Source organism: Trachurus japonicus, chromosome 23, assembly GCF_045865225.1.
Source record: "Trachurus japonicus isolate A0001 chromosome 23, Traja_1.0".
Lineage (NCBI taxonomy): Eukaryota > Metazoa > Chordata > Actinopteri > Carangiformes > Carangidae > Trachurus > Trachurus japonicus.
In genome coordinates this window covers 15891689-15962587 of record NC_140929.1, presented here as the reverse complement: position 1 = coordinate 15962587, position 70899 = coordinate 15891689, and the positions used below count along the sequence as shown (strand labels likewise).

Sequence of the window (70899 nt, the reverse complement as noted above, 5' to 3'; positions counted from 1 at the left end):
TAAAGCAACTTGTGTTCAAATGGGTGGAAGTCTGGTGACTGAGATAACCACTGCACTGAGTGTGTTTTGTTTTCATCTTCATCAGACTAGCCAGTAATGCCCTGTGGATGAGGGTATTGAGTTTCTGCAAAAAAAGGGGAAAAATAAGTGCGTATGCTTCCTTCTTCAGGTCTTACTTTTTTTCCTCGTGTCTCCTCCGAGCAGTTCTAATCACTCTGGATTATCAGAATAATTGTCTGTCAACCTACAACTGTATGAAGACAAAGTGTTGTAACCCTTCAAGCTGTGCAGATTTAGTTGAAAACATTACCTCTCTTTGTCAGGGCTGCCACTGGCCTCCATTCATGGATGAAAAGTGAAGTTTGCCTATATTAATGTACACCCTCACTAGTAGTGAATGCATTAAGTGGCTCACCTGGTGGAGCACATAGGCACAGTGTCCTGGGTCCTTTGCTGCATGTCGTCCTCTCTCTGCCCTTCCTCTCACCTCACACTGACTGACTGTCAAATGAAGGCAAAAACACAAAAACAATGTCACTGATACATTACTGCTGTGTAGTAATGCATTAGTCTACTGAACGTACTATATAAACCGCACTACAAGACTCAAGAGTCCTGTAATTCTTTTCCTTGCACTGGGTGGAAATTAAAAACAACAATGGATGCCTGCACCAGAAGAATAAAAACAAATTAATAAATTCTAATTATCCTTTTTTTGGCCATTTTATTGCTTAATTTGACAAAGAGAGAGGGAATTGAGGAAAAGAGAAGAGGAAAGTCATGCAGGAAAGACATACTTATGAATGCAGGAACGTGGCTTGCAAAACAGAGAACTATAAAGAAAAAGTAAAAGGCGAAAGAAGATGAAACCTGCAAATATAGTCCTTCAAGCTGTGCAAACGGAGGGAACAAGCATAGACTGTGAGTTGCAAGGAGTGAATCTGACAGACCGACAGATACAGGTGCATCTCAATAAATTAGAATATCATGAAGAAGTCCATTTGCTGTAGTTCAAGTCAAATGGCCCCAACCGAGTATTGAGTGCATATAGATCGACATATTTCAGAAGTCCAACATTTCCATATTAACAATGCTTTTTTTAATTGGTCTTTGTAATATTCTTCTTTTCTTTTAGATTTTAGGTCTTCATTTATTAAATGTAAGCCATAATCATTACAATTAAAATAAATAAAGATGTGAAATGTTTCATTATGTGTGTAATGGATCTATATATAATGTCTTAGTTTCACTTTTTTAATTGAATTACTGACATAAATAACCTTTTCCATGGTGTTCTAATTTTTTGAGATGCACCTGTATAGATGGTGACATTTGGTCAGAGAATCAGTAGGCGCCGCTCCGGCAGCATTTACATCCCCATAACGGCCGAATTAGAGGCCTTCAACAACCGCGCATCTCATTGTGTCCGCTGTTACAAGCTACACAGTAACACTTAAAAGTGCAGCTGTCATTTTTATGTGTCCTCGCAGAGCGCACGATGAATACGGCTTTTATGTGCAACACCACCAGCTCTCATCATTGGTCATTGCAGGGGTGGGGCTTGGCAGCGGTGGGTGGGTTGGTGAGGGGGGGGTGGTGGTGCTAATGAGGACGTTAGCTCGGTCTTTCAGTCGGTTTATCAGCCGGGAGGGCCCCCGTGTAAAGATGTCAGTTCACACTTGATTCACATCTGATGATTATTGCCGCCCCTGCCCGTCTTTTTTTTTTTTTTTTCGTGCTCGCCGACGCCATCCAATCGGCGCGCTGTGCTGATGAGAGATACAATAACCACCTTGAGAGGTGCTTAGCGGCTTTAACGACGAGGCTGAGAGAGTGGCGCAATAAGAGGATGGGGAACTGGCCGCGTGCGTGGAGGGGCTCTAGCCATCAAAACTAAGTGCACCCCTGACCCGGCCGTGTTCTGCCGCGGCACATTTTCAGTCAAACATGCACACACACGGACTCGAGTGCAAACAGAGCAACACTCGAACTTGTACTTCATCATGAAGTCCATTTTATTGTTCTCCGTTTCCCCCGGTGCTCTCTCTCAACGCCTCAGGTCTCTCCTCTCTCCACATCTCACCATTTATTCCTCTTTTTTTCCATATTCTGAAGTGAAACGTGACAATCATTGACCGTCCAGTCAATCTGTCTCATGTTTCCCTCTGTCCTCTCCCATTTGCCTTTTTTTTCTGCTCTGGATCTCAGCTGAATACTGCAGGATTTCCACAACGGGAAACAAGAGATGTGAATTTCCAAAAGGGGGCTCGACTGTCTAAAACAAGCTTCCTGCAAGAGAAAGGACTATAGCGTCCTATTTGCATGAGCAGACAGAAGGTTAATAACACAAGCCCTGCTGTGACAAAGGAGAAAAAGAACACAGAGTAGGTAGGAGGGATGGAAAGTGCTGATCCTCCGCTTCTGGCTCCTGAGAATCCATTTAAGACACGAGGGAGGAGCGTACAAGTAATTAGAGCCCTGGATATATGATGGGTTTCATGTACAGTCCCATCTCCCCTTCTCTCCGCAGAGCTTAATTTCCCAGACTGCATGTTGAGATGGGACGGCAGCACCGGCACCAGTGGCTGCAGATCTGGAAACGAAAGTGTGTTGTTTTCCTTTTTTCTTAACACAGTTATTCTCAACCAGGCGATGCCTCCTATAGTTGCTGGGGATTCTTGGAAAGACTCGGGCATCGTGGGTAGTTGAGCTCATTGGAAAAGCTTTGCACTGTGGCATGATTTAAGAGAAAAACAGATCCACGAATGTCTGTTTAGGATGAAAAACAAACTACTGCAGTGATGATTTTTGGTTCATTTCCAAAACACAGCAATTGACCAGCCATAACAGACCATCTGCACAGTACACAGCTCCCATCAATATGAGTCAGAGCCAAGCTGGTCGGAAGTTGTGTACCTGCTCCTGCAAGAAAACTAGTTAGCAAGCAAGCAGAGAAGTTATCTTTGTATCTATGTAAATATCTACAACCAGCAAGCCCCCCGCCATCTCATAATAATCACTTTCACCTCAAGGGATAGCGACTCACTGCAGCGTCCAGTCTGCCCTCAGTGCAACATGAGAGGATGAAGTGGTGCTTCGCCCTGGGGGGTATTATAACATCTTGTCTTGTAAACACAAGAAGCTGAAGCCCTTTGCAAGCGACCGCATCACGGCCATCTGCTCCCAGCAAGAAACCAGTAAAAAAGAGACGGACGCAGAAGCAAAACAAGAGTTAACACTGGTGTTGCTTTCCACTGCTGGAGAGGTCACACTAGCTGCATTTACATCTATTTATAATCAGATTCAAAATGTCTAATGTAAACACCTTAGCGGATCCGATTCACCCGGATCTGATTACATTTCCGATCGGATTGAAAGAGGTAGTCTACGCCGATTGATAATCAGCTTGATGCCGGATATAAACGGCTGAATAGAGTGGATCCGGTTGATAGAGTGAATTATTCATTCATGTGCGCCCGACACATATAAAATAGGAAACAGGAAATAGGAATGTCAAAGCAGTGTTGCCAACTTGGCAACTTTTTTTTATGTCAAAAGCGACTAGCGACAAACCTAACAACTTTTCCCGGTGTTGTTAAAGACGTTTCTGGTTTGGAGACTCCGACGTGAGAGCATGTATCACCAGTGTTTCCCATACCAAATAAATGATGTCCGCCACAAATAGATTTTTCTGCTTTTGGCTCGACCAACGCAATATCGTTCCGTTCATTCATCTCCGCATAGCGCTCTTTCTCCGTATACAGACCAAATAAGATTCATTTAATCTGATTGAAAACAATCAGATTGAGGAAAAACGCAGCTAATGTCTCTTCTAGTCTGTAAGGAAACAGCTGCTAATGCTAATGCTAGCTATGTAGCAATAGCAAATACTTTGATATGACACACTGAAGTGACATAGCCAGTGAATAACAGATAAACTGCTGGCATAGTTCGTTGAATGTGATAGAAAATGAAATATTCAGCTCTGGTAGTTTTACAAACTGAATGAGAATCATTTCCCTTTTAAAGCCTCATGGCAACTAGTTTAAAATCTAGTCACAACAATGGGCAGTGATGATGAGGGGGTTTCTGAGCTCATGTGACAGTGTTGTGGTTCATCAGGGAGCCACTGTTTTACATGATGCAGGAGAAAAGCGATGAAAGCCGTGGCGGCGGCCGCAGGGGGAAAAAGAAAAAGTGCAACAGTGAGACGGTCGTCTGTGGGAGGTGGCGTTAAATCAGACGTCTTTCTTTTCACTTTCACTGTTTGTTTACCAAAATGACTTCCCGACATCGAGCGTCTGAGTCACACAAACGGCGCAGGCAGTCGGCTGTTAATAAAAACCGACACGCGTTATCAATCTGACATCTGCAAAACGGTGACTGCGCTTCACGTGGCAGAAATCTAGAGAGTTTCTTTTAGCCACCTTCTCTGTCTCAGTGTCGTGGCTGTAGAGTGCAGTTCACAAGTCACCAGAGGGAATTGATTATCAACAGGCGGGGGCTGGATCCTCCGCTGCTCCGGCATAATGAAGCTCTCCCTCTATTTCGGGACCATCAGGTGTTTTTTAGGCTTCTTGTCGCTATTCCTGGGCTCTCTTGCTTCCTCTCTGTATCCTCGGATCATACCAGCCCAGATATGAGTGCACTGGGAATACAGCATGAATACATTTTTTTAAGTCTAATTCAAAGTTACAAAGCTTTTTTTTGTGTATGTGTGTGTGTGTGCGCGTGTGTCTGGGAACTGTGGGTTGCAGCTAAATCCGCACTGCGATAGTTTGGCTGTGACAGTGTTTCAACTGCATGATGGAAACAAACAAGAGAAAGAGGGGAGGGGGGGTGGGGGGGTGAAAGCTTATATGCAAACACATACAACGAGCAAGCGCCCACAATTAAACACACACACGCGCCCGCACGCACACGCAGGTGCACAAGTGACAACCGCACACAAAGACACACAAACAATCTATAAATAGCGAGAGATCCATGGCAACCTGAGATTTGTTGTTTGCCGTCACATGCTGCTGAGAGCGAGAGAAGAGCGGGGACTTAAATAACATCGGGAGATTGGTTTGTGTGAGAGGCAAAGTCAAAACAAATTACGCCTTTTCTATCACTTTGGGGCCCCGCCGGTGAAGCATCTGAAATAGCTTTGTGCCTGGGGACATTTTACCACTGAAAGAATATGGTGGCAATATCCTCCGAGGACCTTAAAAAACAAAGGGACGAGGGACGGGAGGGAGGGAGGAAGGACGGGGAGGGAATGAGAGGGTTTAGTTTTACTGCAGATCACAGGTGGCGCCTTGACCACCTAACTAACTCTTTTCACTTTATCCGTTCCCATCCCTCCCTCCTACCCGTCGCCTGTCTCTTCCCATCTCGCCGCGGTGCACCGCTGTCACGCTGAAGGTCTCCTCTATTGAAAAATGTGGAATACCATTACACTGATGCATTCTTTCTCTCTCTGTTTGTTTGTCGTTTCTTCTTTGAGGGCGGGGCGGTCCAAAGTGGGACCAACGTTATTCATAGTTTTTTTGTTTTTCGAGAAACAGCCCTGAAGGATTTTATCCAATTTCTATCAACTCCAGCTTGTTGATTTAACTTATTTTTTCCATGCAAACAAGTCAGAAAGAAAAACGTTGTCTGCTTTTCTGTTTAAACTGACCTTCACCAGACCTTTTTACTTCCCCCTTTCTCTCTCTCTCTTTCTAATGCAAATAACCACTTGAAAACCACAGGCTTTGCACTTTCCCCAGCTTTCTGTTTACCTCTGCAACACGAGCGCCGTGGCAACGTGAGATATATATCGGCCTTTAATTGATTTTTGTTTTGCGAGATAAAGTTATTCGGTGCAATTGTTTTCAGTTTGGCGGCGTATTTGCACTCGCTCCCATATGCTGTTCATTAATTTGCAGCTAGTGAGTGATTTATCAACCTATTACACTTGGGCATGTGCCCTCACCGCGAACAGACACACACACACACACACACACACAGTCAAACACTCAAACACACAGAGGCATATACCCGCCTGCAGTTTGTTCCCCCTGGTATCTTGAGGAGGCATACATGTGGCACTGCTTTGGTGGCTGGCGCTGTAATGGCTGTGCTCAGGGGCTGGGAGCGAGCCAGGCCCTGTCAGACTGCAGATGGATGGACCCATGGGCAGCAAACACACACTCACAAACACACTCACAAACACACAAACACACACAGACACCTAAACTGGTTGCATAGCCCAACCCAGCCTTAAACTAGACCGGACCGGCCCAACCTACTTGGGAGGCTAAGTGGAGCAGCCAGGCCAGGGCTACATCAAAATGCAGGGAACACTCGCAGTCTCACATAAATTAATAAGCCGTGTCGGCATTAATTAATTCACGAATAAGCATTTCAGGATGCAATCTAGAGAACTTAAAGCGCCTCAAATCTCTGGCTTCTTGAGGAATGCAAAGCAAAAATCAATACAGTATAAACAGAGTGGAAAATATTATGGCCTCCTGATCTTTACAGAAAAATGAACAGACTAATAAGATCCCTGTGAAAGCTTGGTTTTTCTCTCGCAGCTCTTTGTGCGTCAGTATGAGGAGAGAGAGGAGGAAAACAAAGACATTTGTTGAAACTGGAAAATGCTGCTAAGTAACTGAAATGTAGTCGTGCTCTTATAGTATTACTAAATATATTTCATCAGCGGTGGCATGTGTGAAAGCTCTGAAAAGAGACAACAAAACATTTCTGTTGTGCCTGTTGCTTTTTCACTTATTTACTTATTTAGTTTTGGCAACTTTCGGTTACATGTTTACAAAGTCGACACAGAAGCTTCATGGTTTTGGCTTAGTATTTAGCTATAATTTTCATCTGCAGTCCCTGGGCACAGACAACGGTAAACAACTAACAGTGCGTTCACAACGGGCACGAGGCAAATTTTTCAAGTCAATGTACAGACTAGGGGTTGCACAGACTAGTCGACTAATCGACTGATCGTACCAGACAGGAAGTGGGCACAGAAAAGGCGAGAGAATCCGGTCAATTTTCAAAATAAAATAAATAATGATTAAGTTTGTTTGTCCGTCTATAAATATTTGTCAGTTGCGTCTGCACACAAGACACACATATCGATGTTTGACCGGCGCGGAGAGAGCAGGAGAAGCACACTGCGCTGTGAGGCGCTGCGCTTCCGTGGCCAGTGTGTCCGGGCTGCTGGCAATTAAAAAAAAAAAAAAAAAAAAAACTCATATCGACAGCTTTACGTCGCGCACAACAACAACAACCAACAACAGCAACAACCAACCAGAAAAAAAAACTGTGAGTGAAACTGTGACTGACAGGACTGTGATGGTGACGAGGCCTGTGTGTCGTTTTCCTCCCTAATTGTTTAACGGACTGTTGCTACAGTATTATCTTTTGCACTTGTAGCATAGGAGTGTATGTTACAAAAAAACAAACTGCAGCTTATTGTTTATAAAGCTGCTGTTCTGTGGACTAATTTCTGTGCATGAGCGTCTGTCAGTGAATAGCTAGATTGTTGCAAAGCTTTTCCGTCCTCCTGTGATTTATGATGGGAAAAATATGAATGACGTCATCAGCGACTAGTCGACGGCGACTCGACTTTCATAACATTAAAGTCGACTTTAAAAAATCTGAAGTCGTGCAACCCCTAGTACAGACACAAATGGACGCGAATTTGTGCCGGCGGCGCGAATGGCGCAGCACAAATGACGCGAATGAAGCGACACGGATGAAGCAAACTCGCGAAATTCGCCTGTTGGCGGAAGTTCAAAATATTGAACTCAATCAAAATATTCGCGCGAATGCCGCGAGTAAAAACAAGTATTCCAGCGGGCAAACTCGAGCGAGTAGAGCGAGGCGAATATTTTACTCGGGCCCGGTGTGAACGCACTGTAAGAGCTAAGCGGGCGTTAGTAAAAACTTCTAAAAACACTTACATCCATTATAATCCAAAATTTGAGATTCCATACAGAAAAATGAGAAGAATAGCTGGTTAAAATACATACACTACAATTTCGTATCGTACAATTGCCTATCATACATTCACAATCGCACACAATTCACGGATCAGCACAAAATTGCTCCATGAATCGGTCGATGAAAAAAAAAAAGGTGTGCATGTAGTGTGAGAACACTTAGGCTCACCAAAAAATAAACTATGCTTGTATCAGCAGCTCTATGTCGCGCACAACAACACCAACGTGTGTACTACCAAGTCGCCCCCACTGATCCGAAAATGATCCGATCTATGACTCAAAACCGCGATCTAATCCGTGAGGTAATTGATCCGTTGCACCCCTATTCACCATTCTGTTGCTTCAACTGAGAAGGCTGTCCTTGCTAATTTTGTTGATCGAGATTGTATAGCAGTCTCTTCCTGTGGTAGATCTTGTGCCAACATGCTTTTTACATGTCACAACATCGCACACAGTGGATTACAGACATGTTTGCCGGATTGAATATATCGGAGTCGGCTGCCAAAGGTTTGCAATCATATGGTTAAAAATCAATAAATATCATACGATGGGAATGGCAGACAGCCTCTGTATTATTGATTTTAGTCTGAAAGGCTTGAAGTCTGAGCTTTTCCGACGCTCCGCAGCTGTTCCGCCGCTTTACCTCGCAGCGTGCAAAGTCTGAGCACGGCCGTCTTTAGTCACCAGAAGCCACTTTCCATCAAAGTCTTTTCACAGCAAAGAAAAACGCTCCACTCAAACGTTTTGTGGGTGGGTGTGAACCACTTGGATTATTTGCATGTTTCTCGAGTGAGTAAACACTCAGTAGTCAATGCTGGCACTGGATAGGATTTTTGTTTTACAACATTCAATGGAAATCGTTTCCCAGCTCCCGACGACAACAGCTTTTTTAAGTCTGTCTCCTCTATTTTTAACTAATTACAAGTGTTATCATACCACTTAAAGAGGTTTAAGCTGCACTTTTGCCTATTTCTATGTAAATACAGGGCTTCCTTACAAAGGCATATCGCTAGTGAGCACGAGCTTAAAGCCTCCCACGTTATTTGATGACTGAGCCAAGAGCCGATTGAGATGTCTGGACGTTCATGAAGGCAGTTTCTGGAGATGACAGAACGTTTTCAAACTGTGAATACAATGTTCATCGTGAGAACAAGTCTAACACAGCATGTCCTAAACTCCTGTGGATGCACTACAGATCAAGTGTTTTTCATTTTTATTGTAAATTAATGTATCACACCATTTAGAAACACATAGCGTATAGCCCTGTACTTTTGGTCTGGGCCTGTTTTTCACGGTTTGGGCCGAGCCTCTTATTTCCAGATTCAGACCATTTTCAATGATACAGTTAATTATATTTCAGACCAGTATGTCTCAACAACAATTCTGAAACTTTTTATTGACCAATGTTTATCTGATACTCTCAACCAATATAGCCAACTCTTTTTTTTACCATTTACCCACTACTTTGAGGTGAGATCATTTGTAACTTATTTTTGAACTATTTATCCCTCAACTTTAAACATCCATCCATTAATTTACCATTTATTGATCACTTGTAGCTTTACAACCATTTATCCATAATTGGAATTCATCTAAAAAATAAAAATAAAAACCTTTAAATTCATGATGAGATTTTTGTTGGGTCTTGTATCAAACAAACATGTCCCCTGAAGTCTGTGTTTTGTTGGGCAGACCAACACAACAATGTCACATTTTAAAGGGATAGTTCACCCTAGAATGATATTTCGCTCATTATCTACTCACCCTCATGTGGACTAAGGGCTGGAAGAAGTTTGAGAGTCCTCCGTCCCTTCTCTGAGTTACAGGGGGTCTCAGCGTAGCAGTGCATGTCCATATAACTGTTGTAAAGGGACACCAGAGCTCTTCGTAAAAAAACACACACAAAAAAACATCCAAATACCTCCATGCTGCTCGTATGTAATGTCCGTCTTGTGCTGAAGCCCCAAATTGCGTAATTGTCCCGAAAAAAATTAAATAAGTCTATATTTTAAGCTTGTTTGTAGCGGAAGCTTCTCAAAGCTCCTCTTCCTGGTCCGTCCAAATCTCGCGTGATTCGCAGTAACCGCACTGACGCCGGCGCAAATCACGCGAGATTTGGACGGACCAGGAAGAGGAGCTTTGAGAAGCTTCCGCTACAAACAAGCTTAAAATATAGACTTATTTAATTTTTTTCGGGACAATTACGCAATTTGGGGCTTCAGCACAAGACGGACATTACATACGAGCAGCATGGAGGTATTTGGATGTTTTTTTGTGTGTGTTTTTTTACGAAGAGCTCTGGTGTCCCTTTACAACCGTTATATGGACATGCACTGCTACACCAAGACCCCCTGTAACTCAGAGAAGGGACGGAGGACTCTCAAACTTCTTCCAGCCCTTAGTCCACATGAGGGTGAGTAGATAATGAGGGGGCTTTCACACCTACCTCCTTTGGTCCGGACTTTCGGACTTTCCAGATAGTTCGGATCAAATTGACAGGTGTGAAAGCTCCCCCGGACCACGGTCCGGACTAAAGACCGAGTCTTTGGTCCAGCCTCAGGAGGTAGTCTCGGTCCGGACTATCCTGGACCAAGGTCCGATGCTGCGTAGTGTGAAAGCATTTTTTTGGAAGGTTCGAACTATCAGACCAAATACAGGAAATAACGTCAGATTCGCACGTGCCGAAAAAAGTAAATAAACAGGAAAAAAAGGAAAGAGGAGCCGCGGCAACCGGCGGCAACACTTGGGGAGAGGAGGAGATCATATTATATCCAGATTTGGTCAGAGGGATGGGTGTGTCAGTGTAGGCTACACTTGTAAACGTTTACACAGAATTAAACAGTAGAGTGTTTAATATAAATCCCCAAACGATACATGCATTTTTTTAAATATAGCCTATTTTTTTTTTATATATTGACCCGAATATTTTTTTTTTTCGCCGAAAAGAGTCTGAAAAAGACGGATATTTATCAGCGGGTGACACCAAACAACGTCTGCCCCAGCAAGTCAGAGCTTTTATTTCTCTCACACACAAGTGACCTGGAGAGATGCAGCCGCATCTGACAGGAGGATCACGTGTGTGTGTGCGCATAGCGTGTGTGTGTGTGTTCCCCTCCACTACACAAAACAGCTGATCGCTGATCGCTGCCACTCTGATCAATGAGAGCGCGGCACAACCCTCTTTTTCTCTCTCCTTTCATCAGCTCTAAACTCACTCTTCTGCACCGCGATTACAAACCACGGCGTGCTTTCCAGCAGTAGGCTATATTTTTCTTTTTTTACACATATTTTTATTTTATTTTTTTCTGAGCACTTTCTATGCGCTAACGTCAGACGCACACTCATCCGTCATGACGTCGGTAGATCCTTTAGTCCGCTGTCAAATAGCAGTGTGAAAGCGAACTTTACTGGACTTTATGGAAACAATGTAACAAAAAAAAAAAAAAAGTCCGGACCTTGGTCCGGACTATTAGGTGTGAAAGCGCCCTGAGCGAAATATCATTCTAGGGTGAACTATCCCTTTAAGTTTTTTAGACAAAAGTACAACTTGGTCGAACTGCAATTGTGATTTATAGTACAGCCATGTTGGTAACTAATAAGCCAAACATGAATCAACAGCTATTTCAACCATTTGCCACAATTTGGCATTACACTATCCTAACTCCATGTTTCTTTTCATCCTTAACAGAAATGTGTGGATTTCTATTTTTATATATCAGATCATAACTTGTTTTTTGTCTCAGTTTTTTGTGTGTATCTAAGAAAGACATTAAAAACAACAACTTGTAATCATCTTCCCCTTAAAGTAATCTGCATCTTACAGCGCAAATACCTCAAACAGGAATACTAGGATCTTAAACTCAACTGAATCAATGTGATTTTCATGCAATGCAAAAAGCAGATGGAAATTGCAGGCTGTGATCACAGCTTTCTTATTAACTCGGTACGACGGCTCTCCTTCATTGAGCTGCTGAACATGAAGATAGAATCTAGCAGGACCCCCTCAGCTTAAAAACCAGCAAATCCAATTCATGCCGCCACACGAAACACCATAAATCCTTAAGCTAAGAGACCTCTAAGCCACAAGTGTTTTTATTCATTTTTGTGCAAAGCACTTAAAGTAGTTTAATCAACCTTAATTAATTTCATGCAAGTATTTCTACTTAATGAGCTGGATCATGCAAAACCGCCACCTATTTCCCCCCTTAAGGAATCCATATTTACCCTTAAGACTTTCCAGTAGCCAACTGTTGCATTGGCCCACTATTACTTTTTAAAGGGTTAGTCACTATTACTATTTAAATGAAGTGATGATGATGGATATTATCAGTGAGGCCTGTCTTATGGCCAAATGCAGATGTCCTGGCTGCATAATACTTTGTGTTTACTGTGAACCTAAGTGACAAGAGCCTCACTTTCAGCTCCTAATGCATTATACATCGCAGGGTTAGGCCTCCAGGCACGCCTGCAGACACACACACACAACCACACACATACATACATAGAGGACCAGTATGCAGATGAAATCATGGGCGACATTAATAGGTAAACACACCAAAGTAAATAAACTCCATTAAAAAACTGACATGTTTAATTTAGCTGAGCTTTTTGCCTTATCAGCCTGACTGTGCTCCGGTTCAACAGAGAGAGAGAAAGAGAGAGAGGGAGTCTGTGAAGGGATGCGAGGAGAGAGTGGAGCGAGAGCAGCGCAGGTAATTATACTCCATACACTTGTAATCTGGGGGTCAGCCCGAGTCCCTCCCCTTTGTTCTACAATCAATAGCCTCGGAGGAGGTGGTGAGAGTGAGGAGGAGAGACAGAGAGGAAGCCAGGAAGTTGGTGGGTCCTTATTTTCAGCATTAATCATTTAACGGCACGAGCGCGAGCAGGTGAGAGAGCAAAAACACAGTGCTACACAAACACTTAGGTAGTCAGGTGCAACAGGGAAATATCTGGTGGCACTAACAGGCCCCAACAGGCAAAACAGGGACTAGACCCGGCAAGGCGATTTGCTGGGAGAGGGGGGTGCAATAAAGGAGAGAAGGAGAGAGAGAGAGAGAGAGAGAGAGAGAGAGAGAGAATCACTTTTACTTAATCCAACCATCTGTGAAGAAAGAAGCAGCAGTGACTTTATTGTTGCTATCTAGAAAGATAACTTAAGGGGTTATTTGATAGGAGAACAGCACCCGGTACAGCAACAAAAAAGAAAGAAAGAAAGAAAGGAGAGCAAAGAAAGTACATTACAATTCTTCTTCTGACCTGTTGGACAGACCACGCTTTCTTTTTTAACAATCTCCAACCTGAGTGTGGCAATTCCCTGCATCTGCAGGTGCATGAGGAGCAGCAGCCTCCCAGGGAACTTATATGCCCCTCTCAAAATAAGAGCCTCACTGTATAACCTCTATACAGTCTTTCTATAAACACAATACATATCAGTCCCTTCAGAATATTTCTTGTTTATTCAATGTCAAGGCCCAAAGCTACTAAATCTGCAGTGGCTGTTATTTAAAAACGAATATTTGTTCCCCATGTGGCAGCATAAAGATCTCAACAATACCATATTCTGTCAGGGACCATTCCTGTGTGTATTTAGGCTCATGAGGAGCTTCTGCAACTTTATTCTGAAATGTGTCAACTTTCTACCATCCTGTCTAACTCTGCCAAGAAGCTCCATAAACCAAAATCGTGTGTGTGTGTGTGTGTGTGTGTGTGTGTGTGTGTGTGTGTGTGTGTGTGTGTGTGTGTGTGTGTGTGTGTGTTTAAAGGCTGCAGGGAACCATTATTTCAATTACAGATTTGATTTACTGAAACATGGCCAAAAATCCACAGGGCAAATATTTTACTGTTATAGAAAATTGACAAACAATTTGGAAGAGGTGGAAAGAGAAAAACAAATTTGTGGGATTTTTAGTCGTCGTTTAAAAAAAACGAAGGAACTGATTAATTGATTAGCGGCCTACTGGTGTTCTGCCAATTTATTTATTGACAGATTTTAGCTCAAGTGTGTTTTCAATATTTAGGTATTTAGTTTGGTTATTTTCTAATGACAATTATTATTTTCTCTATCTCACTCTGATCTAGCCTTTATTCTTTCATGTCCTGTCTTTCACGATGTCCAAGAGAGGAGATTGAGAGACACATACTGTGGCAAATTTAGCCTGAGAAGCTAATGGTCACCAATTGGTTAAATGAAGTAAATACAAGTCAGTTTTAGGCCTGTATTGCTAATTGCTAATAATAACTGTTGAAAATGGCAAACATTCATCCCACTTGACCTTGTTCATGGAAAAACTGCAGGTATTGGAGGAAATAAATCGCATGATCTTTCAAATATTCTGCATTGGTTGAAATTGCATTAAATTATGCATGGCTGCAGTGGACTCCTGGAGGGATTAATATGGTCAAGCAGGTGAATTATTTATAAAGTACTTGTAATATACAGGTTGATAACAAAGAACCTCCAGGACACGAGGACACTTCATAGTTTGTTTGTGCCAATATGAAGAGATAGAGGACCTCCTCTTCAACACATGGAGAGAAAAGCCACTGTTTCTTCCTGAGCTGAATTAGGAATCTGTCTTGGTCGGCTTTCCACTCCCTCTGTCTCAGAAACAGACAGAGATAAGGGAGGGGACGCTATTGCGGTAATGTCAGTCTTCAGCCCAATGGATAAACCTGGATGGGCGGCTTTTCGCCGGCGATAAGGATGTTACTGCCACAGATCTGTTGGAGACAAGAGAGCTATCTGAGAGCCGGGGAGAATGGGGCCCGGCTCGTCTGCCCGCAGCTTCACAACACAGAGCATTGGGAACTGATGCCACAGTTTTCAAAACATCTGACTGGTATCAAGGCAATGACAAGCCTGAAGTATCTTTATCCTCGCTGTCTTTGGCAGTGACGGTAACTTTAGCCCGGCTGCATTTCAGACGCCGTGCTGCCATTTAGGGACGTGATGATTAGGCCTTGATTTATACACTGTGGGATAAAAAATAAAAAAGTTTTTGCCTGTTATGCAACTCAGAGCTGCCATGCCACCTCACCCCAGACAGAGCCGGGTGTGGCGTTTCTGACAAGCCCACCACAAATCATTGTTTTGTTTCATCTCATCAGTGCTTTGAAGCGTGAGCCGCCAGCGGGGGGAAGTGCGATTATTCAGCTAAATTCTGCAAGGGAAATTAGAGCTCCGTGGCAGCAGGTGCACCTACAATCCCCCCGCCTCCCATGCTCAGGCATAAACAGCCACGCGGACACGGACACATATGCCTCAACACACACCTGTACACATAAAGTACATACGCACGCATCAAAACAAGTCACACCTGCTCTTTTCCCCCCAACCGTCCTGTCTTTCACATGCGAAAATCCTCCCCTACATCCGCCCGGAAAAAGGAAAAAATAAACACACACACAAGCTGCACAATCACTCGGCGACACAGATCCGCACATGATCTCACTACAATGCGGCGAGCGAGCGATCGGGGCAGGCAGGAGCTGCTCCAGAAGAGGTAATTCTGTTTCTGTTTGTTCGACAGAGAAAAGGGAGGGGAAGATAGGAGTGCGAGGTGGAGGGGCGGGTGGATAAATCTGACATAGCGGGCCTCATGGCAGAGCCCCCAGGATCAAATCCAATTCTGGCAAGATACACATTAAGCCCGTCAATCACAACAGTGTCCTTGGAATGCGGCAGAATGGGTGATGAGAGCGGCGGGGGGAAGCTCTTCGCCACGAGAGCCGGGATGAAGCCACTTACAGACACATCTGTGCAGCCACATACAAAAACTTACATTAACCCACGGGGGGGAGGGGAGTGTGTGTGTGGGGGGTCATACTTAACCCCACCATCACATACTCACATATACGACTGCAGGACCTGAGCCACTAGTCTACATCTGAACTCAAGCAGATTTTTATAGGTCAACCATAAAAAAAGAGAAAAAAATCATATTTTAGTTCTCCCACAAAGTTGGCAGAGTGGAGAGTGGTTTGAGACATTTAAACCTTCATGTGGGGAACTGACTTTTATAGGAAATGAATTATGAATAAATTAGAATAATTAGACATTTTTACAATGACAGTTTTATTTGGTGACTGGTCAAACTATGGGGGGTGAGTTTTATAAGAAGAACTTCAACTCAGGACTTCGGTGCATGTAAAATCCTGGCTACGAGCCCAATTCTGTATTTTGAGGCTAATGCTAATGCTAATGCTGATCATTTGGGAGTTGACAGACGTAAAAAATAAACAATATTGATACAAATCCCTTAAATACAGTATATCCTGAGCAGGATACTTTACAATTGAAAAAATTCCACTCGTCAGTGCCCTCTGGTGGATGATCCACCGTTTCAAAAATTACCTAGTTTAGCTATTCGGTTATGCAATATTGTCATTATCAGCCAACACATGAACCAATGCCAATATATAATATGTAGATTACCCTACAGTAGCGCAGGATGCAAATTCGATTTCATACGTATACATGTGTGTATGAATGAGTGGGGGGAAAACATAACATCACACGACACAAACTGCAGATGCTTCCACACAGGTGCACTGCATGCTACAATTAAGCAATTAACTTCCCATCATGCTTTGTGACACGTGTGAAAATGCCGAGCGGGGCCGATTGATTCTGATTTTTCTATCAAGATGGCAAGAGGAAGAGTTACGGAGGACTTTGAGTCTGGTCAGTGTTTTAGCAGGAATGGTGACGTCTGCATTTATATCTATGGGGGACGATGTCACTGAATAGGGAAGGACATTTAATGAAGGTGATGCTCGTGGTTTTGTGTGAATAACAGGAGGGTTACGCTTCCTCAAATGACTAATAAGGTCAACAAAGGACGTGATCAGACTGTGTTTGGAAGAATAGTCCATCTATAGTTGAAAGGGACGCTATGGTAGGGTTACAGAAGATGAGGGCACTTTTAAGAGTTGCGGGAACCACAGACGTTTGCCCCTCGGGAAAGAGGAAAAAAAGTGCCGTCTTGGATGTCATCAATCACCGTATTTTCCACAGGTGCAGGGGAGAGTGCATGAGTGGCATACATCAAGAGAAAGGAGAGGAGGCGGCAGAGGCCTGAATAAGTGTTTCAGTAAAAGGTGCAAGTCTGTGAACTCGGCCGGAGGGATGAAAGCCGTTGGTCCTGCAGGCGTTCAATGGGCTGAGATCTGACTGAAAAAGGTCACAGCATGCGATCCACATCATTTTCATACTCATCAAACCGTTCATTGACTCCCTCCGTGCCCTATGGATGGGGGTCGCTGTCATCATGAAAGAGACCGCTCCCGTCAGAACGGACATGTTTCATCACAGGATAAAGGTGATCACTCAGACTCACTCTGTATTGATTTGCCGTGACCCTTTCTTCCAAAGTGGATGCAAACCGTAGCAGAGCTGTAGGAGCTTTTTTCCTCATCTATCTTGGTATACTATGCTGTATATAAATGTAATATATATATTTATGCATTTTTTTATGTATCCAACCTTTGCCCACATCCACACATCCTAAATCTCAGATCTAATTTGCAGCAAAGAGGAAAAAAAAAATCACACGCTGTTTGGCTCGCGGCTTGAGCTCATTCAGGCTACAGTGAAAGCGACAGTTAGCCTATTTACTTTTATTCTGGACTTTTGCTAATTATCTTAACTACACAAGTAATTATCTTTCACATCAAAGGGCTGTGCTCCGAGTCCTGCTGATACCCCCGCCCATTACCAAACCCCCGCCCGACACACTCACACACACATACACATACACGCGCGCCACCGCCACTGCCACGTTTCCGGAGCCAGCTGAATCATGGCATTAACGGATAATTAGACGATTGCCTGGCTGCGTTTGATGGGGCGCATGTGACGAGCGGGCGTCTACGAGTGAATGAGGATCCGGAGAGATATTTTACACGGCGGCTAATAGATCTCAGGTGTGGAGCTGCAGCCTGGGTGATACCAGGTATAGTTTGATACAGATTAGCTGTAAATAAATGACATCCTCGGGGACCACTGATGATTCCTACCCCCCCTCCTCTCCTCCTTCCTTTGGCGTCATCCGTGCTGAGCAGCTCTTTCATCTCATCCATCAGCGGTTTCTGATCACAGTCCACTCTGATCAATGAATAATATAGCTGCTGGTTTGTTCGCTGCCCAAAAGCCATGACTTAATGGCGGAGGAACCTCATGACGGTGAATATACAGCTCATATACTGGCATGCATATGCTTTAATTCACCTCATCTGCTCCATTCACAGATGCCTCTGGCGCTCCTGCTTCTGCAAACAGACAATAATCAGGTCATCTGGCATCAGACACGAATCCTTCATTAACAATCTAACGATAATCTCTGTGACTGTAGGAGAAAATTTACATGAAGCGCATTTAAATTCCTTTGAAGTTGTTTGTTTTGCTCACCTTGGAAACACACTATTTCTACTTCTCCTCTGTGGTAAGAAGTAAACGCACCCCATAAATATTTATCTACCTAGGGCCTGTGCTATTCTGGCCCAGTGTTTTGAACATGGCCACTGGAGATCGGGCCTATCAGGGACCCGCCGAGAGAATGAGAAAGAGAGAGAAAGATAGGGAGAAGGAGAGGCAGAGACAGAGAGAGTGTGTGTATGTGTGTGTGTGTGGTGGAGGATAATATGTTTGTGCATGTTCCAAAATGGAAAGTGGACCGTTTGCGCGATGTTTAATGCAGGAGGACCGGGGCCAGGGTTCAGAGTGTGTTTCCTCTCACGAGTCACTTCACACAGCTCGGTCACATATAAGAGGAATCGCAGCAGCATTTCTTAGGAGTTTTGTGCTTGTAGGAAACTTTTTTTTGTTGTTGTCGTCTTAAATTCAGGGTGAAAAATATGTTTAACCTCCTCAACCCCACCGCTCCACTGGTTGTGCAAACTCAATCTTTGTTTAAAATACAAAACTTTATTCTAAACTCTTGTCGAGATCCCGGAGTCTCTAAAGACTCAAACTCTGTCAGGCTGAATTTGGATGAAATGTTTACGCAATGAGGCACAACTCATATAGAATATCACCAGCCAGGAAAAAACATGGAGTCTTATGTATGAATATATTAAATTTAAACAACTTTTATAATGAGGTAGATTACACTGGTGCCAAGTATATATATATATATGTCAAAAACTATAAAACTATATCTTTATTTTAACATGAATTCCAAGCTACTTCGAGGGGTAAACTAGGCAGTTATGTTTTCAGGGTCGCAAGTAACAATTACTTTCACTATCAATTAATCTACAGATTATTCAGTCAATTAACCAGCTAATTGTTTAGTCTATAAAATGTGAAATAAAAAGGCCATCGCGACTCCCAAGAGCCCAAAGATAACACAAGGTACACAGCAAAGAGGCGTTTGAGGAGCTGAAACCAGAGAATGTGTTGTGTTACTGAAGATGTGCTTCACTTTTTAACAACAAGTTTACAAAGAGACATTAAAAGCACAGTGGTGCAATGATGACAGAGAATTGATATAAAAGACAATGAAATAAAAACGTTCAAAACAATTAAAAGTATAAAAGAATACTAACAAAAACACAATTAAAAGCCTTTTTATAAAAATTTGTGCTCATTATATTTGATTGCGTGAAAATAAACAAAATGATCAATGGATTATCAAACTGCTATTGTTTGCCTACACAGCTCTACATGTGTCACATTAATCCCGATCAAAATTGTATGAAAGTATCTGACATCCATAGTTTTAGTGGCACATGCTAACACCTAGCATTTCTACTTTTTGAATGTGCTGTCAGAAAACCAACAGCCATGACCCGCGGTGCAAAATAAAAGCATTTTTGTGGTTCATTGAGTTTTTCTGGTGAGAAAAAAAAAGGCAAAAGAGAAGTTTTTTTCTTTCTTCCACTCATTGCCAAAATGTCAGAGGGAAAGTTCCCTGGAACTAGTTGCCAGGTCTGACACTGTTGTGCTAACCCAGGCATTTCTTTCTGTCACTTCATGACACAGGAGCCAAAAAACTACTGATGGTCCAAGTTCATAATAACCAGCAGATGCATGAATATGTGCATACGCGTTTTACAAGTATGAATGTGTGTGGTTTTCATCTGTCTGTCTGCCTGCATCTGAATACATGCAGGGGAGTGCATCTGTGCAGGTATGTGACATTTCCTCCCTGAACCCTGGTGACACCTCTGGGCAGGGGGGCAGGAGGAGGAGGGGGGGAATTATACATTCGTGGCACTGTCACACACACACATACACACGAAGGCTCACCTGTTAACTGGTGAGCTCTGCAGGCTTCCATATCTTCAGAGCCCTGCACCTGGATGTTATTGCCGCCCGCGGCACCCTGCTCCACCACTCTAATGAGCCCGTCTCAACTCAGTCAAAGTCATCTGATGACACTGATGTGGGGAGATTGATATTCACGCTTGACTCGCCGTCCTCTCCACTTGACTGCTGTGTTTACCTCCCCACACAATTAGTATCTGGTGAAGACAGACAGACAAAGGGAGGAGAGAGGGATGGAGTGAGACTCGGCTGTGTGTTTGTGTGTGTGAGACTACATTAACTCCAATTGTTTATAAAGATGGGAGATGTCTTTCATAGTGGCTTGAAGGTGGCTTTCTATATCATGGGGCCATTACTGGCTCATTTAATCCCTATAAACCTGCTTTACCTTTCTGAATGTCAGTAGCTTGAAATAACAAACGCTGGATTGGCTTAAGTAAAATGCATATTTCAACAGTTTTCTGCCAGATTTGCATCTAAGACGTGCCTCGCTTTGGCCTCTTATGATGCACTTATGAATGAACGCGCACTAACTCCACAAACTGTGACAGTGCAGGTTCAACCTGAGCCCACACACACACACAGCAGTGTTTACATGTCTGCCCCTCCATCTCTGTTCGCTAACTTTCATTTCAGCATTAGCATATAAACAAATAAAACACTTAAGAGTTGAATTGTCTGCCCACTCTCTGTGAAAAATAAAATAAAATAAAAAAGAAAATGGAGGCGGTCCGTGATGGGCATTAACAGACTTTTTTTTAAAAAGCTGTGCAAGAGGAGAGAGGGCGCCAAAACCAGCAGCCATGTCCTCAAACTGATTTAGCATTAATTGACATTCGCTCTAATCGGTGCATTCAGCATTTGAACACAGTGATGAAAAAGGTTTACAGGCTGAATACTGATGCTCACCTGAGAGGAGCCGTGAGTGAGTGAGTGGGGCTGAGCTCGGCAGGTGGACGCTCAGGTATGCTGCTGGGTTTGTATCCGACGTCTTGGGCAGGACGAGGGGGGAAAAAATGGAGAATTTTTTATGGAGCCACAGCGCCTCTCTGTGGACGGAGGCAAAATGGCGCCTTTTCCTGTTCAACTGATCCCAAAACTTCTCTCTCATTTAAATTCAAGGGTTTTCTGTTTGTTTGTTTGTTTGTTTGTTTGTTTGTTTTTTGGGGGGGGTGTTTGTTTTTTACTTTATAATTAGATTTTGACGCAAATATTACATTTTAGAGACAAAAATTTGACATTTTACTCAACTGCATTTATCCTACTCACCTTTCAGCATGTGTGCTTTGTCACATGTCTAATGAGTTAGTAGCCTAGCTATTTTTCCCTAGAGACAGTTTAGTTTTCATATAGCCTACTGAAAATTAAAAGTAAGCACTCAAAGTACAAAGATGAAGAGTTTTCAAGTACAATACAAAACTTAATATGAAGCCGTTTCAACTCACCTAGCTGTAAAATACTGTTTGCACAACAGCATCAACCTAGCCATTTACTTTTTTATAAAAAATTATTTTACATTTGCCTGATGTACTTTGAATGAGCGAAGCGTTTGATGAGTAAGTCTTTTTAGATTGTTGTACCGTATTGATAGTTTTATGGACCACCAGCATAAACTTGGGTAGCTACAGTTTGTACTGTCAAGTGCTGAATTATCTACTGGAAAGCACTAAAATTGAGCTTGGGAACTGGAGAGTGGAAACGGTAATGATTTTGTATCATTAAAACATCTCTGGAGGCTCTTTAAACTAGCTATATATCCCTACCTTGTCTGTTTACTAGTTACTGTGGAAATTAATCTCAGCTGACTCTGGTTTACTGGTAATTTCAGAGAATTATACACAGGAGCAGAATTTAGAATAATAATCACTTCTTACAAGATAACTTTTTTTTCATAGTGGTACCATTCACCGATGCCTTCATCTCATGCAAAGTGTGCAGCAGCGTGTCAAGATTATGTTTGATACTTGAAGTGTAGCAATGTGTCCTGCCACAGTTCATAAAGCAGCCTTCTTTGAAGCCCACATTATGTAGCTGGCAACCTATAGGACCCAATTTGCAATTTAAGTGGACAATCATCAGCTGAGTAGATGAGCATGGTACAGTGCCATATGGCAAGTGGTTGGCTAAATTAGTGTCTGCCCTCTGCCAACCATGAAGGAGGTACAGTCCTTTAAAGTGATATTTATAAGAACTGAAATCTCTCGTTCCCCAGATTACGCTCAAAACATTTCATTCTAATAACAAATTGAATCCAATTTTAGCTTTTTTCACTGCGTTTTTGATCTATTGATTGCGCTGTGGGTTTGTAGAAGCATGAAAGGGAGAGTGATATCACCAAAAAAAAAAGTAAAGCGGCACATGTTCATATTTGTATGTTTATTTTTTGCTTTGCTACAAAAAACAGTCCCAGCAATATTCCATATAACCTGATTAAAAAAACTACTACAGTTAAGTACAAAAGAAATATACCAAAACTACCCAATGCTACCCAGAAAAAATAAGCAATAGTATAAAATGAAATGTCTTGAAGTCTACAACTACAAAAGAAAAGTTAGAAAAGGTTACTTAAAAAGAAGGCAAGTATCCACCACAAAATGTGCCACTTTACCACAATCAGTTTGCACGTCTTTCCTTGAATATAAAGTAATGCAAATACTTTACAATAAGTTAACGCAGGCACATCTCCCTACGACTACAGCAAAACCAAGTAACAGTCAAATGCATCACATAAAAATACACTTTTTTTTCTTTCTTTTTTTGGCAACAATCACACATCACACAGAAAATTAATCAGCAAAAAACATCTGGGTAGCAACATTTTTGGTTTCTTGAGAACAATATACGTTCTGTGTCCACAACATCTGACTGCCTATATGAGCTTCAGAGACTTACATACTGTATAACCATGTATTCAAATCATATAAATATATATAAACAAAAATATACTAAAACTATTTTTATACAAAAAGGATTAATGCCAAATGGAAGCTTACGATTATAAACTTCAATAACTTAAAAAAAAATGAAAAAAGGGAATACTTCATAATTTTCAGAAAACATGACATTTTAGCCCTAATCTCCTTAATACTAAGGCTTTTGCATTTTTTTTATATTCTTCTTGATCATACAGCACTGGCAAAACAGCACACATTTGTGCCAAGAATGCATCCAGTATAAATACTAAGAAAACTCCTGTACAGTACCCATTTATGTCAAAACTACAAAATAAGTTAGTGTCAAGCAGCTGTACAATATATTTACAATTTAAATACAAAAGAAGATATCTGTAAATGGAGATGAACTCAGTATGTAAATGTGACCTTAACATAAATGTTAGCTTTGGCTACAGCTGATTCAATGCAACTGAAAAGCCTCCGTGTAGGCAGGAAATGTATAGTTTATTCACTTTAGCTGCTTTACCAGCTACTAGATGCTTCTTTTTTAGCAACTTTTAACAGAAATGGTGACTGGCTACTGCCAGTATAACGGACCGAGTTTGAAAAAAAACTAATCAGCATCAGCCAAAATGCAACAACTGATGTTCAGTTTGTCTCACTACAAAGTCTTGACTCACAGATACATTAGGTAAGGTCACCAAAATGTTCTAAATCAATCACAGAAGCGTTTTGCCTCGACGTGATGAATGGAAATGACAGTGGTGACTGGTGGGGTGAGGGTGGGGAGTGACAAAAGAGGGGAGCAGTCTCTGAGCACAGGTACAAGCCTGGAGGTGGAGAGGACAGACACATTCACATTCAGCAGCAGCCGTATCCCATCGGCACATGGTAGGAGTGTGTACGAGTAGGAGTGGGTGAGGAGCAGACACCACCTGTTACAGCAGGTGTCCAGTAAACATTTGAGTCTCCTGTAGAGACAGAGAGAGGAGGAGGGGTGTTGTGGTGGGGGTGGAGAGGGGTGAATGTATTTGGTACAGGAGAGGTACAAGAGTGTGTGTGTGTGTGTGTGTGTGTGTATGTGTGTGTGTGTGTGTGTGGGGACAGAGCCAGCGAGTGTCATCAGTCCACATCACTGAGGTCACTGACTGGCTCGTCCTGCACTATGCTCAGGTGGTTCATGGCACGGCTGAAGGCGATCTGGACAGCCTTGCGAATGCTGGATGTGCGTCCCTCCATCATTTTGATCTTGTCTATGGTCTTGTCCATCCCCAGAGGAACCATCTTGGACCTAGGAAGCCATTGCCTGAGGGGGGGAAGAGGAGAGTAGGCACTGACATTACATCATCTGGACAGAAGGAGATTTGATGTGCTTTCTGCTTTCTAGAAATGTCAATGACAATGCTGATTTCTCACCATAAATAAAGTTTTATTTTCCATAATTGCAAATAATAAGTTACAAAGCATGGATCTTACTTTCTTTCTTTTTCTAATTTCATCTTTTAAGTATATATTATGTATGAGGGGGGAAAAACATAAAGCCAACATCTTTTTTTAGCATTTCTTCCTGCCACTTCCTGCGCTGTCATGGGATATGGAGCACTTTATGTCACATTAAGACACTTTCTCCCTACAAATTTCAAACTGCACTATTCTACATTTATGTTTAATCTGAAAAAAAAATGTTCTCACTACTTTCTTAAAAATGCCACATAACTAAAAGAACTTATTTTACTGTAACAACTGAATTCTGTGCTTTAAAAAGCTGCTAACAAAGAGCCTTTGTTTCAGCCCATAAACGCACAGATGAAAAAGGGAGAACTGGCTCAGAGAGTAGAAAAAGTAAAACCTTTAAATGCTACATTTGCTGTTACTATCGTTACTGTGGAGCCTCTCCTTGAGACACTGCCAATGAATCAGGCAGAGGAGCAGGTGGTTTTACTGGTTGTAATATTAAGCGAGGACAGGGAAAGAGTAAAAGGGGGAAAAAAGTCGTTTTTTCTCTAGGCTCTCTCAGTTTTAATGTATGTCTGATTCAGATACTGAGCTTGAAGCAGCTGCACAGTTTGTTTTTTTAACAAATGTAAACTTTGCTTTACTCAGGCTTATTCTTGACTATATACTGTATATGTACTTGTCTGCTACTACAACAGTAGTAAGGCGGCGTCACTGAGGTATGAAAACAAAATTACACGCAGTAAAAATATAAAAATATCAGGTCCCTGCTGGTTGTTGTTTTTTCCAGGAAACAGGACATTTTCAGTTCCTGTTATTGACCCATAACGATAGGGTGACTCATAAATGCAAAAGTAGTCCAAGAAATGCCATTTTATATTTTAACTGGAGGTTGTTAAAAATGCTTATCGTGAACATGAATCAGCATAATATGAAAAATATCATTTCCTAGCAGTGGATAAAACAAGTGAGTGCAGGTTGTCACTTGTCTGACACAAAAGGCCACGCTGCCATTTTCACTGTTTAAGAATGAAAAACATTTTTCTGGTAATGGGAGTCCAGGTGAAATTTTCAAATGGCTCTCGAAGCAAGAGCCATTTGTTGTGTCTTGACAATTGATGTCACGCAGCCTCGAGAGAATAACGAGCTGCTGACTGACAGGCTTAGAAACCTGCGGCGGCTTCAATCGCTCCTGCGGACGGCGGCACTCACCAGCTGCGCTTGTTGTCGAAGAAGAGGACGAGGTAGAGTTTCTCTTCGGCTTTGTACTGCATCTGCTCTCCGATGCGGAGCACATCCATGGGGGGCATGGGGATGGACACCCCGTTGTGCTGGCAGCCCACGCGCGGCATGTGGGGGTCGATGATCTACGCGCGGCGAGGGGAGGAGGCGAGAGGGGAGACACGCACACATGCTTATGAATGCAAACACATGGTAAACATACATGGGGGGGCAGAAGTCTGAGGCAACTGTAAGTGTACTGTGCAGTCACACACACAATCAGTCAAGCATACAGTAAAGATGTTTACAGTTTGATGTATAAACACACACACACACATATATACACACACAGATGCATGCAGCTTGTGGTGGTTAGATTCTCTTCCTCATTTGTCCTTCCATGCTAAGGTCAAATCTAAACCAGGTGGCAGTGAAAGGCTGCCACCTAGAGGAAAAAGCAGGGACTTTTATTTTGAAATGTGGGCACTTGCAACTGAAAAGAGCAGCTGCAGTCCAACTATTGCTTCATCATGCGAGACAAGAGTGTCGAAAATGAGGTCCCAATGTGTCCCAAAGTGAAGAGATATCAACAAAATATCAGGGTGAAAGGACTTTAGTCGGCGACTGTCATGCTTTCTCCCCCACAAACACTCACCAAGGCTGGGTAGGAAGGGTATCCACTACATTTGGCCCAAACTAGCTTTAGGGGTTCCAATGCAACTGTTGCAGCACTAGCGGGCATCCAGATATTGCTGTTGCCAACCTCTATGGAAGCGGGAACAACACCAAACAAGTTATGTGTGGGTTTAAACACATTTCCAAAAGCCATGCTTTAAGTGGAGCACACAACACAACAGGGTGGGAAATGAACTTTTTTTTTTCGGCGGTGAACGACAGATATTAAAATTTACCAGCCACTTGCACCGTCTCGTCAGCCAAAATGTGAATTTAACATGAGGGAAGTGTCTCCAGATGCCGACTGGTTACATGCCATGGTGGCAGCCAGCGCACAAAGACTCACTGGTCACTGCCAAAAGTCACACAAGAACTTGGCTGGTATAGCTGCTGTTGATTTCCAACCCTGCTTTCTCTGTGTGTGTAAATACCAGGCATCTGCATGTTCTACCAACTTTCGAGACCGAATTGACATTGAAGCTTGAAAGTAATCCATAATTGTGTTGATAGATTTTTAGACAATTTACGATTCATAGAAGCTGCAGACATCTGGAGATACACACAACCACTTACTGCAGTGCATTTTCTACAGGCCACAGAGATAACTGAACAATTCATCTGCCAGTTATTCTTTCATTCAACTAATGAGCTGCTTGAAGATGTATGTGTCTCTTTAGAGCATTGACCCAATGTGACAGCTCCTTGCAGAACATGCTAATAGTGTAGAAAGATGTTCTAGCTCAAAAATGTGGTATGGTAAGGTGCTGGGTTATTAGTTTCAAGGTAGGTCGATTTTTTTTTTTACAATTGGTTAAATGTAAATAATGGAAAATATTTCACATTGAGAATTCTGAAATTCTTCCTCTCAGAATCCTGAAAATTGGACAATACTCTTTATTATGTAACACTATGTTAAAACCTGTAAATATGCCTGTATCTAATGTTGAAAATTTCCGCTCACCCAACATACATCCAGTTTGTTTTGACGACTTACCGGCTGCGATTCGTGCGGCTTTTGCAAAGTTCCCGGTTTCGATGCAGGCGATTAATTCGCTCTTATCGTCCACAGTGTTTCTCCGGACCAAGGCAGGTTTTCCTTTCCCACATTTTGGAAGACTGAGAATGGTGCTGGAAACAAGACAGAAGACACAACACATGAGTGAACAGCCCATCATATCCTCCTGGCAGGCCAGCGTCATTTTAATCACTCATGTTTCATTCAGAATTCGCTGCGGCTCCTAAACAGACATTGATGTCACACAGTGTTTTTCAACCTTGGGGTCGGGACCCCACACGGGGTCGCCTGGAATTCAAATGGGGTCGCCTGAAATGACTAATTGATAAAAATATTTCTTTAACTAATTATTATTAAAATTGTGATTAAAAACACCACATACAATCTTAAACAACTGTATTCTATACTTTCATTTTCTTGAATATCAATCGAGTTCAAATAAAATGCAGCATCTAAAAATATCTGACGTGACCGCGGGGTTGCCAGAAATTTGTGAGGTCAAAACAGGGTCATGAGCCAAAAAAGGTTGGGAACCACATTACCTGGTGCTTCCTGGCAGGCTGCTACATGAGGAGATGGAGGACTCAGATGCACAGCGTCTTCGTGGCTCCAAGGGTCTACTGGTTCTACTGGGTTCTTCAAGCTCCTTCTCCTCCTCCACCTCCAGAAACCCACTCGACAGACCTGAGAAAACACACGGCAGAACCTCAGACCTCGTCATAAAACTACAACGCCCTGAATCTGAGCGGCTGCCGTGCCGCATGTTGTCATAGCTGCGTCGGCTACAGGTTGCTCAGCCAACGTCTAATCCAATTTAAGCAAACAGATGTAAAAGAGTAAACAAGTGGCTGTTGTGACTGCTGTGCTGTGTGGAATTTGACTGTGATGACTTGTAAGCACTGTAACAGCTAATTGCGATGTTTGCGCTGCCAATTTCAGCAGTTGGCAACCGAGCTAAGTACTGCTGTACTAATTTAATCAGGCGCTTGAGGAAGTGCCATTCAAATTCTCACATACTGGAACTCAAAGAAATGTTTAGTCGAGCAGAAAGAAAGAAAATGACCAATCAAATTAAAACATTTTTTTCTTTTAAATCTTACCAGTGTCAAGTCGTTTCACAGGAGATTCTCCTTCCTCTTCTTCCTGCTCTCTCTCTCCTCCCCCCTCCTCCTCGCTGTCTCTGCTGCCGCTGTGCTTCCTCTTCTTGCCGTGAAGTAGCGTCTCCAGCCTGGGTATGACCACCGAGAGGAAAGACTTGGATCCCAGCTGCGCATCATCTTCGTCCTCCTCCCCCTCCTCGCCTTCTTTTCTGTCAACGCCGTCGACCCCCTCCTCTCCGCTCTTCGGGGGCTTGAGCGGACTGGAGGCCTTGGATTTGCGGAAGAGCACGGCGGTGCGGCGGCTGACCGTTCCCGTGGGCTCGGCCAGGGTGGACGTGGCCACGACGCTCACGTCTCCGTCCAGTAAAGAGTTCTGGAGGCTGTCTCGGGAGTGGCCGTTGAGGCGTGGAGCAGAGGACAGCAGGTCCGGGATGTCCCGGTCAAACTTGACCCGCTTGCTGTGAGTCTTGTCGTCGCAGTGTGGGGCGGCATCGATTGGTTTGAGGGTGGGGGGCTCGGGGTCTGTGTCAGAGTGGATGAGGGGTGGTATCGAGTCTGAGGGCTCCAGTTTAGGAGGAAGAGACTTGTCTCCTGTGGGGAGACAGAAGAAGAGAAAACAGAGTTTATATCCTGACTCGAGTCAGCATTAATCATTTAAACTACTAAGTAGAACACACATTCAGACTACGCCACAAAGGCTGTTTTATAGTTTTTGATCATTATGCAACACACTTTGCTTTCCTTTGTTTTGTTTTTTTAGGTACCATGTTTTATTTAGACTTTAATGCCCTATAGAAATGATATATAATACATTTTTTATGATAAAGGATAGCTGGAGAGAAACCTATTCATAAAAAAGTTCAAATCCGAAACAAATATAACAAAAGTCTGTGACAAAGACAAAAAATGACCTACAGTAGAATACCATTAGCCACAGTAATGGTGCTGCAACATCCACACTTTGTCCTTGTGTTTGCAGAAACGCTGGCACTGCATAATATCTTACGGCTTTTGGGTTTGTCATATGAGTAAAACTAGGGGCTATTTAGCATAACACTGAGGCAATTTTATAAATAAAAAATGAGAGCAAAATGACTTTTTCCCTTTCTTTTTCCCGCACTAGCTCATTATAATGCTATCTTCACCAGTCTTAATGCGACTCAGCAAGTGCTGCAAGTTTAAGCTTGAGGAAGCCACTGCGGCGACAGCGTGAGATACTGCAGAGCCGCTGGGTTATGACCTTGTTTAGAAATGTTAGCTGGTATTTTTTTGCATTCTGGATGTGGAAAATGATGTTTGCTTGGATGCATTCAAAAGTACGACTTGCAGCAGGACACAGGAATGTTGTTAGGAGTTACCCGTCACACATCCATCACCTCCATGTAAACCTGGAGTTATGACTGTCTGCTTCTGTGGTTTGGAATAAAAACGTTCACAAAAGGAGTTTTGCAGTTTACCGAGGCTGTTGGACAATTTAAGTGGTTTTCAATTCAAGCATTTTTGTGTAGATCAATGTCATCGATCTGTGAAGATGTGTTTTTTCCTTACAGCTTCTCCTAAATAAAAATGAAACCATTTTTGTATAGTAGTTGAAGCTTAAACCAGCAACTGTGTACTTTCTGTAATGATGATGAAACCATTTTCCTTCCCAGGGTTAGAGCCCAGTAAATTGGTGCCTTGAATAAAAAATTTAAAAAAAAACTTGACTCTCCAGAATGATGTGGACACAAAAGGTGCAGATGCTTCATCTGTAATGAACTTTAAACTGCTTCACATAATGTTTGCTGGACCCACTCTGTGCCAATTAAGATATACTTTATTAGTGTAATAACTAATCTCAAGTGTGTGCCCATGTCACTGGAAAATCTTATTGGACATTAAAAAATAATATTACCACTATTAATCCCACTCACAATAATCCTATTTATAACAAAATGAGGATGGATTTGACTCCTGCTTCTCGTTTTGGGAAATAAAAGTTGAGGTTCACAAATGCAGAGTTTCCCAAATTCTAACAAAGTCTGCAGTGTTTTAGCAAACTCCCCAAACAACAAACAGGTCCTCGTGTCCATACAAAAGGGACAGTTTGATCACGGTTATGTATCAGCCAAATAAACAGACTCAATCACCACTTTGTTTTGTTTAAAGTGCTGAAAAGAGCTACAGCACTAAAAGAAACAAAGATGACCATACTGTGATGTTTCACACACACATCATATGACTGCTTTGCTCTGGGAGGTCATGTCTGGGGTAGGGGCTTAAAATCTGACCTTTGACCTGCGTTTGGGGATATTGGAGGCATGTGATTCCTTTAAAACCACGGAGGCTGCATGACAAGCACAGCGTCAACCAGGAAATTAATTTCCTCAAAACACAAATCACACATACCCTCATCATCTGGAAGATGTCCGTTGGGCTTCAGTCTCTCGTCTTTAGGTTTACCGTTCTCTGGGTGGGAGGGGGCTGATGAGGATGGTGCAGATGTGGAGGGAGCTGTTATGGAGGAGGAGGAGCAGTGGTGGTGGTGGGAGGGTAGGACTCTTTTTAGGCTCATTTCGCTGCGAACGTCGTTGATGGTCTTTTTCAGTAGCTTGAGCCGCTTGCTACGCGAGGGGCTGGACTTCATGGCACAGGTCATGTCGAACTTCTCCAGGAGCTGCTGCAGCTGCTTGTCCAGAGGCACATTCCCCCGGTTGGCCGGTACGAGTAGGCGGTCCACTGAGGAAAGAGTTAAAACACATTATATGACGTATTCCTCGATGCAGAACACATCGGCGAGGCTGCGTCTTTGCTTTCTGCGCTTACCGTCTTCCCAGGAAAAGGCCGGTGGTGCTTTGATTTCCGGAGCCTCGGAGAGATGCGTGCCACTTTCCGCGTCGAAGCCGATTTTCTCCACATCTCGCCGGGCCTTTCTGAGCAGCGCCCCACCCTGATCCCGGAGGCGAACGGCTGCCCGGTAGAAATACGTGTCCTTTGAGTTGTACTTCATGCAATTGTCAATGATGAGGTTGAAGTCGCTCTCAAACTGCTCAAAGTTGTTGTAGGCCTGAGCGTCGATGCGCTGCCGCATGGTGAAGAAGTCCATCGGGTGCTTGATGTGGTCGAGGTAGTCGGGCACCTACAGGAGACAGCAAATATTATCCAATATTGTGCATCAAAAAGATTCAGTAACAGCAGTATTTTTTCCAGGGTATGACAATGAAACTAATCACTAACAGCACTTTCCACACAAGCAAAGCTAACCAAGAGAATTAAAGGGGAACTATGCAAGTTTGGTCGCTTTTCTGCTGCTTTGGCAACGCTCCTCTCATCCATGTGCATTTGTTTACAACAAAGCCGGCAAAAAATCAATACATGGAGCGGTGGATAACGTTATATAATATGCAATGTTAGGATGTGTGTAGTCTTAATCGTCATAAACAAAAGATTGCCGGCTACGGAGCTCGTTTGTGTCGCGGCGTGCAGAGGCGAGAGCTGGGACAACGGGGCGGCAGCCTAGTAGGCTACTACACTGATGTTGCAAGTTTGGTTTTTTTAGCCATGAGACGCCAGGTGGAAGGAAGAGAGCCTCCATTCTCACTCGTAACAAGTCATGTAGTTAACTACCACAACAATCACAATTAGTCTGGAGCTTTTTAATGAAGGTAAAAAATAAACCATAGCGATGGGAGAAATCCTGCGAGACAGGAAATGGGGCGTGAGAGAGAGGGGGAATGACACGCAGCATAAAAGCCATAAAAAACATCCTTGGAGGCAAAAGCCACGCCCAACGTGGGGCTCGAACCCACGACCCTGAGATTAAGAGTCTCATGCTCTACCGACTGAGCTAGCCGGGCTTGCGCCGTGAAGCACCCTCCACCTTTCACAGACGTCACCATCTGCTGGCAGGCCGTCGTCTCAGGTTACACATTCCAAGTACCAGCAGGTCACATTGCTCAGGCCGGTCTACATGGGGAGAGGAGGGGGGGGGGGGTTGTGACCCTGGTCACTGTGATCACAGCTTGCTGTTTGAAGCAAGCCGTGATAAAATTTGTGATGAGTTTGACTGCAACTTTTTTACAGATACAGAAGTGAGCCAAGTTCCCTGTCTAAGTGGTAGTTTTCTGGGGTTAGCTGGCTGTCTGCGCTCTCACAGATCTGACTAACTCATGTCAGTGATTCGATCTTTATGAAGACACTGTCGTACTCCTCTGTAAACATGGATACTTGTTTAAAGAAGCAACATGTTTGTATCACTAGTACAAAATCACACACTGTAATTAATGGCATTATGTCAGCATCGCAGAAGAAGGATCCAATCAGACAGAGAAAACAAGTAAAACAGTCCCACTGTCCTGCAGCAAAAAGGACTGTGTTGCAGTATGAACCAGAAAGTCCGGTTGCTTATCAAACAGTAAGTGTCCGGACGGCAGCTGAAGCACTTGTGCTCACTTGAAGTCACAGTGTACACTTCCTGAAGAGTTCATGATAGTAACTAAAAAGCACAACTCTGAAACCTACGCCCACATGAACATCCTTTACAAAATGACACTGTTGTGTAACGCAAACACATATCTTCGTATCCATATATGCATATATGGAAAGTGAAAACAGCGAATGTGTAGTTCAAAGAAAACGCTTTTTGTAGAGAAGAAAGTTTTTGTGTGACAGAGCTCACCTCACTGACATCAACCGGCTGGGCGAAGATCCTGGCCTGGTCTTTTGCTTGAAGCTGGTCTAAAAGAGCTCTGAGTAAAATACTGAAGGGAGTCAGCTGCATCTCTAGGAGGGTCTCCTGCAACTTTATCTGCAACACACAGCATAAAATCGAACTTCAGAAGATCAGACTGTTTCCATCTATTCAGCGATATTTCTCCTGCAAGCGGTAAAATTTAAAACGAGTCAGTCAACTATCCATCCACCCACTCCTACCTCTTCCCTCTTGAGCTTTTCCCTCTTGCGGATTAACTCCAGCAGCAGCCGGGCTCTCTCTAGGTCGTGTCGGAGACGGTGCCATTCCTTCAGCTGGTCCTTTAATGCCCTGCTCTCCTCCTCATTTTGCCTCTGGTGAAGGTATTTAAATAAACATACATTAAAAACTGAAAAGAATAGAAACATGTTGCATGAAAGGCATATTTCTAGAAATTTTCACATACAGTGGGATCCTCTATTACTTAAAGGAGAATTTCAGTCATTTTCTAAGTAACGCTCTACAGCTCTAGGTCCCGAGTGCGACCATAGGAAAAAATCAGAGAAAAATGTGTGCAGACCGAACCTAGCTCTCCTCCTGCTAGCTGCGCTACACTGCAGTTAAACAGCAAAGTAATGGGGGCAGTTCTTCGAACTGTGACTTTGGCCTCTATATAATGCTCAAAATAACACTACAAATGCTTTGTAACATCCACCAGTTCCTTACCACACAACACTGAGTGTGCATGAGAGAACAGTGCTACATGTGTGTTTTTATCAGTTATAAGTCTCTGTTTTCTCTAGCTTCCTGGGTAGACCGTACTAGTCAACTGTCGAGCTCGGGACTGTTTCTATATCAACAAAGACATAAACACAAGGAAAACATGGATTCATGAGGGAAAAAATGATTTTGGATGGGGAAAAAAGCATCAATATGAATATAACTGAGTTATGCACACTCAGTGTTGTGTGGTAAGGAACTGGTGGATGTTGTAAAGCATTTGTAGTGATATTTTGAGCATTATATAGAGGCCAAAGTCGCAGTTAGAAGAACTGCCCCCATTACTTTGCTGTTTAACTGCGGTGTAACGCAGCTAGCAGGAGGAGAGCTAGGTCCGGTTTGCACACATTTTTCTCTGATTTTTTCCTATGGTTGCAATCGGGGGACCTGGAGCTGTAGAGCGTTACTTAGAAAATGACCGGAATTCTCCTTTAATAGGCCAGAGATCTATTGTCAAACATCAGTAATGAAGTTCTCATCAGCACAATTAAATGTTTTCAAAAATGAAAATACGTCTATATAAATATTTACAACACATACTTCAAATTCTATAAACTACTGGTACTTTGATAAAAGGCAAAAGGAAGACTGAAAGTCTTCTGTGGTTGACTGACAGATGAACAAACCGGTTGCGCATTCTTCTGAGACTGCAGGCTTGTCTGAAGGCGTCTGATGAGGGGAAGTCCATTCCTGGATTGCCTCTTCAGTGTCCAGTAATTTAGGACCAGCTCCACAAACGCTTTCTTCTTCTGAATTGACACCTGGTTTAGGATGGTTTGTAACCTACAGGAGTCAGGAGGACAGGGTGTTATCAGGATAGAGTCAGGGAGAGAGAGAGAGAGAGAGAGAAAGAGAGAGAGAGAGAGAGAGAGAGAGAGAGAGAGAGAGAGAGAGAGAGAGAGAGAGTGACCGGCTGTCTGTGTTTTATCAGTGTTTAGGGGAAACTGTATGTGGTTGGCTTTGATAGCAACTTTCATTGAAACATAAAAACAAAGAACTTCACCAGCACTTCACACCAGCAAGGCAACACACACAAGCAGCTGACAGGGGAAGGCAAATATTAGCCAGTGTCACATAGTCAAACCACCAGCACAATACACTTCCCATCATTAACATGAACTAATATCTGTACCTGTGAGCAGGAAAGGTAGGCACAGTAGCTGGGGTTGCAGCTTCCTCTTCCTCTTCAACTTCAGGCTCAGGCTTCTTACTCTTCTTCTTCTGCTTTCCTTTTGACTGTCCTTTACCAGCAGCCCGCCCTCTGTCCACTTTCTTACATAGTCCGTTTTTGGGTTTGACCTGATCGTATATCGTGAGAGGTCTCCTCACACATCCGTTAGGTGTGTGAGCTCCACAGTAGGCTGTCTTTTTCACTGAGAAGGTGGGCTCTCCTGTGTCCGTGACCTCTTTGATCGGCTCCATCTTCATGAAGAGGCCGGCCTTCTGGGCACAGCTGACGTGGAAAGCGCTGTAACAGTTGGCTTTGTGGCACTGGATGCACGCCCCGACACTTTTCTCCTTGCAGAGGTAGCATGTGAGCTTCCAGCGGGCTGGAGGAATGTGGCTGACTCCGTCGATGGGTTCGATGAAGGTGGTGTTGGAGAAGCCGACCTCAGGGACCCACAGCGCGCACACCACATGGCCCCATCGGTCGTCCTCCGTCTTTTTCACCGCTCCGCCCTTATTGGGACAGAGGATGCAATCTGCGGGCTGACTGGGTGACTGGAGGCAGTGTCTGCACAACCACTGGCCCTCAGGAATGTAAGGCACACCGTAGCATTCCTGATGCACAGCCACATTGCACATATCGCAAAATAAAATAGCGTTGCTGTTGTGACACTCGCCGTCCATGCAGATGCAGCAGACAGCGTCCTCGTCGATGGCAGCCTGCTTTTCGCTGCCTTTGTCGAGGCTCTCCAGATACAGTTCCTTCTCGAAGCGGTCTACGAGGAATTCAAAAACGTTGTGGGAGACCTGACTGACCCCCTCGCCTCGCCGTTTTTCATTGACTAAATCTAGCCACGCGTAATCTTCCTCGTCCATGTCGTACTCCGTTTCCTCGTCCAGCTCTTCCTCAGTTTTCTCTATGAATTTATAAAAGGTGGCCGGACGCTTAGGAACCGCCGGAAGGTTGTATTCTACTGTACGGAATTTGGGCTCGGGAAGCTTTGACCCAGCATTGGCGCCGGCCTGATGGCCAGCTCCCTCTCCATGACCAGTGATGCCCAGTGCAGCGTTTCTCTTCTCCTGGTTGTTTTTTAACCTCACTGACCTCAGAAGCACCTGCTGCTGTGGTTTCTCAGCATTCTCCTTATTGCTGGTGCACTCCATCATTTCCTGCACCATGGGGTCGTCGTCCGAGATCACGTCCAACTTGTCATATATGCTGAGCCGATGGATGCGACCGTCGAGATCGAACTCCACCATGCGTTGTGCCTGGGCGTAAGTCAAGATCTGCTTGTTGGGGGAAGGCTTGATGGGAGAAGGCGGCCTCTGCGGCACCGGAACTCGGTGCTGCCGAGCTTTCTTCTTCATCTTGACGCTCCGTGTTGCTGTGGAGACACAGAGTGGGGTTAGAGATCTGCGTACAGTTTGTTAGGGGCAAGAAAGTAACAACAACGACAGAGGGCAGGTGCATTTGATTTTATGCAAATGCAACATAACAATATGACTGAGAATATGTGTACAAATGGTAGGTTTACCACCCTAGCATTGAATAAGCTAATCAAAATAATGTGAAGCATGCGAGCAAGTGACAAATACACCAAATAAATCAGTTCTTCTAATTCAAAATCAATACCATCTGCACCAAAACACACAGAACCAAAATATTTTGCGATGTGAATACTGAATAGTTTAACAACAAGCTGGTAAAGAGAGCAAATGGATGGTGCAACTGCCATTGATAGTCTTGCCTCAAACCTCAGTAAGTAGGCTATCAATGTTGTGATCTGTGATGTTGCATGCACTTTTTGTCAGTGAGCTGGGGCATTTAACTGCGGTGGGAGGCGGCCATACTGAGTATTTTGAATATGACTGCGCAGGAGTTAGCACTTGCCCATTTGGTGCAGAGCTGCAAATGGCTTTTCCCACTAACGACCCACAGTCAAAGTGGCCAAGTTGCTAACAATAACATTAGCCAGCCAGCTAACTAGCAAAGACGAGCTAGCCACCACCCCGTAAAACGGAGCAAATGGCGTCAAACAAAAACAAGATCTCTTTTTTAACCACTGTCAGTTAATTCACATCACATTAGGATATTAATTACGCACTTTTGCAGATGCACGTAATGCCGTCTAGTCGTCAACACGTACAAAGGGCACAAAAGGGGATAATAAAAACCAAAAATAAGCACATACCTCGGATGCACGAACAGTTTCGCTAGCCGAGGAAGACGATAGCTAGCCAGCAGCCGTACAAAGCAATGGCGACAGGGCCTGCTAAGTGGCTCTGATTCCGCACACAATGTTCTCATCCAACGGGCGATACTGGGGGTCTGTTTGTTGCTAATAAAAACAAAAAGAGGCCTCCTTTCGTGCCTGGTGTGGACGTCTGCAGAGAACACACTGTTAGTTTGCTTTGTGGACCATTCATAGGCTAGAGTCGGTCGCTAGCCACAGTCGACCTGCTGGAGCAGAAAGCAGCAACAGAGGCAACAGCAGAAAGCAGCAGCAACAGCAGCAGCACTACGGACGGGCTCGTCCCCCAACACAACAATGCGTTTCACCACCACCAGACAACTCCCACCCGTACGCACTTACTCTACGTGTGACGCTGCTGGCTCATGCTGCTGATGTTGGTGGTGGTTGTGAGTCGTAGATTTCACACAATAGTCCATCTGTCACACCACAATCAATGCATTGCCTTTTGTCGACCCTTAGTCGCCATACACAAGACAAAGCTGCCAAACAAAGAGCGAAACGGGGGCAGTAGTAGTAGCACCGAGCGATTAAATCTGAGACATTACACTACTAGCCTATATTGGCTCCCGTGACTGGGGTGTTTAGTCATAATAACCAGCGGATCTTACTAACGTCTCTCTGTGAGACTGTGGGGGTTTGAATTGAATCAGCATTTTAACGCCACATACAGGGGACAGTTAGGACACAACAACAATAACAAAACACTGCCGTGCCCCACCCAGGTGACCACTGCGACCCCATTCTCTGCCCTTGAGGTCAAGAGACCCCCCATTCATTCAGACCATTGATAACGTATGGTGGGGGTAAAAATAAATAAATAAAACATCACATATAGGCTAATGTAAACGTCTGAGCCGTTGCCACAGGATGGCCGTGAATGCAACACAGACGAACCGTCATTCATCATTCACAGAGTAGTAATTATGTCGTAATCACACGTTACCTGGCGCGTTGCCATGGTTCTTGTTCGTTTATTAACAGTCACGTTTGGCATTTGGGTTGTTTTCATGTTTCAATCCAAGCTGATGAATACTAAGCTGTTCCATGATAATGTGAAAACCGACAGCACCACCATAATGCAACAAATATCAAGAATAAAGCTATATTAATATTATTATTATGGTTTTTCGCATTGCTATTATTATTATTATTAGTAGTAGTAGTATTGGGAGAAGAATTTTTTTTTTTTTTTGAAAAAAATTAATAACCGTTCAAAATAGAAAATATGATCTCACTTGCTATATGTTTAGTTACAAATAACAAATGACCACTCAATCTGTTATTCTAATAATACTGGCAAGTGTAAATAAAAAAAAGTGCTAGTCAACGTAAAGCGCGTTTTTGTGTGACATATTGCTTGAAGTATTCTCTACTCTCTACTCTCTACTCTACTACCACCACCCCCCAACCCCTCTCGTCACACTGGAGACCCTGCGCCCGGTGACATCATTAAAACATGTTCCTTCCGTCCGACGCTGTGTGGAGCTGCTCCGGCCGAACGTGAACTGCTAGCAAACCAGGAGACAAAAGCAACAAAGTGAACCCCCCTCCGGATCAATCAAATGTGTCATATTTAACTGTTTAGGAGCCGAAACCCAGTCATCACTCCGTCACACTTCACAGTAAGTACGCTGACCTCATGTACACGTCCGGAAAACGGTTTAATGCGGTCAGGACGTCGTGGTGAGTGCTGGTCTGATTCGGATCCCGTGTGGTTCGTGTGTTGCCACGGCTGGTTCTGCCTCGCCAGGTTAGCTAGTGTGTCCTGTGTGTGGCCTAGCTGGCAGCTAACCAGCTAGCAGTCGTGGTGAGGTCCGAAATTTTTAGTGAGTGTCCTCTCTGGTCATTGTGGCCGTAATGGTGCAGTCGTATAAGTTATGTTGGTTTTTAATATTTGTGCTACACATCCATGTGACCATGGTGCTGTACCTGTGTGTTGTTTTTATGTGTTTATTAGCCGTGCGGCTAGTCTAGTTAGCACCAGGATAGCCACAGTGGTGTTAACTGATGATGTAGCGTAACTGGCCGATTTTGCCTTATTGTAACGACAGATAACAATTGATACCGGGCTCGCACAAGTTTCGGGCTTTGTGTTGTGTGTTTCAATGGGAGAAAGCTGAAAGCCGGTGTGTCGATACCCATTTACTACTTGGTATGTTACGTCAAGGCGAAGGCTAGTCAGTGTTGGCTATTTTCTGCTGTCCTCTCGCATCTTCCTGCTTAGCACTTAAGCCAAACCCGGAAAAACTGGCTGTCACTGATCACTTAGGAAATGGCCCAACGTTGCTTGTTTTTTCCCCTCTATTTTTTTCCAGACCGTCTGCGTAAATGAGATAATGTATTATGAATTAGTGATGGAATAAGTTGTTTTGGCTGCATTCATGTGGTTTTAAGTCGAATGTTGTTGTTTTTTTCTTAAATTATTTTTATTAAATGAGATTTCATATTTTAGTCTGGCTTGGGCCTGTGTGGGATTTACGTACTTAATCTGATGGTCCTGTAGCTGATGTGTCTTGCATGGACACATGCTGTATTTTATGCAATAATTTCAGTCCTTTTAAGAAAAGAAAATATGTCATTTAAAGAGTGCTGTCTAAAAATCAATACTTATTCTATGATGCATGTATGCACACGTGATCTAGATGGCTTCTGACCACAGTAGCACAATACTGAGTAGCAATACAAAGAAGATAGTGACACATATTCTTCACATTTGGTCCACTATGGGGCACTAGTCATGTTTAATGGATCAGGTTTGACCCGATCCCACAGCCAGTGGTGTAGCTGTCATCCTGGCACAGAGAGATTTGTTAACAAACACACCTTATTCCCCCAGTTACTGGTTTATTATGTATACCTAGCTAACACTGATGCAGCCTAATTTAACAGCCCTGCAATAAATTGTAGTTTCATGGTGGCTATTGAGGTCAGTTTTATTTAAACAGTTCATTCAAGACATTGATCATTTAGGAGGGTGTAGTTTGACAACAATATATGCTGATTGTATGAAGATTTAAGTAACAGATGTTGGATAGTAACACATGTACATCTCAAATGCCTCAAATGTTATGGGAGAGTTACCAGCATTACAGATCATACAGATATGAGTGTGGTGATGAGCACAGGAAATGATTCAAAATGATGACTGAATGACTGAATTTGCAAAAAACAATTAGGTGGTGTGGCTTCACCAAAACCAAAAGTGAGAGTGTTGTGGGGGTAAAACACATTTACTGATACAAAGTCCCTGCTAAATAAAAATAAAAATGGTCAATGCCAGCGGAGTCTCATTAAAATAGATTTTACAGCATATGGTTTTGTAACTATTAAACCTCATGAAAAGTTTGGTGCTGCCAAACCCAATTAAAAATAGGATGGTCGGTTTTGGAGAATAAAAAAATAAATGCCATTCGGATGGCTTATGTGTTATAGCAGGTTACCTGTATTACCAGTTCATTGGAATCTCAATTCTCTAAATTGCTGTGTTGTTTCTCTCTGCCTCTCTAGGTCGTGGGTGGAGAGGTGGAGCCACTTCAGTGATAAATGGAGTGGGACAAGCAGGCAGCCTGTGTCCTGGAGAGCCACACACTCATTACAACACCTGCTTGAGAGCTGCTGTATCGATGACTGCACCCAAAATACGTGATTACATTTGACAAAGCAGGCCTGACTACTCTACAGAAACCCTTGGGCTGCTGCCATGGACGGGGAGGAAGAGGTCACTTACATCAACGAGGACATGCTCGGTGACCCTAATGACTCCATCGAAAGTAAAAAAAGAGAGGCAAAGGGGACCTGCCTGAAAATTGAGGGTCAGGATGGCTACGTGTTCAAATCCTACAGCATCAACCCTCATGAGATTTTGGATGCAAAGTCACCTGCTTGCTCTTCACTAACACTGGATAAAGACTCTCCCCCTTCTCCCCACCTATCTTCTCAGGGTGACACCCAGTTGGAGTCAGATGAAACAAAAGAAACTGATCCAGCTTCCCCCTCTCTTTCAAACCAATGCCTACACACAGATACTGAGGAAAACACAGAGAGTTTTAATTATGAAAATAGTGATGAAGCAAGTCAATATATCACAGAGGAGATTGGAGATGAAAATGGAATAAATGACGAGACGCATGACGATGAAAGTCTAGCATTCAGTAGCTCAATTGGCCACACTGATACAGAGGAAAATGCAGATCATAACTATGAAAATATTAATAGAGCAACTCAACATATCAAAATGGAGATTGAGAATGAAAATGGAATAAAAGAGGACACACAGGAGGATGAAAGGCTTGCATTTGGTAGCTCAATTGGCCCCTTTGTAACCAGAGATGGCGATGACTATAGTAATCTACTAAGTGGATACAGCACCCTTTATGATGTTGCCATGGACGCTGTCACTCAGAGCCTTTTGTCATCTATGAGGAGTCATGCCAGCCCAAGGAAAAAATCTCCCGCATGGAATCACTTCTGCATATCACCCCGAGACAGTACCAAAGCAATCTGTTTATACTGCATGAAGGAGTTCAGTCGGGGTAAGAATGAGAAAGACCTCAGTACAAGTTGTTTAATGAGGCACGTTCGAAGGGCTCACCCCACTGTGCTTATACATGAGGGAGCAGATGCATCCTCAAATAATCTGGCTAGCTCTCTCGCCTCAAATAATCTGACTAGCTCTCCCGCCTCAAATAATCTGACTAGCAATCTGACTAGCTCTCTTGCCTCAAATGATATGACTAGCTCTCTTGCCTCAAATAATATGACTAGCTCTCTTCCCTCATCTGTGATACCTCCCTCCCCAAGCTCACCAAAAAATGGAGACTTGACAAATAGTGTCACTACTTCTGCCTCAAAGAACACTTCACCGTCCACCTCCTCAGCTGAAAACTCAGACCTGTCATCCAAAGAAGTGTTACCCAAAGTTGAACCAAAACTAGATCAGTATGCCCTCACTGACGCTGTCAGCAGCATGCTCTCATCCTCACATTCCATTGAAAACAACCTTGAAGACATGTCAGATGGAGGGGCCGAGCGCCCTCCTGGGACCCCAAAAAGCTCTAGTTCCCGTCGGAGATCAGCTGTATGGAAACACTTCTACCTGTCCCCTGCTGACAATTCCAAAGCGGTGTGTATCCATTGCCTGAATGAATTCAGTAGAGGTAAAAATGGGAAAGATCTGGGGACAAGCTGTCTTATTCGCCACATGTGGAGGGCCCACAAAGAGGTTGTCATTGAGGAAAATGGACAGGGCAATCACATTCCCCCACCCTACACAAACCCGCCCTCATTTTTGTCCCGCACTCAACTGCAGGATCCACTGGAAGTAAAAAAAGAATCACCCTTGCTTCCATCCTCACCAGAGCCCATATCAGATGAACTGCCCCAAAGCACGGACGAAAGTATGGAAATAAAAGAGGAATCTGAGGAGGTGATGCAGCTCTCAGGGCAGGATTCCTCACTCAATCTCTCCCTAAATGCTCAGGGAGAGGATACACCCCTGACTTTCTTACCATGCAACCTCTCAGAAGGCCCCAGCCTCAATCAGGAATCAGTCCTGATTCAGGATCATTTAGTTTTCCAGCAAAACAAAAAGATAATGAAACGGGTGAAGTCTGAAGTGTGGCACCATTTCATAGTGTCACCGGTCGACCAGTTAAAAGCACTGTGCCGTTACTGTCCATGTGTCATCAGTCGGGGTAAAAGGGGCGACTTTGGTACAAGCTGTCTGATGAGGCATCTTATGAGACGCCACCCAGATGTCCTCAAAAACCAAAAAAGCACAGATGAGAAGGACTCCTCCTCCCCTCATCCCTTCACCAGTCTCGCTGCAGCAGACGCAGTTTCAACCAAAGAAACTGACAGCCCAGCCAGTGAGAAAAAGCCACAAACCCTGCCTGTTTTCAGTAAAAGGACGTCAAAACTGTGGAACCATTTCTCCATTTCACCTGTTGACCCCACAAAGGTGGTTTGTTTGCACTGTAGCCGCACAATTAGCAGAGGCAAAAAGACTACAAACCTCGGCACAAGCTGTCTTTTCAGGCACATGCAGAGGTTTCATGGACATTTTCTTGAAAGTAACAATACAATCTCAGGTGATGTGCCGTCTGCTGTTTATGCAATGGAAGAGAAGCATGAAAAGTTTGATGAACAACACCCGGTTGCCAAAAAAATGACCAAACTTATCGCAGAAATGCTCGCATTGGATCTTCAGCCATCAGCGATGGTGGAGAATGCTGGACTGAACAGACTGCTAGAGTTCCTCCAGCCTCAGTATTCTCTACCACCTTCTTCTTACTTTACCAGCACTGCCATACCAGATATGTACGAAAAGGTGAAGGATGTTGTGTTGACCCACCTGAAAGAGGCCGAAGGTGGTGTCGTCCACTTCACCACTAGTATTTGGGTCAGTAGCCAGACAAGGGAATACCTTACCCTTACTGCCCACTGGGCGACGTACGAGTCAAGTGTCAGACCCCAGGGTCAGGACTTTCACTGCTCCGCTCTTCTAAGTGTCTCGCAAATAGACTGTGATCACGATATGCATGACATCCCAAAGCAGCTTGAGTATCTGTGGGATTCTTGGATCACCTCATCAGGGCTGAAAAAGGGTTTCACTGTAACTGATAACAATACCATCGGAAACACCTTGGAGGACCATGGCCACGTCACCATGCAGTGTTTCGGACACACTATAGACCTCATTGTTAGCGAAGCCATAAAGAGCCAGAGAATGGTTCAGAACCTTCTGAGTATTGCACGAAAGATCTGTGAACGCGTGCACCGCTCGGCAAAGGCCAAGGAGAAACTGGCTGAGCTCCAGAGGGTCCACCAGCTGCCAGAGAACCAACTGATTCAGGATATTCCCTCTAAATGGAGGACCTCCTTTTTCATGTTTGAGCGGCTGGTGGAGCAAAAGCAAGCCATCGACGAGATGTCGATCGAGTGCAATTTCAGGGAAATGATCAGCTGTGATCAGTGGGAGGTGATGCTGTCGGTCTGCAATGCACTGAAACCTTTCGAAGTGGCCTGCAGGGAGATGAGCAACCGCACTGCCACTCTGGGACAAGTGATACCGCTCATCCACATCCTCAACAGAAAGATAGACCTGCTGTTCGACGAGACCGTGGGCATAGACACCATGCTCATGTCCTTGAAGGAAGCCATGGTGAGCAAAATGTCAGCGATTCTGCACGACCCGCGATACACGTGGGCGACCATGCTGGACCCACGATACAAGACCTCTTTGTTCACAGAGGAAGAAGCTGAGCAATGTAAGCAGGATCTAATCCAGGAGGACTTGTCCTCTTCTACCTCAGTTTCTGATACGCCTCTGCTGCCCAACGGCTGCAGCGAGGACCCCGCATCGCCCAACACCTCCCACTCAAAGAAGGACAACCTCTGGTCCCTAATGGCTGACATCCAGCAAAAGATAAAACAAGAGGAGAAGCCAAAGTCCTTTGAGCAGTCGGTGCTGGAGTACCTGGAGGAAGACATACTTGATCAAAGCTGTGACCCCCTCGACTATTGGAACCTGAAAAAGTTCCTGTGGCCCGATCTTGCCAAAGTAGCTGCCCGGTATGTGGGCTGCCCTCCCAGCATCATCCCAGCAGAGACACTGTTCAGCACAGCAAGTGTCAACTGTGCTCTAAATCAGCCCAGACCTCTACTGGATAACATGGAAGGTCTGCTGTTCCTCAAGGTCAACCTCCCTTTGATTTATTTTCAGTACTGATAAATATTGAGCATTACTATGAAAGCCCTTTATCAAGGACCAAGTTGCATAGCTGTGAAATGGGGGGTTTCTGTTGGGCAAATTGTAAAATATCAATTTATACACTGATTGAGTCTCAATGCAAAGGCCAGATTGAGGTTTTATTGTATTCTGTGTACTACTGTTAAAACACTTTGGAGCTGTTGTGATGAAAAGTCTCAGTCAGAAGTGTATCAGGGAGGGAGGGTTTTTCTAGCTGTAGGGGTTGGTGATAACTGTGTTTGCTTGTAAATCGATGTTTCTGTTTTCTGTGTCTACTCTCTCCTTGTGCCTTATCCAAAACTACTTCAGGTCAAAAATGCTGTACATATTTTGTTCAATTGCGCAGATCACGTCAGGATGCTTTTTGATTCTTATGGATTAATGATAGATGCAGAGTTGTTTTCTGGATGAAAACATTGCCCAAAAATAAATGCTGTGACTGAAAGATGTTTTAAGTTGATGTTATTTAATTTTCATTGTGAATTTGTGGCTCATGGTACTGTCATTTAGAAATAGACTTTTTTTTTTTTACTTGCTGACATGTTTTTAATAAAATCATGTAAAATATTGCTGTATTTTCAGAATAAGGAGTTTGTTTGGAATATACAATTTGTCTCTTAAGCACAATTTAAGTTTATGTCCAGGGGATTAAATTATGGGTTTATTATTGAGTAAAACAATGTACTGTACATTTTTTATATTAAATGACTTCTGAACCTAATTTGATAAGTGTTTGAGCATTGAGACTGGAACCATGTAAATTTTGTGGTCATTTGTAAATAAAGGTTTTCCTTATGCAATACTGTACAGGTTCTTCATTCTTATGGATTATAAACAAAGTCCAAGAGTTAAGATGCTTTGATTGTTTCAAACAGTTTGCTCTGTTTTACATTCAAGCTTTATTCATCTGTAAAATCTACAAAATGTATAAACCACACAGGTAAAATAATACATAGCAGTTTTTAAGAGAAAACTGTTTTATTACAACTCTGTCTTGTGATGATTTGACCAACCATTTGAACTGGTTTAACATTTTACACCTCAGCAAAGATTGACAGTATTATTGTTTCAATACAGAATGTTTACACGCTGTTGTAGCACATGTTGGCTGTTAATCTGTGGCGAAATGATCAATGCATCTTGAAAAATACCCTTACCATTCCCATCTACACTAGTAAAAACCCCTGCAAACATTGGTGATATGTAACAATTTGCACATTTGGTCATATTTTTGGTCTCAATGAAAACTTAATTCTGCAATCCATATCATTCCTGTGAAAGTTGCTCTTCTCGAGACGTGGCTTCAGTCTTTTTCTCCATCACCACAGTTTTTCTCTCCAGTCGTACACTGACTGGAGGAAAGTGAAACATGTTGAAGGCAAGGCTGCTGTAGCCCTCTATGAAGGCCAGAGGCTGGTGAGTGTCTCGTAGAAGCTGTATCTTTGTAACATTAGCCTCCATTAACAGGTGTGAGTACATTTTGATGTCAGGATTCAGGGGGCTGATGTCTTCTCGTTTGTCATATCTGTTTAAAAAAACAAAAAAAGTGAATCAAAGCTTTACACAATCTTAAATGTCACATTAAATTTTACACACCTTAGTACAAAGTAAAACAAAAATATACAAACCTCCAGTGTCTGTTTTGCTCCAAGAAGCGTGACACTCCAGTCTCAGCAGCATAGGTGTCAATATGAACAAAGACATCTAAGGGGACAAAGTATAAAATATTTAAATGTTAAATGCTGATACAGTATTTTAGTATAAAATAGAAGGCTACTCACTGTCTCCTATATAATAAGGTCGTTACAATTTCTCTGAGACCAAAGAATTATCACTAGGACGATACACTCAGTCTTGATGATACTCAAATTTTCCTGCAAATGCAAATGAGTTGAAAGTGATTTAAACCTGCTGTGGCTGGCAGCAACCGGTGTAGTTTCTGCATCCCCAGCCCCCCCGGGTAGTTGTGGTGGGAGGCGTAGAGGCAAATGCTGGAGTACATTGTGTTGATCAACAGCTGGCCAACCACAACCGCAGAGCCCAGTTTGTACATCCAGGATTTCTGGTAGTTGCACAAACTTAAGTACACAGGAAAAGAAAAACAAGAAATGAGGAACATGAGCAGCAGCTTTTGTTTTGGTTTATCTAAATGAGCAGCTACTCTCATATAGTTTTAATGTGACGCTGTTGACACTACATGTCTTTCTGAGCATTGCACTGGTATGCACATCTATAATAGCCACTCTAACAGCAAAAGATTTGTGTGAATTATTCATGTAGTGTGTTTTTTTTTTTATCCCAACATCATATTTGTCTGTTTGTCTGTGTAAACATTGAGTTTTGTGTTTTGACTTACATGAAAGAACAGCCTCGGGATGCCACCAAACTGAGGACAGGGAACGTGTATAAGATGAAGCGCAGCTCCTTGTGGGGCAGGACAGAGTAGATGAGGATGAAGCCAACTGTGGGCAGCAGCAGTAACCTCATCCTCCTGTCAAGAAGGCCGAGGGGAACAAAGAGCAGAGTGCAGCCGAGCGCACGCGGCACCGCGGAGTAAAAGTACCAGAGAAAGGGGGAGGTTTACTGGGGGGAGGAGTCAAGGAAGACTGGGAGGGGACAGAGATTAGAAATTAAAAGTAGAAGTGATAGCTGAACTTCACATGGAAACCTCTGCCAAGTGCCTGTTAATTTGTCAGCAAACAGTACTAAAACATTGGAGGAGGGATTTGGTGGATGGGCCATTGGTCAGGGAAGAACTACTGTAATTATACATGGGAATGTACAGGAGTAAATGAAAGGATATTCCCCAGTCGGAGCTTTTGTTGAGAATGGTGTTGTACCACAAAACCTGTCCTTCAGGCCACAGGACCTCCCTCCAAAAGAAGGTGTCGACAGCCACAGTCAGAGCTGCAAATGACAAAGGAAATCAAAACAAGCTCCATGGCTATGCTCAACTTAGACAGTGAATTATTTATACCGTATAGTCAACACTCACCCAGGGACAAGATCCCAGCAGGAACAGCATAGTAAAGCAGCTGCAGCAGTCCCAGCCTCCTGCTCAGCAGTGATATCAGCAGCATGAGACCCATGAAGATGCAGAGCTCTGACCGGAACACAATGATGACTAAAGCAGAGAGGCTGATGAAGCGGCCATATTTCTGAGCCATCCATGATGTGAATGCTACTAGAACTGGTAAAAGAAAAAAAAAAACGACCATCATCACAAATTCAATCCAGAGTTTACTGAAAATTAGATTATTATTACCACTGCATATTTACCTATTGGCAGTGCAAATACGTTAGGGAGTGTCCTGGTGCTGTAGAACATGAGATGAAACTGTGACGCGCATGTCAGACAGAAGAGCCCTGCCACTGTAGAGCCAAACTGCCTCCTCACTTCTCGCTGCATGTGCCATAGTGCACCGATAACACAAACTCCCAGCGAGGCTCTGACTGCACAAAATACACCAAAAGAACAGAGAGGAAAATGGTTAAAAGCCAAAGAGTAACATTTAATATAACATCCTGTGCCTGTTGCTTGGAAACTAACAAATAGTGATTACCTATCAGCTGTGTGTAGAATTTCGGTGCATCCAGCAGAGAGGAGACAAACACAACAGGAGAGGAGAGTACGGAGAGAAAAAGGGGGCCGAGGAAAGTCCGTGGCACCACACCAGGAAACTCATGGTGGTCATACTGAAAGACAGCACGGGATTTTTATTGAGTCTCAGCCACTTTTGACACAGACCTCTAGTATTGTGTCAAAATTATAAAAACTCACATTTAGAGAACATATAAATGATGTAACCATATGTAACAGTGCATACAGCAATGTGGCATCAAACAAAACATTAAAGTTATCTTTGCTAATATTCTAAAGCACACTCTTTTTTAAATAGAGGAACAATGTTGCTCTTATTTCTTAAACAGTACAAGCTTCACTTACTTTAAATCCTCCTATATGGCTTTGTTTTGCTCTTAATATTAATTTATCAATAACTTTAACTTCAATAGGATCCATTATTATATTATTTAAACAATTATCTTTTCTACGACTGACAAAGATATAGAAACGGTAACTGTGTTACTGTTACTGCTCTCTGTATGGTTTATGTGACGCACTCACAAATGCTGAATTCAGAACTTGAAATGTTTTCATTCACTGCTGTTGGTAGCCAGCTAGCATATCTAGTAGCTGGATCTGTAACACCTGCTTACCTTGTCAAAGTCAAGTCTGTGATACAAAATATCGTGCGCTGCTTGTAAGTTAAAGCTCTCCTCTACTTTAGTAAACGGACAAATGAATAAATGCAAAAGCGCCACGGAAATTAACAATAAGAGCAGTGGTAGCCCCAAAACATTCTTCTTTTCAGCCATGACAGCTGAGAGACTTTTGTCATTTCCGGTCAAGACAGGAAATGACCGATGTGACATGTTTTCATATCGTTTTAAGTATTACAATAATTTCAAAACAGTGGCATTACGATATTGTTTATGAATGTATTCGAATATTTCACTCAAGGACAAAAACTAAAATATTTTACATGCTACTACTATGTTTCCTGAATTTTCCACGTGCGGAAGGATCTTTTTGTCCCGCGCGTGGCGGCTTGCGGTTGGCTGCAAATTTGATTGACAAGGGAAAAGAGCCAATCAGCACAAGCCACAATTCGACCAGGACGCTGACGCGGAAAACTAGAACCGTACCGTTTTCCACCATAACCGGCATGTAAATACTACTTTCTTTTGCTTTGCATAGATAGCGCAAACGTAGATTTAATGTTTATAAAAGCTCATTTAGATGTGTCCGAACCGCGCTGCACTTTATCATTGGTGAGGAGCTAGCCTGCGAGTGGCTTAGGCGTATGTTGTGTTATGAAAGTGGGTCTGTAGTGTTTGGATGAGATGCTGTCCACCGGTCCACAGCTGCGGCTACTGCAGCTTTTGTATTGTGTTACTCTTATGTTACTTTTACAAGTCACCGACGCCAAGAGGGATTTAAAAAGCGCCTGTACCACCTGCCAGCATATTACTGATAACTTCCAAAAGGTGGGAGAACAGTTATGTTGTTTGTGTGTGTTTGTGGGCTGCTTTTTTTGTTGTTTTGTTACCCCTAATATAGCTCTTTCTTCACACAAAAAATGACTGTTTTGTGTTTTTAGGGCTTTGACAGGACAGTGAAGCAGAACTTTGGCGGAGGTAACACAGCCTGGGAGGAGAGGAAGCTGTCTAAATATGAGACAAGGTGAGACAACAACACACTCTGTCCTGCTCAAACCACAGGTCGCCCTGCCACAGGCACATGTCATCTGAGCTGTGTTTGTTTTACACCAGAGCTGTGGACTGTTGAGGATGAAGCATGAAGTTTATCAGAGTTGTAGATAAACCACATGAATTTGAATCTGTAGCTCACAAGTTGCCACATCAGCTTAGGCAAACATTTAACAGTTACATCTGTCCGTTTGACTTGACAAGGGCTATTGAAGAAAGCAGGTTGTATTCATGCATTTACACATGTAATCTCCCAAGTTTCCTGCCTTTACATTGTCATATTATTTTAGGTAGATAGGTAGTAGGTACTTTATTAATCTCTTAAAGGGGAAATTTCAGTGTCACAGCAGCCCAAAATACATTTAAAATACACAAAATACACAAGGACAGACACGCTGTGCTGTGCAACAAAGTGCAGAGTGCTTGGTGTCCATTCAGCTGGTCCTTTTTTGCAGTGAGATTCGTCTGATGGAGATTGTGGAGGGGCTGTGCGAGAGCAGCAGCTTCGAGTGCAACCACATGGTCGAGGAGCACGAAGACCAATTTGAAATTTGGTGGTTTAAGAGGTGGGTGTGTTGGTTTAATGTAAATATTGTCCAAGTCTTAATGTCAGCACACACACTCACAGTGGCAGAGCTGGATGGATTTAAACTGTTTGTCGGAGGTGTACAAAAACATTAGTTTTTTCTGTAAGGTGTGGTAAACCTCATCTCTTCCTGTTTGGTTTTGTTTTTGCAACGCAGGAAAACAAAACATCCTGACCTGCATAAGTGGTTCTGCGTAGAAAACATCAAAGTGTGCTGTCCGAAGGGAACGTTTGGACCTGACTGCAATGGTGAGGACAAAATATGTAGCAATGCATGATCCCAGCAAGTAAAACCACTGGTCTATGGAGGTAATGCTGATGTTAAGAGTGTTTTAACCTTTTTCTGTTGCTTCTGCTTAATTTTTAGCCTGTGTGGGCGGCTCTGAGAGACCCTGTCACGGAAATGGAAGGTGTGACGGCGACGGGACTCGTGGTGGGAACGGAAAGTGCAGCTGTGACCATGGTTACGAAGGGGAGTTCTGCCTGGACTGCATCGACGGCTACTTCAACGAAGTGAGGAACGACACCTTCTCCCTTTGCACAGGTACTAGTTTAAACACAGAAATGAGTGAAAAGGCAGTTGCATCTAATGGTTGGTGGTGACTCTGGTGACTCTTACATTTGGGGTTCACTTCCTCACACAGAATGCCACACTTCTTGCAAGACCTGCACTGGAGAAACAAATCAGGACTGTGATGAGTGCAAGGACGGCTGGGAAGAGGATGACCAGGAAACATGTGTTGGTAAGAGAACCAGTAATAACTATAAAACCAGTATAATTATGCATTTTAAGGAGAATATAACACAGTTCAAATAAGTGTGTGAAATTGGGGATCCATGATGAGACTTAAAGGGATAGTTCACCCAAAATTAAAATTGCACTCATTATCTACTCACCCTCATGTCGACTAAGGGCTGGGAGAAGTTTCAGAGTTATCCGTTGCTTCTCTGAGTTACAGGGGGTCTCGGCGTAGCAGTGCACGTCCATATAATGGTTGCAAATAGATACAATTTTTCTTCGTAACAAAAAGACACACCAAAAAACATCTAAATACCTCCATGCTGCTCTTATGTAATGTCCGTCTTGTATTGAAACCCCGAAATGCGAAATTGTCTGAAGCCCCGAAATACTGTTCCGAAAAAAATTGGACGAACCAGGAAGAGGAGCTTCCGCTACAAACAAGCTTGAAATATAGATTTATTAAATTTTTTTCGGGGCTTCAGACAATTTCGCATTTTGGGGCTTCAATACAAGACAGACATTACATACGAGCAGCATGGAGGTATTTGGATGTTTTTTGGTGTGCCTTTTTGTTACGAAGAAAAGTGGTATCCATTTGCAACCATTATATGGACAAATACTGCTACGCCGAGACCCCCTGTAACTCAGAGAAGCCACGGAGGACTCTGAAACTTCTCCCAGCCCTTAGTCGACATGAGGGTGAGTAGATAATGAGTGCAATTTGAATTTTGAGTGAACTATCCCTTTAAAATCACATTCATCTATGGTGGTGGTCTATGGTTTTATTGCACTTATCGCAACATTTCAAATAGTCGGAAAGAAACCACTTTAACTTTAATATTTTGCACTTCTAATGAAACATTAGAACATTAATTAGTCGATTGCCAGAGAATATGCAGTGCTTTTTGAGAGTGTCCTCCATACATGCCTGTGATTTTGGCCAAATAATTACATTTTGGACTCATCTGTCCAGAGAACAGACGTCCAGAAGGCCTCTGGTTTGTCCACATGCTCTCTGGCAAAGTTTAAATGGGCAACTTTGTTCTTTCTTGAGAGCAGAGGCTTCTTTCTAGAAACTCTCCCATGAATGGCATGTTTATTCATTTTTCACTTGATTGTTGACGCATGCACATTCATCCCAGATGCTGCCAGAGAGGTCTGCAACTCTCTGGAGGTGATGTGTGTGATGGCCTTTACCTGATTTATTATTTTTCTGGTGCTTCTTGGTTAAAGTTTCGATGGCAGTCCACTTCTGAGCAGAGATACTGTGATGCAGAGTGTCCTCTTTTAAATGATTTGTCTTGCAGATCTTACAAAACCTTTCCTTAGGATGCTTCATTTGATTAATTAATTATCTGAGCACCCACATGTGTTACACCTGAGTCTATCACCTCCTTGACTTCTGCACATACTCTGATTCTATGTTTCACATACTCTGCTGGCTACTCACACAGTTCCCACAAAACAAGTACATGGAGTTGATAAATGTAAACCTGACTGGTGATGATAAAATAAGAAAATCATGATTTAAAAAAACAAAAACTGAAAAATCTACAAACTATTCAAGGAGTTCACAAACTTTCAAGCAGCACCGTATATGCAATGATTTTGATAATCAGTTAATCATTGCTCAGAAATGCCAAAATGTCTCTCAGATTACAGCCAAGAAATTGTAAAATTTACCTTTTTTCTTTCAGATTGTAACTGTGATAATAACTATAACTCACTGCATGCGATTATATATTTAGTTGTTTCAGAACAAATACAAGAGGCTGAAAGTGTGCCCACCTGCTCATCTGTGAATCTAAATAGGATTTTCTTTATGAAATTTGCAACAAAAAACTTGTTAATCAGTTTTAATGTAAAGGCCTGAGGGATAAAAGGTACCCCAGCGCTCTGGACAGTTCATCTCACTGTAATCTGTCTCATGTGTTGCAGATGTGAATGAGTGCGCCGCAGACTCCTCTCCATGTGAAGAAGATCAATACTGCGTTAATACAGAAGGCTCCTACTCCTGCAAGGGTAAAGGACTTTTTTTTTCCTGTGATATGACCTTTGTTTCAAGGCTATAAGCGCTTTTTTATAATGTGCCATGTTTCAAAAATGAGAAAGTTATTCATTTATCTAATAGAAAGTTTTTTGGGGGGGGTGTTTGTCCTTTACAGCTTGTGACAAAGTTTGCTCCGGCTGCACTGGACCTGGTCCTGATAAGTGCCAAGCTTGTGTTGACGGCTACCAGGACACAGAGGGCACCTGCACAGGTATATACGTACATGATTCAACTAATTGATTCCTTTTTCTTTTTTTGTGCGCTTTAAGAACAACAAAACCATAGGATATCAACATTGTATTTAAATTGTTTCATCTCTGTTAGCCGTAGGATAGTGAAGTTTCTTTTTGCTGTTGTTACATGGAGCGTATCACTCATCAGTGTTGTGTTTTGTTTTCCAAGACGTCGATGAGTGTTCTCAGTCAGAGCCAGTCTGCACAAAGGAGCACCAGGAGTGTGTCAACACTAAAGGCAGCTACACGTGCCTCTGTGCGAGTGGGTACGAGGAGCAGGATGACGAGTGTGTGGAAACGCCAGAGCCAGGTGAGGATAAGTCTTCACTGGGTTGTGCTTTAACACAATCAAGTTTTCAGTAGTGGACTGAAAGTTTGTATTAGCTGCTAAATTTAGTTCAGGTTTTTGAAATTACTGCAAAGGAAGCAAATGATACATAATATAACATGCTCATAAGAAGTCATCAATAAAATGTTAATATATTAGTTGGAATCTAATTTCGTATTATTTACACATGTTTAAATTTGTATTAGAAGTGGCAGCGGAGGCAGAAGCATCTGACACGACCACGAGTCCACGTGGGGAACTTTAATTCCAATGCTGCAATCATGAGGAGCGAATGAGGAGGAACTGTTGAAACCTGCCACATCTGAAGCTGCTCCTTTTTTTTAATATTGTCGACTACATGCACTTAATGTACCAGCTGCACTTGCTGCCGAGACAGTGTTTTCCCAGCAGTGGATCATGGATTAACGGACAAACATGGAGAGACATTTTACGCTCAGTAAGCTGGTCATTGTTGCTTGTCTCCGGTGTGCGCAAACCACCACTTGTTGTCTTTATTTGTCCCGTGGTTTTAGAAATTCAAGGTGTTTCAATAAAGGTGAATAATGTTAAATTTAAGATAAATCTGTGTCAACAATATGTGTGTATCTTCCACAATGTTTGTGCTTTTTATTCTATAGGAGCAAATGCAGTGCTGAGATGAACAGGTGAAGGAGGTCAGATAGATCTCAGGTTGTGTGGTTGCAGTCATCATAGTCGACCACATGGGGGCAGTCTAACCACATAAAATATGTATAGTCACCACTGCGCTGCGCTTCATTTAAATAGTTGGTCTCTGCCCTTCATGCAGCCTGTTGTGATGCACAGCCAGGTTTAAGGTCTAGGATCCATACTCGATATTCATACCCACATGTATCATATTCTTGCTTTAAGAGCTTTAATCCAAGATTTACTCTTTGACCTATCGAATCTCTGACCTGCTCTTTTGGTCCTTTGCAAATAAGCAGCTTTTCAGGAAAGATCTTCCTCTGCTCCCACTCGGATCAAAGAATATTTTTCTAACCATGGTCTCACCTCGGGAAAAAAAAGACGTCCTGGCTTCCTTCTGGATGATGTCAGCTGTTTTGACTCGGCAGGCCCATTAAGGTGGAAGGAACATCCAGTTGAGACCTGTCTGAACTGGTAGTGCAGAGATGCAATCACACCACACACCCACCCCCTCACACACAAAGACACCCTTACCCTCTCCACTTTTCACCCCTGGATGTTAACTCCACGTTATTGAAAGGGTTTATCAGTGAGGATGAGAAGAGGCTCTTCCGCAGGTTGGATACATCAAAGTCAAAACCTGGAGAGTTTGCAGTCTTGTCAGTTAGCAGATTGGTAGACAGAGCTTTGTTCATCCCTTAGGGGAAGTTTGGTTCGTTCTTGGGTTTCCCCAGAGGTAGATCCCCTTGTATGGAGTTACAATAGCTAACCCATTGTGTGTTTGAACTGAGACGCAAGCTTTTTTAATTACTGAAATTAAACTGAAGCCTATATGGAAATTTCTAGGTAGCTCATGCACCTCCCCCAATTTATTTTTTTGGGCAGATTTCATGTTAGTATAACCAGTCCGCTACTTCAGAGGCCTCTGTATCTTAGCATGGTAACCATAATCACCCCAATCTCAATAGGAAATCATGTTGGGCAGTAGAAGAAAAACAGACCTTAATGCTGAAATGAGTATCTTTTACCAAAGCGTGGTGAATGTGCAGGTCACAACTTGTTCATAAGAGTGTTTTGGAGTTGTTGGATTGTGTGTTTGATGAGTTTGATGAGGGACAGGGGACCTGTACCATTCACCTCCATTGTATTCGCTGAGCAGCTCACGTCTCTGCCCCGCAGATCTCAAAACAACATGCACCGATAATTAAATGAATTAATTAATGAACAGGGATTATGGCAATAGGGGAATTTGCCAAAATTTTGGACTATCCCTTTAACCATTGTGTTACTCATCAGTTTGCTGTCAACATCAAAATCACTACCCACAAGGGGTTGTGTATGATTTTCTAACATAACATAACAGGTCTTGTTTTTGCAAACATCACTAGGGTAGAGTAATTGTTTTTACTTTTTGGTGCTGCAACATGCTACTTTGCTTCGAGCCATTTTAAAAATTCAACAAGATTTTACATTTGGCTCAGAGCAACCAAACGATCCCAGAGCTCACAAAATGAAAACAGATACTCATCGGGCCGGCAGATCCGTCTTTTGAATGTTGCTTAAAATTTTCAGTGTGTTGACCTTGTGACCTCTCTAAGATAGCTCTTCTAACCACTGGGCTTGGCTGCTGTTGAAATTAGAGTATTGTTTATTCCACATGCGGGCCTCCCCTTTCGTGCGGTGTAGTGAATCCCTGGTCAGATTCCGCAAAATGTGCATCAAGACGTGGATGGTGTTTGTGTGTCGCCGCGTGCGCAGCGTTTCCCATGCGTATGTTTATACTGACTGAAGCAGCATGTGCACAAATACTCGTGTGGTTGGAGGGGCACCCTGCTCTTTTCTTCCTGACTTTGTGGTGGTTTTCTTGTGCCAGTAAACCTCAGCTGTGGAGCACATGGTCCAGCTGTGGCGGGGTGACTATGAGGACACCGAGAAGGTTACCGAGGAAACCCAGCAGCACGCAGAGCGGGAAACTGCTGATAGCACCATAATCTCCTCCACTCGGAAATGCTTGTTTATTCCTGCCCTCAGTTCCCGGGCATCAAACCGTGGCTCTGGTTCTCCTCTTTAAACTCATTCATCAGCAGTTAAATCTCAGAAATGCTGTTTCCCAAAGCTATCCTTAGACAACAATCGCTTTTGTTTCATTGTAAGGCAGTGGGACAGAGATAATCATAGTGCTGAGATACACTGAGGGGAACTGCACGCTAAACTAAAAGCCAGATGTGGCACCATGTGCTTCTGTTCAGCTGTCAGTGGCCTGCACCGCCTCTGATGTCAGGCACTCCTTAAACTTGCTGCCCTCTCTGATGCGGTCGGGTCTGCCTTCCTCTCACCCATCTGAACGCTCAACCGCCAATGATTAAAACAGACAAATTGGAAACTCCGCAGAGCTGAAGCAAACTCCACTATAGAACTCCTCTAAAAGGTGCATTTTGGGAATCTTCCCTCTCAGGGCACCGTGGAGGAGCTTCAGCAAATGAACCGACACCGGCTCTCCTGCTCCGAGATGGTTTATGAAGCGCAGGCTTTGAAGTAGGAGCATTAGTACATGGAGGACAGAGCAGCAGCTGGAGCTGCATCTGTAGCTGTAGCACTTTGCCTGAGGTTAAGGAGGGGAAATTGGAAATTTGTGTTGTGTGCAAAAAAAATATAAAGCACCCACTTGCAGTCTTTGTGACCCCTGAAACGCAGATGAACCCGAATGTTGGATTTCACCAGAGGCCGGGGTTCTTTACTCATCTGCTTGTAACTGGGGGTACAGGCAAGAATACACAACAATAATATGCAAATATCTGTGTTAAATGTGAAACTATGAGCCCAAACAATGAGCTGAATGAGGCTAAAACCCTCAGTGTGGAGTCGGATGGTAATTTTATGTAGATTCAATACCGCGAACAACAGTTTTTCTATCACACACAGTTATTTGAACCTATTGCAGCTTTAAGCTAAATTTCAGTGAACAAAAAAGTTCATTGAGCTTGGTGAGTATTTTGTTTGTCTTTTGCATAAAATGTGTTTGTTATGCATTAGAAACTTCACTCCATTTCAAAGATGAACCATGAAAGCTTTCAAAAACAAGTAATTCTTTTGATAAATCATAAGTCTTTGCTTTTCATCTGTGAAAACAACTCCTGAGAGGCAAAAGAAAATTACATTTATTTGTTTAGGGAGGGATAACATTTTTTTAAAGAATTTCCCCAAAAAGTGTCACTTGGCTCCTGGGGTTTCTTTATACAAACGAAAGAAATAAAAACTATAGAAATTCACTTGCTGTCAGAGCTGCTGTAACTAACAGTTTTTCCGAAAAACATTTTTTAGCATAAGTAATCAAAAGGTCATTTAGCACTGATATGTTTGCTGTCATTTCCATGACATTTATGTAGCTCTTCTTGTGTAACAGTTGATTTTGCTGCCTGTTATCAAAGCTTTTGTGTAAAAAGGAGATTAGCTGTTTGAACTGCAGAGTCTGCATTTACCATGTATGCTGGGATTGATGAACACGTCCATCTGTGGGGGATTGAATTGACTTCCGACAGGCGTAAACAGTAATGTAAATATGAATTATTTACATCATGAAATCACAATACTTTTTTTCCCGCCCTAACAACAAGATGTGCCTGCAGCCTGAAGCAGCAGAGAAATAATAGATTAGCAAATCATCCGGCGACACCAGAGTTTTCCTCATGGGTAAAAAGCGATATTCTACCTGGGACTATTCTGTTCAATAAGAGAGTAAAACCAATCCAAACATTTTCAATTATTCAGCATGTATGTGGCCCTGCTGGTTCATTGTGCTGTAAATGAAAAGTAAGAGGGAAAATAGTCCCTTTTTCTTCTTTTCAAAGAAATATCATGGGGTTTTTTTGTATCCATTGAGTAGATTTTGCCTCATGTGTGCACTCTTCCTGGAAATGGCCCACACAGAGGTGCTGTTTATATACAGAGAGAATGTGACTGCTCAAATGTTCTGCAGGGGAACAAACTATAACAGAGACTCCTGCACCTCTATGCTGTTTCCTTTTATTAAAAATAAATGCCAGTTTCCGTCTCTAGATAGTGCCCTCCGCTTGCACAGCCGGCCATAGAACAATGCAGCGGCTAAATAGTTTTTCAGAGGTGTATTTCTCAGGGGAGCAGGAGGAGGAGGAGGAGGAGGAGGAGGAGGGGGCAGGAGACAGGGAGTGGCGTGGCGCGAGTTGGCACGCTCGCTGCTGTGCAGAGATTTCTCAGACAGGTAGAATGGATTGATGTTACCAACCTTTGTTTGATCTTAAAGCCAGCGCCCATGTCTGTGGTTGTCTGTCTACACGTGCAGGCATCTGTGTGTATGTGTGTAACAGTATGATAAGATTTGGCTTGTGTGTTTTGGTTTGTGTGTGTGTGCGTGTAGCACTACTGTGTGACTGCATCGTCTGGCCTGTGATCTCTTGCACCCATCAGGAATGAGAGGAGACAGAGGGCGACTTTGATCTCCCAGAGACGCTGCCGTCCTAAAATCCTACAAAGAGAAGTCAAAAAAGAAAGAACACTTGAATAAATATCTTGCCTGCTGTGCACTTTTAATTTTTAATCACACTGATTTAAATAACACATTTACATTTAAGACTCTTAATTCGTGCTCTAATCCATTTCACATAACCAGTATAGGCTTAGAGGGTTTATTGTCTTTCCTTAAACTGACGTAAATAAGCTTTTAGATGGCTACTCAGTGCATTGTGGATACAATTAAATAATCAGGTTACAACTGGATTTCTGTTTAGAAACCAATGATGCAGGTTCACCAAAGAAATAGAAAGCTGAAGACTGAGGCACACAGTATAGGGTACAAGATCACAATTAGGCATCACCAGCAAGAATCCATGGACCCAAGCTGCCATATAGGCTGCTGCTGCTGGTGGTATAATGTTGTTGGGCAGGGCCGGCCCAAGGATTTTGGTGGCCCTAAACAAGATTTTGTTTGTGGCCCCCAAAACACCAAATCACACACTGCATATAACTGAATGAACAGACGCACACAGATGATCTGATCATATGCCCCCCCCCAGCGATTGTGGCCCTAAAGAACCACCTAGACCTGTTTATGCCGGGGATGTTTTTTAGGTCTTAGTACCAATCTATGATGGCTTGAATATCACAGCCTAAATGGGAGGTGTTGCTGGTTACGTGCCGCCCTTTGCTGCAACTGTTTACAATGGCTGGGTGCTCCACGTCATGAAGAAGAAGTCTCAAACTTTCATGAACATAACCCCAACGTCTCGTTGAGTCCACACCATGAAGAACTGAGGCTGCTCTGAAAGCAAAGAGAGGCTCCGTCCGGCGTGGTGTTCCCAGGAAAGTGCTTGCCTAATGTTTTCCCAGCTGCTATAGGACACATGTGGTCTTTCTGTTGCAAGACCATCTCCACCCTGTCACATCATCACCCACCGACCAGATGTTGATGCTCGAGATATTCTGAAGTTGAAATTCACATCACAAACGCTGAGAAATGTAATATCTGAGTATCGTCAGAGCCTCACAACAGGTTCACTTGTAAGCATAAACCCTGTCAGGTGCGGGCAGATGTTTAACACCTGTTTCAATAAAACCCTAAAATCAGATATCATCTTAATTGCCGGAGGTTCTGCATCATGTCGGTAAATTTTTCCCCCACACTGTTTCAATTTCTAAGGATTAGATGACGTTGAAGCTGCGTATCAGACGTTGTGTAACTAATAGTTTGACCTACTTCACACTGAGGTTGTAAGTGGATTTTTTTTCTATGAATAGCCTGCATTTTGTATTGTTAGCCTATTTAACACCTGCAGTAACATAAAACACGTGCTGGCTCCCCACATCAAACACATATTTCTCTCTCTCACTGCTGGACACGGCTTCAAAGTCTTTTCTGAAGCTTTTTTAAAAAAAAAAACAGTTGTAAAACACTGGTGGGAGCCGAGGGCCGGTGTTCGCTTCTCCTCATGGCTGTGTGTGTTTGTGTGTGTGTGTTGCCATGGTGTCCAGGCGGTGTTGACACTGGAGGGTGTAAACAGACTTTGCAGGAGGAGAAGAAACAAGGTGGAAGAGGAACACAGGGGGGAGAGGAGGTCACACACAGGCTCAGACAGACAACACCGTCTAGGCGGCAGAGTGGATTAGGTCGCAGGTTTGATTCTGTGTGTACTTTAGGATCCTCACTCAAACACTTGACAGGCTTATCGTCCGATGCATTTCCCTAATGCGCCAACAAATGGACAAACACTTCTCATTTACTGATTATTTCTGACATATACAGTGGGGAAAATGCTGATTTTGTAAGTTTGCTCCCCCACAAAGAAATGGACAATCTATAGTTTTTATGGTAAATTTATTTTTAACAGAAAATCAACAAAACATCAGAAATAATATCATTATATAAGGGTTATAAATTAATTTACATTTGATCAAGTGAAATAAGGGCAAAAATCAGCAGAGGATCAAATACTTCACCACTGTACTATACAGTTTAAAGGGACAACGAGGAGTTTGTATTTGGTTATAAAAAAAGTCTCACATTAATGTGGATGAATCTGCGCTACCCACACTTGTTAATGCCTCCATTTTCGATCAATATATCGTTTTGTCTCTCGTTATTTTGTTATTATTAGTGGTGGCGGAAATGCTGGGTGAGCCAATCAGCGTTTCTTTACTTTCGGTTTCGTGGCGAGTCATGAGAATAACGCCGCCGAATCGCCGTTTATGGTCGGAACTACGACGGTATGTGATCGTCTTCAAACCTCTGACTTTAATTCTTGATGAATGAAAACATGAGTCCGTCTTGCGCCGGTCAAAGAATTTCACGGTGCACGGAGGCTCATAAATGTAGTGTGAAAACGCTTCGCTTTTCCAAAACTCCTCGTTGTCCCTTTAATGTGGATGAATCTACGCTACCCACACTTGTTAATGGCTCCCCTTTCGATAAATATATTGTTTTGTCTCTATCGTTATTTTGTTATTATAATTAATGGTGGAAATGCTGGGCGAGCCGACCAGCGTTTCCTTACTTTCGGTTTTGCGGAGGCTGCCCGGCGGGTCATGGGAATTAAGCCGCCAAATCGCCGTTTATGGTCGGAACTACGACGGTATCTAATCGTCTTCGAACCTCCGACTTTCATTCTTGATGAATGAAAACATTCTTGGCAAGACGTCTGTCTTGCGCCGGTCCAAGAATTTCACCGTGCGCACAGAGGCTCATGGTAAATGTAGTATGAGAGCACTTCGCTTTCCAAAACTCCTCGTTGTCCCTTTAAATAAATTCTGAAAAAAAACAAAAAACAAACAAAACAAAACAAGATCAGAGCTGAGAAGTTTTCTAAACTCATCCTGAACCCTGAAAGATTACTTGTCATTCAGGTAAAAGAACCTGTAAACACAATATTAACATTAGAAAGTTGTTGGCTAACATGATGGCAAACACTTTCCTCTCGACACATTCAGCAGTAGACATGATTATACAGTAGCTATACAAACAACTGAGTGTGTATAAGTAATTATCAGTTGTATGCACAGGCTGCAAAGTGCCTGACTGGAATTAACTGGCTGCTTTCAGTTGCTGTCTTCACCTGGGAGCTGATTCACCTGGACGCCTGAATGTGCTCTTTAATTTAGTAGTTTTATTATATGTTGTGATTATCACCATATAACGTGTTGTATCTCTTCCCTTTTTAAGAGTGTAGCACTCATGAACTGACTCACTTGCTGCTCAGGGCCCAGATGTGGTGCGCAGGCTCTTGGCTGATGCTTGTGTCGCAAACCTCTACATTTATATAACTTCACTCTCCAAGTCTAAATTGTGGTATTTGTTTGTTTTCTTTGAAATGTGCTGAATTTACGACTTGGTCTAAGGTTTAAATGGCTGCCGTGCTTTTTTTTTTTTTTTTTCAATCTCAGCTTCAGTGAGTTGCGCTGTCAAAATACAGGCTACTACTGCAGGGTCATCAAAACATTCTCACATCTTCCTCCAGCTTCCTAAACGTGACTCCGTCTGATCTGTGTTTTATTGGGCAGTTTGGTGGATGTGTTTCATTGCAACGTAATAAGAGAGGACATGAGTCTCTTATGAGCCTTCAAAGCCACGCGGCCACATGAAAGCAAAGGGCGGCTTATCACAGCAACAACAACAGGCATCAATTCCATTTTCTCGGTATTATAATCGGGTGGATATGAAACAGGCCCCGGCTTCTGTGTCACTCTCTGTGGAACTCATTTCCTGGCTGGTATCAGTTCATATGGCTTTGTTTTTTCTGGATGGGAACCCTAGAAAAAGAGGGAGCTGCGATCACAGGAGGGCTCAGCAGCTTTGCCATGCTGACCACCCCATTGATGGCCGTTATGCAACCGGCAAGGCTACTTTCGGTCAGTGCAAGGGGTGATTCGCGTTCAGTTCAACAACCTTAGGGCAAAAACAAAAGCCCTTCTTCGTGATGGCAGCTCTCGTGACGGCACATTTGGCAAAAACACATTCTTGGCTTTGATCTTTGCTCGCATGCTCGGTGGGAATGAACCTGTTTCTTCAGTTTAACACAGCAAAGTGTAAATGATGCGGTCAGGTTAACCAGGAAAGAGAGTGCATTTTGTATTGAAGGCTGTGCTGATGAGTCTGCAGTCAGACAGAGCGAGGGGGGAGAGAGCAGCACTGCTGGGTCAGCTAAGCCTTGCCTGTCACCTCTCTGTCAGCTCAGCACTTTTGGACATGTATCTGCCATGTGGAGCTGCTGGGCCCGTGACATGTCACTCATTCCCCTGCTAAAGCCTCTCACTTCCTACATCATCTCCTCTAACCGTTCACTTTCACTCAATACATCACAATCAAACTATGTCCAATTTAACTCTGAACCAAAATGAACCAAAATGCCATAATGTAGGAACAACATCACCAGATATATACTATATATATAAAAAACCTATAATATGTTATAAAAGTACCGAAATTATGTAATATTAGCAATCAATAATTTTATGATAATCATAATATCATATCATTTTTTATTATTTTATCCCCTTTGCCATATCTGATATCAAATATTTATGTAAGGATTCATTTGCAACTAAGAAGTCATAGTCAAGTCATAGTCCTCGCTATAATAAAGACTGGTAATGTTAAAGGGATACTTCACCCTAAGTAAGGGTTTGGATAACTTTCTGAGTCATCAAAGCGCTTTAGTTGTATCAATAGATACAATAAAATAATATAAAAACAATGAAAACAAATAAGTTTACATTTTTGGACATTTATATCATCATTCCTCAGTGGCATAAAGGTGAGTCAATTAGTGGACCACCCCTTAGAGGCCTTTATTGTAAATTACATATTATTTGTGCTAATCAGGTTTTATGTTTTTTTCTGCTTTTCCATTTGATTCAGTCTGTTTGTTTGTGATTGGCAGATTTGTTTGTTTTGTTCTGTTTCATTTTGTTTTACCATTAACATTGTCATAGAAGTCCACATTTTTTCCCAATGCACTTCCGTATTAAACATACACTCGCAGGTCTTTTTAAAGGGCTACTCCACAGGTTCAGTATTGTAGTTAGGGAACTTAAAAGGGACAGGGGTAAAGAATGTGATGTCATGATATTCATGATATTATGCAAAAATAAAACCACTGTTAATTAGATCAATCCACACCTCAGGTTTAAACATAGACAAATCCCATTCAAAAATAAACTGAGTTTGTTAAAAAAATTCATACATAAAATTTGTGGAATGCCCCTTTAATAACTGTCAAGTGTTGCTTATTTTCATTCACTCAAAACGTTAAGTGTATAGCCGTATTATTTCTTTCCGTTATTCAAAATAGTCAGAACCATTACTCATGTAAATAAGACATGGTCTCTAAATTGAAAGTACAAGTACCTCAAACACTTGGTTATACTTTCCATCACTGACACTATCAGACTCTTCAGTACACAGTGGATCCTTTTCAGTAGCGACCACTAGGTGGCGACCTCGGTGTTAGTGGCAGCCGGTCCGCTGTCCCACTGTGGCCTGCACATGTACAGAGTTAATAGGCGAAAACATCTGGACACACGAGCAATTCAAAGGCTGGACACAGCTGTAGACAGGAATCATCCAGCAGAGCGCTCTCCTCCAGGCGGCCTGTCTTTGTTGTACTGGTCTGAGTTGGTGCTTGTGTGAGCCTCTTCGCCTCAGGACCTGGATCTTTGAGTTTATGATGTGCCACTAAAAGACATTGATCTTCACTGTGGTTACGTAAGCAACACCACGCCTTACCCGTATGTTCTCTTGTGGTTGTACATACCCTTAGGTGAAGATCCTGAGCCAAATCAGCCTGGGTTGTTTTTGATTAAGGTGGTACACATTAAGAAGTCAGATTCAGAATCAGGCTGTTTAATGCAGACCTTACCAAGATTGTGTGCTTGCATGCAAATCTGTACAAGAGAAGAGAAGAGAAGAGAAGGGAAAAGAAGAAGGGCTTCCGGTGTTTAATTTCATTGCTGAAAATGTAAATTAAGCATGTGACCTAATGACTACACAACTTGATTTGGAAGGTTTACATAATGCTGGAACCAAGTTTGCTTCCTGTCGCCAGGCAATAGGAGCTCGGGCTTGGCTTACATCCTGCTTGTGGGACTCTTTAGTGATGGCTGTGAATGGCTGTGGTAGCTAACGGCATGGAAGTGTCTCTGACTGAGGAGAGAATGGACGGCAGTGAGCGGCCCACTCACCAGCCTGCTGCTGCCCCCGCACACAGACGCACACACACACACACACACATGCATCCAGATACGCAAATACGGGAGCGCTCGGATGCTGGCAGCGGAGATGGCCTCAGTGCGCCATCAGTCTATTCAAATCGTCAGGTGGAAAGAAATAGACATTATATCCTCAAATGACTCTGATTTGATCAATTGCATTAAAAGCAGATAAGGCTGATAGACAAACACCCACAACACACACACACACACACACACACACACACACACACACACCCGCTCACTCAGTTGGCTCTTTCCATCTTGCTCTCGCCCACACACTGACACACTCTCACACATGTTTGTATGTGCCAATAGAGTACTCCCAGATGGACTACTACCAGAGCAGGAATTATGTAACAAAGGCCTGTTTGAAACTACAAACTTTACACTTAGGCACACTGAGAAGATTTTGTTCCATACAAATACCTGTTTGATAGTAGCAGGCTCACCGTGGCTAAAAATGTCCACCATTGTAATGGCTCTTTGAAAAACTGAGGTTGATGTTATTGCGTAAAACTGGATCCTTATCTCAGTAGTAGCACAAAACATGATACCCCTGTAATAACCTAATTATGTAATTATACTAAGTAGTTGCTGAGGTCTTTGAATGCTGACATTGCTAAAACTCCAAGTCTGTCAACTTTAACACAGTGGATGGTTTTAAAACAAAAGCAAGGTGACAGTTCAGTTATTTACTCTAAATCACAGCTCAGATATTTAATTTAAGTTTAAAGGGGCACATTGTAGCATGCTAACTCGGTAAATTGCCAATAAAGCCGAATATTGGCTAATGTAGCAATATAAATGCTCAAAAAATAAGCCAAATAGCCTACTGAATACTACTAATAAGAAAAAAAAACTAAGCCTCTTTAAAAGTTCAACTTATAGCTAGCTCATGTGACCAAACTAAGCTAGTATTATCATTAGCAAGCTAATCTGTTTGTTGATTGCTGTCTCTTATTATCATTAATGTTATTATAGGCTATTAGCCCAGATTTACTGTGGAAAATGTTACAATTGATGTTTTGTTGAAATCATTATTAAAAGTGATATTTTTAGACTCATGATAGGCTATCAATTGTGTTGCTAAAAGTGCATAGAAACATTGACAACCAATCACTATAGCTTAGGCCTACTAAAAAAAACCTCTGTTTTATCAATATAATAAAGTGTATCTCAAATACAGAAAAGTCTCACTTTACTGAAAACTATAAAAATAGCCTCATAAATCTGTATTGGTCTCCACTTTGGATGAAGCGAACAGGATTTGTATGGTTTTCAACTTTCACCCCGTCAAGGGGGCGGTTACACAACTGGAGGTTGCGAGAGAACAAGATTCGACTGTTAATGTAGGGCTAACTCGCCTCATCTCCCGCCAAGCAGCGGCAACCCCTGCCCCTCGCAGCCCCACATGGCTGGCAGAATGCTACCATTTACAAGCTGGGGAGGGAAGGAGACTTGGAGGTGAGGGGGTAACTGAGAACAGATGCAACTTCTGCCACGTACATGCACACACACACACACACACACACACACACACACACTCCCACACACACACCTCTTTATCCTGCTCTCCCTATCTTTTCCTCACCCTCCCCTCACACCACGTTTTCAATATCTCCCTCCTTTTTTCCCCTTTACTCCATTACATTTCTCCCCGACACAAACACGTCTTACCCCTCAACCCCACTTCTTCTTCTTACCCCCTTACCCCCCTTCTCTTCATGTGCAGGTTTAAACAACAGGCTCAGTGTGGCCCACTGGCGTCACCTTGCTCCTCCACCGGACACAGGCCACTCTGTTTGGGTGCAGGAGGGCCAAAGGGGGGCCGCTGTGACTCTCCACTCACCCAGCACCACCACCACCACCACGACCTGGGAGACACGGGCAGAGAGACCGGCTATGTGGGAAAAAGAGAAGGAGAGAGTCTTGAATGCTATTTCTGTCTTGTCTTCTCCCTTTCTGCTTTCCCAGAATTTCACCCTCACTTACACACCTGTCTGCAGGTTAAACAATGTGTGTGTTGTCAAAAGCTGAATTAAGTGTTGTTTTTTTTCTCCTTGTAACCCTCTCTCTTCAAACTCCCCCCACCTGGCCACATCACACACAGAGCAACACAATAGCCTTGTTGTGTTTGCTCTATTGCTCAGGAGGGAAATACAAGGTTTGTGCTGTCATACCGCACCCCCTCCCCTCCCCTCCCCTCTCCTCCCTCCTCCCCCTTCGCTTTCTTGTCTGTCTCTTACCATCAACTCTGATGCAAACCGCAATCTGAACAATCGCTCCTTTATAAATCCTATAATTCCCCACAGCTCGGAGTTAGATGGTACGAGCCAGACCCCTGAATGCTGATCATGGGGGTTACATTTGGCCTCCCTGGTCTGAATTAGACACATCCTCTCTTGTGAGAGACTGTGGGGTTAACTCAGGTCTCTTCTAAAGGGGGAGTACACGTGTTGCATCATGACTGTCATTGTTTAGAGAGCGCTGTGCCGTTCACGAGGGGCCCTGATGAGGTAAATCTGTGACCAATGTCAAAGGCAGCAGCAGGACTTTTGTGTTTGGCCTTGAAGACCCTTCGCCACTGTAATGATCCTCACGAGTACCGTTTGACCTTAATGATTCACATCTGACCTCAATGACTCTCATGTGACATTAAAGTGTTGACAAACCCGCAGAGGTTAAAATGCCTGGGCTTTCCTGTCAGTGGTGGAAACCTCTCAGCCAAGTGACAAAACACGCTACGAGCCAAACTGCACGTCGTCCAGTCGTGTTTGACCTGCCGTCACCCTCCATTGATTTGAGCTAAATTTATGCTAAGTCCAAATGAGGAGATGCTGATGGGTAAAGGCCAAGTGAGGGGAGGGTTTGTAAGATTTGATTTGCCATGTGATCAGTGTACATTTGGACATTACTAGTAGGCTAGTGGCCACGCTGCCGTGAATGAGCCAGTGATTGTGAAACATGAATGAATGGCAAACAGCTAACACAAGCACAGCCTCACTGGCCTGCCTGAAGTACAGCTAAACTTAATCTGGCAGGAGTTTTTTTTTTAAGCATTCCCCTAACCCTAACCACACTTAACTAAAAACAGTGGAGGGGCACATAATTCTTATTTCCACAAACCCATATCTGCATATTGTTTTACTGTTCCCCCAACAACTGGATCTATCAATGCAATAGCCATTACTGAAACATTACATCTCAAATTTTACTTGAATGCATCAGTTTTTGCAAACGAATGTGAAGTAAATTCATTAGAATACCAGAGAAATGTATATATATTTTTTAATTATTATTATTATGGGCCATTTTATGCTTTTAAAGAGCAAGGTAGTGAAGACAGTGGTTGGACTTGACAGGGATTGACTCAGTCAAGTCCAACCAGCGCTCTCCCGCTTTGGGGCTCAATACGCCCTTATGGGATGGACTTGAACCACTCACCCACCAGAGCACCCTGAAAATTGATAAATAAAGTTCAATTGGTTGAAATATGCTAGACTGCCAGCGTTAAAACTATCAGAGACACCAAACAAGATCCTCTAAACATCCTTGAAGTCTGACCATGATCACCATTGGAGAGAAATGCCAGAAAATGTGTATGCTGCATTGTCTGCATTGGTAGACCAGTACTTGAACTGTAACTATTGTTAGGATGCCCATTGTCTTTTCTCCTGGCCTTGGAAAACTATATTTCCAACCTGACAGTAAATGGGGTCTTATTATGAACCAATTTTTCTCTCAGATGGAATATGAAGGTCCGTGGAGAGGAGAGAGTCGGTGACAGTGACAGATGAGGGCTCTCTCCTCCTTCTTCTCTCTATTCCCTCTGGTATTATATGAGATGACAATGCTGCCATGTTACAGGAATGCATCCTGTATTCCCTGCTGAAAGAAGCAGGATGTTGCTGATGCTCATAGGTTCTTTCAGCCAGCAGGCCCCACCCTGCGCCCCAGCCAGTAACAAAAGACCCTGCTGCCTGCTCCGACTGATTAACCAAACAAATGCCACCGGTGGCACAAAACATGTCTGTAAATGCACGTGGGCATTCCTAACATGCCTGCCTGTTTATATGGCAGAGGGGTTCAGGGGGGTTCATGCATTTGTGTGTGTGTGTGACTGAGGGCAAACGTGCTGTATGGACGCTGCCAGCGAATGGCCTGAGTGAACTCTACGACTAAATTCGGCTTTTTCACCCAGCTTGTTGCGGTACTTGCTTTATGTGTGGCAGCTCCGCAGTGGTCTGTGATGGATTGGGCTGCTCTCTCTTTACATCCAGTTATCCAGCGCAGTAGCGGGACCAAGATAGATGAGATGAGTTGAAGAAAGCTTCTTCCATTGTTCAGTGGGGAAAAAGGAAAAAACACCATGTAGTGTCTTAGTATGTTGACGCGATACCACAGGTCTCAAGTTGCTATTGTTCTATCGAAGAGATGAACATGATCTTCCAAATGATATACATACCTCGTTTTTTGATGATGCGCCCTCTATCACAGTGATCCAAATCTGCTCAATTAAATTGGGTTGGCCACCAGACCATTGATGATTCATCAAACCGTTCAGTGATTTGCTGTGCTTTCCCCTGTGTACTCTCTAGCAGTACCTTAGTGTGTTTTGGGGAAGTGTCCTTTATTTGAAGGGAATGGAAGGGGTAGTATTTTTCTATGCATCATTTCAAAAGCCTGCTAACTCGTGCTTACATATATATCTCCATAATTCCTTCACTTTAGCTTTAACACTTTGTTGTGCTTCTATACTTATTGCTGTGTTTCCTCTACTAAAGTTAGCCTGCAAACCGGATAGTCTTCTTGGTTCAGGCTGGGATGTTTTGTCACTTTCCAATACAGAGTAACAGTAGCGTCCCAGCTGAACTGAAAAAGTAGTGCCGCTCAGAGGGCGTAGTGCAACCTTTTGTACTGTAATTAATTGCAAGGATCACTGAAGCTCTTAGCAACTTAGCAATCAGCACATCACAATTCCAGCAAGGAATAGCAGTAAGTGGCAGAGAAAATCCCTGACAAAACAGCATGAACAGCAGAATGACAAAATGT

General features: G+C 43.1%; 4 protein-coding genes and 1 non-coding gene across 9 annotated transcripts; 2 read left to right on the top strand and 3 right to left on the bottom strand.

The window, feature by feature from the left end:
- Positions 1–22617: 22617 nt before the first annotated feature.
- brd1a (bromodomain containing 1a) lies at positions 22618–37820 on the bottom strand. Of its 4 annotated transcripts, none has more exons than XM_085768875.1 (13): positions 37425–37820; positions 35198–36617; positions 34680–34848; positions 33528–33659; positions 33274–33402; positions 31422–31734; positions 31005–31334; positions 28617–29207; positions 28059–28200; positions 27496–27629; positions 26482–26591; positions 25818–25972; positions 22618–24456 (listed from the first exon to the last, which is right to left on the bottom strand). In XM_085768875.1, exons 2-13 carry the CDS (start codon positions 36598–36600, stop codon positions 24273–24275), a joined length of 3792 nt encoding a protein of 1263 aa, XP_085625001.1. In that variant the 5' UTR covers positions 36601–36617; positions 37425–37820; the 3' UTR covers positions 22618–24272. The 4 variants fall into 4 exon arrangements, with proteins under 4 accessions (XP_085625001.1, XP_085625002.1, XP_085625003.1 ...); XM_085768876.1 differs by having other exon boundaries at positions 34692–34848; positions 37425–37791; XM_085768877.1 differs by lacking the exon at positions 26482–26591 and having other exon boundaries at positions 37425–37791.
- On the bottom strand, positions 32380–32452 carry trnak-cuu (transfer RNA lysine (anticodon CUU)). The gene has a single exon. It is a non-coding gene; the product is annotated as a tRNA-Lys (tRNA).
- A 4367-nt stretch (positions 37821–42187) lies between the features above and the next one.
- On the top strand, positions 42188–46037 carry zbed4 (zinc finger, BED-type containing 4). The gene has a single exon (XM_085768874.1). It carries the CDS (start codon positions 42217–42219, stop codon positions 45214–45216), a length of 3000 nt encoding a protein of 999 aa, XP_085625000.1. The 5' UTR covers positions 42188–42216; the 3' UTR covers positions 45217–46037.
- Positions 46038–46234: 197 nt separating this feature from the next.
- alg12 (ALG12 alpha-1,6-mannosyltransferase) lies at positions 46235–49654 on the bottom strand. Its single transcript, XM_085768873.1, has 9 exons — positions 49456–49654; positions 48801–48933; positions 48517–48690; positions 48233–48427; positions 48039–48144; positions 47594–47815; positions 47146–47315; positions 46866–46941; positions 46235–46762 (listed from the first exon to the last, which is right to left on the bottom strand). The coding sequence occupies exons 1-9, from the start codon at positions 49612–49614 to the stop codon at positions 46504–46506; spliced, it is 1494 nt and encodes a 497-aa protein (XP_085624999.1). The 5' UTR covers positions 49615–49654; the 3' UTR covers positions 46235–46503.
- A 255-nt stretch (positions 49655–49909) lies between these two features.
- Positions 49910–55029, top strand: creld2 (CRELD disulfide isomerase 2). 2 transcript variants are annotated; one of them, XM_085768871.1, is made up of 10 exons: positions 49910–50286; positions 50400–50482; positions 50964–51074; positions 51252–51343; positions 51462–51638; positions 51739–51831; positions 53775–53858; positions 54002–54097; positions 54289–54429; positions 54654–55029. In XM_085768871.1, exons 1-10 carry the CDS (start codon positions 50143–50145, stop codon positions 54710–54712), a joined length of 1080 nt encoding a protein of 359 aa, XP_085624997.1. In that variant the 5' UTR covers positions 49910–50142; the 3' UTR covers positions 54713–55029. The 2 variants fall into 2 exon arrangements, with proteins under 2 accessions (XP_085624997.1, XP_085624996.1); XM_085768870.1 differs by having other exon boundaries at positions 51739–51837.
- Positions 55030–70899: the final 15870 nt, after the last annotated feature.

What these genes read in the sequence shown, in the direction of transcription:
- brd1a (XM_085768875.1), bottom strand. Translation starts at nt 36,600, where the DNA reads ATGAAGAAGAAAGCTCGGCAGCACCGAGTTCCGGTGCCGCAGAGGCCG. An exon ending in AGCCGGTTGATGTCAGTGAG is followed by an intron (nt 31,735 to 33,273) that starts GTGAGCTCTGTC and finishes TGTCTCCTGTAG; the next exon opens with GTGCCCGACTACCTCGACCA. An exon ending in GGCCTTTTCCTGGGAAGACG is followed by an intron (nt 31,335 to 31,421) that starts GTAAGCGCAGAA and finishes CTCTTTCCTCAG; the next exon opens with TGGACCGCCTACTCGTACCG.
- alg12 (XM_085768873.1), bottom strand. Translation starts at nt 49,614, where the DNA reads ATGGCTGAAAAGAAGAATGTTTTGGGGCTACCACTGCTCTTATTGTTA. An exon ending in ATTCTACACACAGCTGATAG is followed by an intron (nt 48,691 to 48,800) that starts GTAATCACTATT and finishes TATTTTGTGCAG; the next exon opens with TCAGAGCCTCGCTGGGAGTT. An exon ending in GTTGCTGCCAGCCACAGCAG is followed by an intron (nt 46,942 to 47,145) that starts GTTTAAATCACT and finishes TTGTCCCCTTAG; the next exon opens with ATGTCTTTGTTCATATTGAC.
- creld2 (XM_085768870.1), top strand. Translation starts at nt 50,143, where the DNA reads ATGCTGTCCACCGGTCCACAGCTGCGGCTACTGCAGCTTTTGTATTGT. An exon ending in CTGTCTAAATATGAGACAAG is followed by an intron (nt 50,483 to 50,963) that starts GTGAGACAACAA and finishes CCTTTTTTGCAG; the next exon opens with TGAGATTCGTCTGATGGAGA. An exon ending in GAAATTTGGTGGTTTAAGAG is followed by an intron (nt 51,075 to 51,251) that starts GTGGGTGTGTTG and finishes TTTGCAACGCAG; the next exon opens with GAAAACAAAACATCCTGACC.
- zbed4 (XM_085768874.1), top strand. Translation starts at nt 42,217, where the DNA reads ATGACTAGCTCTCTTGCCTCAAATAATATGACTAGCTCTCTTCCCTCA.